The sequence below is a fragment of the Taudactylus pleione genome, unplaced genomic scaffold (genome assembly GCF_031769625.1).
Source record: "Taudactylus pleione unplaced genomic scaffold, aTauple2 ptg000610l, whole genome shotgun sequence".
In the NCBI taxonomy this organism is placed as follows: Eukaryota; Metazoa; Chordata; class Amphibia; order Anura; family Myobatrachidae; genus Taudactylus; species Taudactylus pleione.
In genome coordinates this window covers 2,139,991-2,212,079 of record NW_028285012.1, presented here as the reverse complement: position 1 = coordinate 2,212,079, position 72,089 = coordinate 2,139,991, and the positions used below count along the sequence as shown (strand labels likewise).

General features: G+C 43.3%; 1 protein-coding gene across 1 annotated transcript; it reads right to left on the bottom strand.

The window, feature by feature from the left end:
• Positions 1-12,288: 12,288 nt before the first annotated feature.
• Positions 12,289-67,947, bottom strand: LOC148480558 (uncharacterized). The gene is made up of 2 exons (XM_088454214.1): positions 67,688-67,947; positions 12,289-14,076 (listed from the first exon to the last, which is right to left on the bottom strand). The coding sequence occupies exon 2, from the start codon at positions 14,057-14,059 to the stop codon at positions 12,752-12,754; it is 1,308 nt and encodes a 435-aa protein (XP_088310340.1). The 5' UTR covers positions 14,060-14,076; positions 67,688-67,947; the 3' UTR covers positions 12,289-12,751.
• Between the last annotated feature and the right edge of the window lie 4,142 nt (positions 67,948-72,089).

The window sequence follows — 72,089 nt, the reverse complement described above, 5'->3', positions numbered from 1 at the left end:
CTCTAGGGGTCTCAGAATAACAAAAAATCCAACATTTGAACCAAATGGAATACATTTCAATTAAAAAAAGGAATGAAGCGATGGACAAGTGTTCAAGAGACCTTATTTCAATAATTGAGGACAGAAAAATGTCATTGAAAACTATCAAATGCGTCAATAGAAAGGTTATAGAAAAAATTTCAACCCTGAAACATATGGAGGACTACAAAAATATAATGGACATGACAAATCAAGAAAATAGAAAAATTGGAAGATATCATTAGACAAAAACAGAAAAAAATTATTAGAGATCAGAAAGAAAAAAAACAGAACTTGATATTAATATCAATGAGAAAAGACAAACACTTAAAAGAAAAGAAGAACAATATACCGTGGAGAAATAAGAATTTCCAGAACCAAAAGACGTGCACCATTACTTCCACAACCACAGTCATTAGGAACGAAAAGGAATTACAAACCATACAATCAGCAGAACTTTTCATATCAGAAAAATAACCCATACAAAATAATTAGGAAATCATTTCAACAAGGAACAAGAAAAGGCAGAAGAAGAAACCAAGCAAAGCTATCAGATACTACTAAACAGAATAGAGAAAAAGAGATGAAAAATCAGAACCCCGGAAAAAGCAACAAAAAAGAAACTACCAAAGAAGAATCAGACAGTGATGAAGATGAGCAAGATTTCTTAGAAATGGTTTGGGAACAGAAAAGACCACCAGACCTTCACAAATCATCGAAGAAAAAGTGAAACATCATAAACGAAAGAGGAACAAGAGGGGGAAAAAAGGCAGAAAAAAAATTAATACAAACACCTACAGTATACAGAAATCAAAGAAACTATATTTAAATTTGAGCAAAAAAAAAAAACCCTTACCAGAACAGAAACTGATGTATTGGAAAAAGGTCTCAAGTTCGCCCCTCAATCAAATATTAATACATTTGATATATATATATCTCAAAAATTCGTCAGAAAGATATGTATTAAAAATGTTTTCGCAAAAATAGAACCAAAAGAACAGACCATCATAAATGCTTCTGAATATCATCATACAGAATACAAGCTGCAATAATCTTTTCACCCAGCACACATTAAAGGCCCGCACATCTCAACATTTCAGAGACTAGTTGAAGATGATATTGCAAAACTTCCAGAAAAAATGAAGACCAAGTACAATTTTACGCAAATGCAAAGAAAAGCATTAAACAATCTAAAAAGTGATACAACAATAATTATCAAACCTGCAGATAAGGGTGGAGGAGTAGTTGTGATGGATAAAGAAGACTATGAAAAAGAAGCTTTGCGATTACTCTCAGATAAAGATACATACAAAAAAACGGCCAAATATCCAACTCAAGAATTCCAAAGAACACTAACTCAACAAGTTGGAGGAAGGTCTACAAATGGGAATAATATATATAAAAAAAAATAAAGAATTTGAATATATTTCTGAAGAACATCCAGAAATTCCAACAATGTACCATCTACTGAAAATACACAAGAATAGAAATAACCCACCCGGAAGACCAATAATTTCGGGAATCAGTTCGTTAACATCTAATTTATCAAAATACCTGGATTTCTTTTTTACAAAACCTTGTAGAACAAAAAAAGCCTTTTGAAAGATACCATGAACACTGTACAAAAAATAGAAGACATCCTATGGGAAGATACATACATTTTATGCACAAGTGATATCAAATCACTGTAAACAGTAATAGACCATGAAACAGGATGCCAAGCAACCAGATATTTCCTTTCTACCCAAACTGAGCTACCAAATTCCCAGATCAACTTCATTATGGATGGCATTGATTTTATTTTACACCACAATTACTTTTGGTTTAATGGGGATTTCTTCTTACAAATCAGAGGGACAGCGATGGAGACATCCTTTGCCCCCAGTTATGCCAACCTATTTGTGGTATGGTGGGACGAACAAAAGATATGGAATAATAACCCCTTTAAAGAGAAAATTCTTCATTGGTCTGTAGACTAACTAAAAAGCTTTCTTCTATACATGAACAACAACAAGCTGAACTTAGAATTCACATAATCTTACAGTACAGAAATGGTTATCTTTCTTGACCTGGAAATTTTTATCAAGAACAATTCAATCCAAACAAGAACGCACATTAAAGAATGCAATGGAAATAACACCTTAGCTTTCAATAGCAATCACCACAGCAACTGGATCAGAAACATTCCAAGTGGGCAGTTCTGAAGAATACGAAGAAACTGCATGGAAAATTCGGCATTCATGGAACAAAGTCAAAAGATGAAACAGAGATTCCTTGAAAAGCTATACAGTGAACAACACTAACAACAACAACAACTTGAAAGAACCTCCCAATTAGAAAGGAAGGAATTAATAACATATAAAAATAATTTCAAAACAACAAGATAGTGTCACTAGCGCAGTCTGTATGGAGAGGTCTACAAGGTATCCATCTTCGTCTCACAGAATGTCTTCACCACTGTTTCATTTCAAGATACGGAACCATATTCTGGATAGAACTCACCACTGGCACTCTATTACTGTTCACTGAAAGGTTTCTTTAAAACCTCCTTTTTCTTTCAACACATCACACTTCTTAGGGGTCTATCAACAGACACTCACCATAAATCCACCTTGGTTCATACGTATAAAGGTTTCTTGTTACGACTCCCCTTATATATCCAATTGATGAAAAAATTTATCTATTTTCTTAAAACAATTCTTTATTCCAAATCGGAACCATAAAAAGTAAAAATAGTCACATCACAAAAAAAAGCACATATAGCAGTATTGGAACTATAGGTGGCAATAGGATATTCACAATATGGTTTTAAAACCTTTCTGATGACCCGGGCATAATCAGAGAAGGTAATCCAACTGGATGACACGTGGAAGGAAAAACCATTTAGAGAAATATCCAAAAAGAGATGTATAATACCGCCTGTTGTCCAATTCCTGCTGCTTACTCCACCATCTACGCGTTTCGGACTGATTGTCCTTCCTCAGGATGTGGAGCTGTAACCCAGGAAGGGCTTAATATACCCCTCCTCTAAATTAAAAGACAATTAACCAATTATACTAAAAATCGCAAAAAAACCCTCAATAGACCACATTGTGAAACCTCCTATTACCATCTGAAGTCCCTTACAGGATATAACCTTACTTCAAAATTCATAGACATGATAATCTCCTATAGAGTATCCAAAATAACATAAAAAAGGATATAAAAAAAGGATAATATGCATCAATTCAGCGTCAACAAAATCCTGGAATGTAATCCACCACCCACCATAGGAAAAAGACTGTGGCTCCTGCTTATTGCCACACCGCTTCTTCCAGTCTGCACAGCGGAAGTCCTTATAAGGTAATACCCCTCTGTAATACTTCCCTCATAAGTCCTAAAGCCCATATATATGAGCCAATACTTCCGCAGTAGTCGACTACCACACCCGGAAGTGAAAACGATCAGGCGCTCCATCCGCCCCCTCTAACACATAAACCATGTGATTAGAAGCGGTCACGCATACTTCCGGAAATCTCTATACGATGCGTCTCACGTCCACATCCGGAATCTGACCCGCAAACCCGGAAGTTGGTTTCAAAGGAATTCCTCCCCATGGGCTCGCTTATTTAGTTCCACAATAGTTATATGCACATATGTGAAATACCACGAAGGTCCACTCCGTTCGTAGATTGATATATAGAGTTCTGGAGATATGCAGCCAGATCCTTAACATCGCATCACCGTGGGGCAGTATATATTCCAAACATTCTGAATTAGTACTTTTCCATAGTACCAAATAAAATATCCTCCGTTGTACATGTAAAAAGGGGAAAGTAAACACCATTAGAGAATAAACATAACCCATAACAACCATATAACAATAAAAAATATGTGTACACGGCTTCTACGTTCTTACAGAAACCATTTTGTCTCGAAATCTATATTAAGTCCTCTCGGGGCTAGTGTTTTTAACATATAGATTTTTTTCATTTCCATTTGTGCAAGACGTTCTTCCATATTATTTTTCCTCCAATTAGGATGGATAACCTTAATACCACAGAAGGATCTAAGTTCTGTGATATTGCACTGATGTTTCTGCTGAAAATGTAAGGAAACATTATGTGTACTCAATCCTTTTTTAATGTTCCTGGCGTGTTCTGCCAGTCTAATTTTTAACATACGGGTGGTCCTGCCCACATATTGTGAACCACATGTGCATTCCAGCAAATAAACACAATATCTGCTATGACAGGTTATAAAATCATCGATCTTATAACTATGATTAGTTTGAGTAGATTTGTATTCCTTTATATGAGATACTTCACTTTTACATAATCTACACATAATGCACTCTCCGCATCTATAAAAACCTTTTGATTTATTCATCGTTAGGTTCCTGGGTTTTGATGTTACACTTTTAACAATAGCATTCTGGATGTTGTTAGCTTTCCGATAAATAAACATCGGTCGTTCTTTAATATATCCCTTTAATACAGGATCTCTAAGTATGATATCCCAATGTTTAGCTATGATAGTTTCAACTTGTTTATATTGGCTATGATATTTAGATATGAATGGTATTCCCCTATCCTCCCATTTTTTTATAGTTCCATCATTGTTAAGAATATGCCCCCTCTCGAGATCACTGGCCTGAGTCATAGCTTTGGTCACTAGCTCCTTTCCATATCCCTTCTGTATGAATTGATGACTCAAATTGATTGCCTGCACATCAAATACCTTTTTGTCTGTACAATTACGGTTAATACGTTGAAACTGGCTGTAGGGTATACTCCTTAGCCAGTTAGCATGGTGGTTGCTGGTGAAGTCGATGAATGAGTTACAATCAGTCGGTTTATTAAAACTCTTGGTTTTCAATGTATTCCCTTCTATATATATATATATAGTGAGGTCTAGGAAATTCACCTCTACATCACTAATACAAAAACTGAAATTGATGTTATATACATTTTCATTCAAATAGGCACAGAATTGTTCCAAAGACTCCTTGTTACCCTTCCAAACAAAACAGACATCGTCAATATAGCGCATCCAGGACACTAGACTGGCACCAAACTCATGGCCACTCCACACTGATCTATGCTCCCAGAGGGCCATGAATAAATTAGCGTAACTAGGTGCCAGTCCAGTGCCCATCGCCGTGCCTGACGTCTGTAAATATAACGATTCCATAAACCAAAAAAAGTTGTTCTTCAGAACCAATTCTATTCCCTCCAGCACAAAGTTTTTATAGGATTCTGTGAAAGACTCTCTATCTAAAAAGAATCTAACAGCCTCCAATCCAAATCGATGCTCTATAATTGTGTAGAGAGATGTAACGTCGGCAGTAACGAGCCAATAGTCATCTCTCCACACAATCTCCTCAAGCTTATGAATAGTAGCTATGGTATCCTTAAGATACGCCGGGGTCTTCTCCAGTGGTTGGAGTATAAAATCTAAAAACTTCGAAAGGTTAGATAATACAGAATTTGTGCCAGCTACTATAGGTCTACATGGGGGGTTATTTAAGGTCTTATGGATTTTCGGGAGGCCATAGATTACGGGGACAGATGGTTTTTCAATTTTAATATATGATTTCTCATTTTCATTAATAACCCCTTTGCCTGTATATAATACAAGGAAAGTCTCCAATTTTTTAGTAATCCCTGCACTGGGATTCCCCCGTAATTTTTTATAAGTGGTATCTGCACAAAGTTGTTTGATAATCTCTGAATTGTAATCTTCAGTATTCATGATGACCACCCCCCCCCCTTTATCCGCCGGCTTAATGATGATATTGTCATTCTTCCTAAGATGTTGTATAGCTTCCCTTTCTGCCTTAGTCAAATTATTATTTCTTACTGGTTTGAACCGGGTCCTTTCTAGATCTTCTCTCACCAATCTTTCAAAGGTCTCCACAAAACACCCCTTTTTGTGCTGTGGAAAAAAGGTGGATTTCTTTTTAAATATGGAGCATGTCATTTCTTCTAATATTGGTTCATCTTCAGTCATCTTATTCTTTTCTTCAAAGAATCTTTTAGATCCTTCTGTGGTATTAAGGTTATCCATCCTAATTGGAGGAAAAATAATATGGAAGAACGTCTTGCACAAATGGAAATGAAAAAAATCTATATGTTAAAAACACTAGCCCCGAGAGGACTTAATATAGATTTCGAGACAAAATGGTTTCTGTAAGAACGTAGAAGCCGTGTACACATATATATATTTTTTATTGTTATATGGTTGTTATGGGTTATGTTTATTAACGGAGGATATTTTATTTGGTACTATGGAAAAGTACTAATTCAGAATGTTTGGAATATATACTGCCCCACGGTGATGCAATGTTAAGGATCTGGCTGCATATCTCCAGAACTCTATATATCAATCTACGAACGGAGTGGACGTTCGTGGTATTTCACATACGTGCATATAACTATTGTGGAACTAAATAAGCGAGCCCATGGGGAGGAATTCCTTTGAAACCAACTTCCGGGTTTGCGGGTCAGATTCCGGATGTGGACGTGAGACGCATCGTATAGAGATTTCCGGAAGTATGCGTGACCGCTTCTAATCACATGGTTTATGTGTTAGAGGGGGCGGATGGAGCGCCTGATCGTTTTCACTTCCGGGTGTGGTAGTCGACTACTGCGGAAGTATTGGCTCATATATATGGGCTTTAGGACTTATGAGGGAAGTATTACAGAGGGGTATTACCTTATAAGGACTTCTGCTGTGCAGACTGGAAGAAGCGGTGTGGCAATAAGCAGGAGCCACAGTCTTTTTCCTATGGTGGGTGGTGGATTACATTCCAGGATTTTGTTGACGCTGAATTGATGCATATTATCCTTTTTTTATATCCTTTTTTATGTTATTTTGGATACTCTATGGGAGATTATCATGTCTATGAATTTTGAAGTAAGGTTATATCCTGTAAGGGACTTCAGATGGTAATAGGAGGTTTCACAATGTGGTCTATTGAGGGTTTTTTTGCGATTTTTAGTATAATTGGTTAATTGTCTTTTAATTTAGAGGAGGGGTATATTAAGCCCTTCCTGGTTTACAGCTCCACATCCTGAGGAAGGACAATCAGTCCGAAACGCGTAGATGGTGGAGTAAGCAGCAGGAATTGGACAACAGGCGGTATTATACATCTCTTTTTGGATATTTCTCTAAATGGTTTTTTCTTCCACGTGTCATCCAGTTGGATTACCTTCTCTGATTATGCCCGGGTCATCAGAAAGGTTTTAAAACCATATTGTGAATATCCTATTGCCACCTATAGTTCCAATACTGCTATATGTGCTTTTTTTTGTGATGTGACTATTTTTACTTTTTATGGTTCCGATTTGGAATAAAGAATTGTTTTAAGAAAATAGATACATTTTTTCATCAATTGGATATATAAGGGGAGTCGTAACAAGAAACCTTTATACGTATGAACCAAGGTGGATTTATGGTGAGTGTCTGTTGATAGACCCCTAAGAAGTGTGATGTGTTGAAAGAAAAAGGAGGTGTTAAAGAAACCTTTCAGTGAACGGTAATAGAGTGCCAGTGGTGAGTTCTATCCAGAATATGGTTCCGTATCTTGAAATGAAACAGTGGTGAAGACATTCTGTGAGACGAAGATGGATACCTTGTAGACCTCTCCATACAGACTGCGCTAGTGACACTATCTTGTTGTTTTGAAATTGTATATTTAGGTTTTGGGTATACCTTAGATAGGACACAGCAGCGGTCTGTGGTCGCGAGTTACTTCTTTTTTGTTCTTTGGAATATTGTACATATAAAAATAAGCAGAACAACAAAATGGAGGGTCAACCGACATTACCCAATACAAATGGGAACTTCCAAGAAATCGAGAAGATCCTTCAAAAGAACTGGCACATATTAATGTTAGATGAAGACGCTAATATTTTGCCAGAAAAAACAAAAAGTTATATTTAAAAAAGCAAAAAATTTAAAAACTGACCTTACCAAAAGCTACATACCAGTAGAAACAAAAGAAGAAATTGTAAACAAAGGTTTTTTTCCATTGTCTCAAATGTATGGGTTGTAACAATCAGAAAACATCAATGAAACCAACATTAAACTTTACCTCAACAAAAGCAAAAATAATTCAAAATAAAGGAAAATCTTTCATGTGAGACAGAAGGGGCCATTTATTTGATTGAATGCTCTTGTGGCATTCAGTATGTGGGCCAAACCAAAAGAAGGTTAAGAATTAGGATCTCAGAACATCTTTACAACATCAAAAAAGGTTTAACCACCCTCAGCTTATCTGCACATTTTTTGAAACACCATAACAGTGATCCAAAAGGTTTAAAATTCATTGGCATCCAACGAATAAAACCACATTGGAGAGGAGAAGATCTGGTTAGAAAACTAAAACGTGAAACCAAGTGGATATACCAATTACAAACCCTAGAAGATGGACTAAATATTGATATAGTTAAAAGCCTTTTTATAAATTAATTCATGCCTTCTATCCCACCTCTTTCTATGCCTAATTTCCATATTAGACTACATATTTCTATTTTTATTTCATTTAATATTTAACTTTATATTTATTTTATTTCCATTTATTATTTATTTATATTTATTTTTATTTCTTATACATTGTTTCAATGACTCACTTACCTATATATATGTATTAATCAACTTTTTGACTGAAGAGAGAGAATTTTTAATAATTAACTATTTTTAAAGAAATTGAAATCATTCATTGAATGACATGTGCATGCCGCTTTTTTGCATGTCACATCCGGCCAGAAGTTCCAGTTTTTAGAATGATCCCAATAAAGTTATCCCTATATAAGGCCTTTAATGAGAGACAGCCATCCATCCTTGAAAAAGCACCAGCAGTGGAATGAAACATGTTGGCTATACAAAGGAGAGAAAAGGAGAAGCACTACACCAAAGCCGTCTGCTGTTGTGAACCCCGGGCCGGGCTCCTGACGTCACTTCAGGGTGCCACAATCATCCGGCCCACAGCCCAACTGAAGGTAAAACCTCCAAGCCGCAAGAGGACCAGAGCTCCTAGAGGTAGGGATGAATAGGGCAAGACTAGCCTCATCGGTAACCCAGCCTCCTGGAACTTTATTTGTTTCCCACTTTGGCAAACGGACTTACCATCGCTCTCCATTCACTCCCAATAAATCCCTAAAAAGGGCTATAAACATCACTCTCTCTTCAATACATATTTCTATAGAGCTCATAGATCTTCAATCCAACCCAGGTAGCTCCCAGGGTCGGACCCAGGATGGACCTGGGTAATGGTGCAGTGTAAATGGCGCAACCTGGGTTATCCGACCTGGGTCATGCCTAAAATGGGCTGATTGGTGGTTGTGGAGCAGTCACCTCTCACTTTTTATGTCCTCACAAGTTTAGCAGGGCAGACCCAGGTTTAGTGTGTACCTGAAAATAACCCAGATCGATGGTGCTGTGTAAACGGTATCTGACCTGGGTTGGAACCATGTCTAAAACCCCTGGTTGGACCCGCGTTTTTGGTGGAAAAGAAATATTAGAGCGAGTCAGTCTCTCTCTCTATTGCTCTCTCTCTTTGGGAGTGTATTCAATGAGTACAGGCAGGCGCGCCGATCGCCACGCCGAGCCAGGGTAAAGGAAACTTCCTATTAGGAGAAAAAATAAGCATTTTTTTCCAGCACCGCATGCTTGCTGGGGAGGGGGGTGCTGTGAGCCCCTCAGCCCGGCGCATAGCCGGTAGGGGGTGTGATCAGTGAGCAGCTGTGAGCAGTCTCCTAGTGCAGCTCAGCACACATCAGCATGTGCTGGGCTGCTGTGATGCAAGAAGGGGGGAGCACGACATGGAGCCCCCGCGGGCCCCTCCAGCGAGCCCGGGGCCCTGGTAATTCGTACCTGCTCCCCCCCACCTCTCGGCGCTTCTGACTACAGTATATATAGCTGGTGCTCACAGCCTCCTGTAGAGTACAGCAGCTCCTCTGCTGCCTCTTAAACTACACACAGACAATTGATCGGCAAAAAAATTCTGGTGGCTGTCAGGCCAGTGTGTATCAGCGATATGTCTGAACGACGTCATTCACAGACATATTGCATTGGCTGTGCTGCAGAGCCGATGGACAGATATATATGCAGACCTATCTGTCCATCGGCAAGTGTGTACGGGCAATCTGCAGATCGCCCGTACACATGCAGCGGCAGCCCCACATGCAGACTCACCCCCTCCCCCAGGCAGCGGGATCCGCAGCTGCCTGGAAGATATTGGTCGTTCAGTCTAGATGAGTGACCATCATCTACAGACATCTGCAGATCACTCGATATATCTGCTACGTGTGTACCCATTAGTGACACTTATCAGCGGGCCTCCTCTCAGCTGACTGCGATGCTCAGCTGATGCACACTACCCCGTCTCTTTGCCTCAGCACCACGTTACTTCTTCAGCAGAATTGAGCCTCCGGAGCTGAGTGGGCAGCTCTGACTCTCAGCTGGCAACAGACACTGGTCTCCACTACTGTGGCTGCCTCACTCAGCACCCGCTGCACAGGTACCTGCTCCTTCCTCACCCACCCTGGCTACGCCGACAGTGTTCCTAATCAGCTGCTGTTACCCCGCATGGGTACTTAAGCAGTGCTGCGAACACACGTCTGCTGACTCTTCTGAACTGCCATTTAACTACCAACTGCTCCTTTTACCTTCTCTCCTTCCCCATCACACGACCCTCAGCTTTCCGCCTCCTAACTACTGCCTCGAGCTCTCTTACCAGATTATTCTGCAGGCAGCATGCTGGGGGCATATTGTCCTCATATAAAGCTCACATTAAATATTCACTTATAACATATACATGAATTTCCACTCAATAAAGTACATTTTATTAAAAGAACCCATCTCAACTTTAATCAATAAATAGAAATAACATGCCTTTAACATGGCCATAAGGGGTGTTACACTGTCAACCTGATAATAATGTCGATATGCTTGGAATGTAGACATTGACCACATCTACATTTTCATTATGACATGATTAGTTGAAACATCCCAGGTGTTCTAGTGATGACTTACCTGTTACGGTGGGTACAGACAGCTTGGTTTTGCCTTTAAAAAAATTGCTGCTTTAAAAAACACAAGAAGAGTTGTAGAAGTTCCCACAGTAGCTGCAGCTCACACCCCATTACATAACGCACCTATAAATGTGTTTACACGCATTTTACTTATTTTTATGCTGTTTTATGAGAACATTTTTATTATCTTTTTGATGAATGTATTGATGGTTTTTATGTAGATTATGCATTAGTGCAATCAAATGTATAAATCGACCTCTAGTGTTCATTACTATATCTACAGATGCAATCTATTTTTTTTCCTTGTAGTTGTTGGGTAGGATACTAGTAGATATCTTTGAATTGCAGCCAGTATTTATAGGTCTAGAACAGTGGCGTTGTAAAGCTGCGGCTGCAGCACAGTCCTAAACTAAAAGGAGGGGAGCCACACCAACTGCACCCCCAAACGCTGCTCAGCCGTCCTAACATCACCGGGCAGGATTCAGTGGGAAGGCATTGGGAACCTGCTGGGTGCAGCACAGAACAGCAGCAATGGTTAAGCCCGCTCCCCAGACTCCGGTGCCAACCAGCTTCCATTGGCTAGCTAACTATCTGACCGTCCCCCACTGACGCAGAGTTTACCTTTTGTGCTTGTCCATCACAGTTTACACAAGTTTAATTTTTTTTAAATTACATGCAGAGTTAGATCACAAAATGAGAAAAAAAGTACAGAATCCATGTTTTTATTAATATATTGTATGATTTTTATATTCTGCCACCCCTAGATTCCCATAAACAAGCAGTAATGCAGTTTGAAAACTATTTTGTCACAAAACAAATTGTCCGCAAGACTTTACAGTCCCGTCCTCCCATTGGTTTTCTTGCTTGCACTGTGTTTCTGCTTGTTGGGACTTTTCACTTACACCTTTCAAAATAAGGAATAGTTGTGACCTCATTCACCTAGCATTTTTGCGCCATATGGTGCTAGACGCTCTGTGCGACTTAGGTGCTCCGCCATGGAAAGCAATGTGTGCTTATTTACATCATGCCTGCATACAAAGCCGGACACGAAATTAGTACTTTTGTTGTAACAGACTTGGGCCCCCATTTACTAACGAGTTTTTATCACAAACACGAGTGATACATTTCACTGTGTATGATAAATGGTGCGCCAGCCAATCAGCTCCCAACTGTCATTTTTCTAACAGTTGACAGTTGGGAGCTGATTGGCTGGAGCACCATTTATCATACACAGTGAAATTTATCACTCGTTTTGGTGATAAAACTCGTTAGTAAATGAGGCCCTTGGTATGAAATGTGTGTAAAATCATAGATTAAGCAAATCGATGTGTCAGGGGAACTACAAGTAATGCCAGCCCCAGTAGTGAGTGTACCCTTGAATTGTACTGTTTTTTTGCATTAGTGATGCCACTAGGATGCATATTTAAAAGGAAAAGGCGCATGGCGCAGCTAAACTATAGTCTATGCTGAGTCAAATATATGAGCAATGGTGAATGTGTGCACTTCTGTACATAGATGAAAAGGGTATGTCCATCACTAATACCCACCCTTGGAGTTTTCCTCAATCTGAGGATTACTGCCCAAATTTAGAACTCTGTTTCTGCCCTCATAGAAAACCTGAGAATATAATCATTGATAGAAAAAAAAAAAAAAAAAGGTAAAAATCTGTAGATCAGGGAAGAATAATCTGACCTTAACGACCATTTTCTTTATGACTATAAATGTAGTTGACTTAGGACCTTGTTAACATTTCTAATCAATGAAGCATTATATCTCCAAATAGTTTTCTCTTCAATTAATGATGTGTTCAGTAAAGTCTTCCGAGGAGGGGATCTGCAGTGGTGAAGCAGGGCTGTCTCATTAGAGACTTCTTTAGAATATCCAATAAATTTTATAACATAGTGTACAGATGTTTGAATTACCGTCCTAGGATCCACAATCATTTTCTGGCCAATGGAATGGCCCGGTCCGATTGGCTCACGGTGAACGTGCTGCAGTATATTGAATCCTGGCAAACTCTGCCAAGATGAAATGTTGGAGAAGTTTCCATCAATAGTGATGGTTCGAGGGAAAATGTGATTTTCAAACAAAAAAACGCCAACTCCTGGGTTCTGTTGCTGAAGACTTTCCATCAGGCTGTTCCATGTCTGGTGTTTAACTGGCAGAATTATTTCATCAAGATCATTAAGCAGCACAAACTTACTCCTGTACATGTTCCGATAGATGCAGTCATTGAGTGTTGCCAATTGACCATAATACCCAATATCTCTGTTGTTCTTAGAATAGGAATAGTGCCATGCTCCATTAGTTCTCAGGTATCGCTGGATTGGCCATGGTATCACCTCTACAATACCTTCAGCAATGTAGTACTGAATAACTTTTTCCATCTGTGTGCTGCAATTATTAAGGTAGATCATGACCCTTTGGACCCCCAATATCCGGTACATCTCTATGGTTTGCAAGAACTGTAAGATGTTATTGTAATTCCCAAACATGGCGGAAACACAGACAGTAAAGTTGGCGGAAAACGGTTTCTTGTCCTGATTTTGTATTTGGAACAGGGGTAATTGTGTCATGTTTCCTGAAGGAGACATATGGACATATAGGTACTTGGCTTGGCAGTCTGGTGGTTCCATACAGAGCAGGTCTGTTGTGCCATAGGGAAAGTCGAACCGATCACGGTGTATGTCTATCTGAGCCTTGGAAACCTTCACAGATTTGTTTATGGTGCAACAAAACCAGCAATATAGCTCCTTTACCTCTTTATGATGAATAATGCTGAGTACACGAACTGCGCTTTTATTGTGTATTCGATTGTCGAAATATGCAGCTATGATAAATGTCCGGTTGTCTCCTAGTGGTGTAATAGTATCAGTGGTTAGTCTACTATCACAGCAGGTACATGGAGGACTCCAGTGATCCAACAGAGTGTTCAAAGGGCTGTTAAATAAAAATCTCAGTAGAAAGGTGGCAGTCAATACGACAGATATATACATTAGCTTCTTCATTGAGATTCTGGCCATTGTATCAGGAAACGAAACTAGAGGAGAAAATTGAGAAGACACTTGAAGAGGCGAAGTGAAAAATGTATAGAGCATGTAATGATTATTCTCCCTATCCTGCCCAATTCACTAGGAAAATTCAGGAGTCTCCTGGAGGATCCAAGAGAGTAGATATATATGACATAGGACAGTGGTTCCCAAACAGGGTGCTCACCCTAATAGTCCAAAGTTTTAAAAGGATATCCATGAGCGAGAACAGATGATTAAATCAAAATTACCAAGGTACAAATTAATTCACTTGTGGTCAATAATGGAGTTCCTTAAAACCTGGACCATTAGGGTGCCTTGAGGACAGAATTTGGGAACCACTGTCATAGGAACTTCCTTGGTTTGTCACTTGAGCAGCATGGTGCTCCTTTGCCTCTTAGTACTGAGGTCATGGCTTTGATTCCAGTCATGGCAATATCTGTGGAGTGTTTGTATATTCTCCCCTTGGTTGCATGGGTTTCCTCCACACTCCAAAAAATATACCGATTAGTTTAATTGGCTGCTGATAAAAAGTACCAAAAAGCATTTGTATGTGTACATGTGATAGGGAATATAGGTTGGAAGCTCCACTGGGGCCATCTTTATGGAACATAATAGATGGGTTGCCTTAACATTCTAAATAAATCATTAAATCCCAATAAATATTTGTAGCATTATAGCGCACATTGTGCTACAAAGTAAACACTGTGGGAGTGACAAACACTTACCTGAAAACGACTGTTTTTGTTCTGATGGAATCACTATGGAGATTTGTACATTGTAGGCAGTGCCAGATTAAGGACCACATGGGCCTGGAGATGACCTTTCTGACGGACCTATTTGTGCTTCCGCAGAAGGTGTGACCAGCACAGCGGGGGTGTGACTACTGATGTGGGGATTGGGGGTGACAGGTGCTGTGGGGCTGTGGTGTGCACATGGGGTGTAGCTAGCACCATGGAGGGCACAGCTACTGCCAACCGCCTCAATCTCTCTCCCTTCTTGGCTTAAATTAATTACGCACCACCTGGTATATTATTGTGCACTGAAAACAAGGTTAATAAAATTTTTTTTATATATATATATATATATATATATACATACATACATATACACACACACACATATATATATATATATATATATATATATATACATACATACATACACACACACATATACACACACACAGTGATCACACTGATAAAATTACAGTATGTGAGTCCCATAATGTATAACATTTGAGAGAAATAACGAAACAATAGTGTAACAAATGATCCTGTAGAGCAGGCCTGGCCATCCTGTGGCTCTCCAGTCACTGTGAATCTACAAGTCCCAGTATGCCCTGTCACAGTTTTGCTATTGGAGAATGCTAAAATTGTGGCAGGGCATGCTGGGATGTGTAGGTTGGCCAGGCCTGCTGTAGAGGCTTTATTTAATCAGTGCACATAATGTTATACAAATATTCCGGAGCGGTTATCATAAAGATATAGTTTAGGACGCAAGAGGAGCAATAAATTATATACACACACTGCATGCATCACAGTTGAAGGGCAGAGGACAGTTAGGGGGAAGATTGGATGGCCCTGGATGGGACATAAGATATCAGTGATTCAATTTCTATTTATATCACATTCCAAAGAAGAAACAGAAGCACCAAACCTATGCACAAACAGCCGTCCTGCCGCCACCAAATACGGTTTGTATAATGGGCGTGTTAGGGGAGTGTCAGTGAAAGCGGCTGCCTACACAGATGCACAGCCCCAGGAATAGGAGGTCAAGGGCAGACGGAGAAACTGCACTTGCCATAGGGCTGGTATGACTATTGGTGGCGCATAAGGATACACCACTCTGTATTACAGCGTGCATTCAGCCACACGGATGTACACAAGGAAAGGAGTGTATAGAGACATTTGCATAAAGTCACAGGTGTGTGACCACCAATAGACGCTGCTGCATCCAACTCAGAATCAGGCCCTATGCCACATTGTAGTGCCCCATAATACACATTGTCAGATTGTAATATCAACAAATACAGTGTTTACATCGTGGTGCCCCCACAACACACATTATGCCAGATTGTAAATTCCCCAATACACAGTATGTCACATGAGGGTGCCCCCACAATACACATGCCACATCATAGTGCCCCCACAAAACACATTATGCCAGATTGCAATAACTCAATACACAGTATGCCACATTGTGATGCCCCCACAATACACATTATGCCATATTGTAGTGCCCACACAATATACATTATGCTAGATTGTAATATCTCCAATACATAGTATGCTACATTGTAGTGACCCCACAATACACATTATGCCTGATTTTAATATCCTCAATAAACAGTATGCCACATCTTGGTGCCCCCATAATACACATTGTGCCAGATTGTAATATCCCCAATACACAGTATGCCACATTGTGGTGTCCCCAGAATACACATGCCAGATTTTAATATCCCCAATACACCATATGCCACATAGTGGAGTCCCCACAATACACACTATGCCACATTGTGGTACTCCCACAATACACATAAGGGCAGATTGTAATATCCCCAATACACAGTATGCCACATCATGGTGCCTCCACAATACACATTTTGCCACATTTTAATATTCCTAATACACAGTGTACCACATTGTGGTGCTCCCACAATACAAATTATGCCACAATGTAGTTCTCCAACACACTTTGTGCCAGATTGTAATTTCCTCATTACACAGTATGCCACATGAGGGTGCCCCTACAATACACATGCCACATTGTGGTGCCCCAACAATACACATTATGCCATATTGTAGTGCCCACACAATACACATTATTCCAGATTGAAATATCACCAATAAACAGTATGCAACATGGTGGTGCCCCACACATGCCAGATTGTAAAATCCCCAAATAGACAGTATGCCCCATCGTGGTGTCCCCACCATACACAATATACCACATTGTGGTACCCCCACAGTACAAATAATGCTGGACTTTTATATCCCCAATACACCATATGCCACATAGTGGTGTCCCTACAATACACATTATGCAAGAGTAGTGCCCATGCAAAACACATTATGCCCGATTGTAATATCCCCAATACACAGCATGCCACATTGTGGCACCCCCACAACACACATGATGGCAGATTCAAATATCCCCAATACAGTATGCCACATTGTGATTCCCCCACAATACAGAGTATTTCACATACTGGTGCCCCCACAATAAACATTATGCCATAGTGTAGTGCCCACACAATATTCCAGATTATAATATCACCAATACACAGTATGTCACATCGTGTTGTCCGCACAATACACATAATGCCAGATTTTAATATCCCCAATACATCATATGCCACGCAGTGGTGTCCCCACAGTGCACATTATGCCACATTGTAGTACTCCCACAATACACATTATGGCAGACTGTAATATCCCTAATACACACTATGCTGCATTGCGGTGCCCACACAATACACATTATGCCATATTGTAGTGCCAACACAATACACATTATGCCACATACTAGTGCCCCCACAATACACACACATGCCACATTGTAATATCACCAATACACAGTATGCCACATTCTGGTGCACCCACAATAGATGTGCCACATTGTAATATCCCCAAAACACAGTATGCCACATTGTAGTGCCCCCACAATACACAGTATGCCAAATCGTGGTGCTCCCACAATACACATTATGCCAAATTTTATTGCCCCCACAATACACATTGTGTCAGATTGTAATTTCCCCAGTACACAGTATGCCACATCGTGGTGCCTCTACAATACACATTTTGCCACATTTATTTATTAACACTTTCTTATATAGCACAGCATATTCCATTGCGCTTTACAATTAGACACATAAATACAACAAAACTGGATAATAACAGACAGATATATAGGTAGGAAGGCCCTGTACATAAGCTTACAATCTTTAGGGAAATAGGCATTGATACACAAGGATAGGTGCTATATATTGGATTTTGATCCAGCCAGAATGCAGAGTTTCTTGGTGGGCTGCATGATCCAGTCACACAAGAAGGTCGGCCAAGTATCAGGAGGATGTGAAAGAAAGACAATGTGTGAGGTTGTGTGTGGACTGTGAAAGGAGATGCAATTAGATATGGAAGCTATGAAGGTTATGTGGGAGGTTCTGGAACCTGATAAGCTTGCCTGAAGAGGTGAGTTTGAAGATTTGGAGACTAGAGGAAAGTCTTATTGTGCATGGAAAGGCATTCCATAGAGTGGGTGCAGCCCGAAGAAAGTCCTGTAACCATGAATGGGAGCAAGTAATACGTGGGTATGAGAGATGCAGATCTTGTGCTGAGCGAAGAGATCAGGCTGGGAGATATTTTAAAATCAGTAAAGAGATGTATGTTGGTGTGGCTTGGTTAATAGCCTTATGTGTAAGTAAAAGTATTTTATATTGAATACAGTAGAAAACCCGGCAACCAATGGAGGGACTGAGAGCGGGGCAGCAGAGATGAATGTTTGGCAAGGAAGATGAGCCTCGCAGCTGCATTCATAATGGATTGTAATGGCGATAGCCTGATTTTGGGAAGACCAGTAAGGATTTTGGAAGACCAGTAAGGAGACTATTGTAATAGTCAATGCGGGAAATAATGAGTGCATGGATTAGAGTTTTTGCAGTGTCTTGTGTGAGATATGGACGAATTTTGGATACGTTTTTTAGTTGTATGTAACATGATTTTGAGACAGATTGAATGTGGGAAACAAATGACAGTTCAGAGTCAAGATTGTAGTGCCTCCATAATACACATTATGCTAGACTAATATCCCTAATACACAGTATGCCACATTGTGGTGCCCCCACAATACACATTATGCCAGATTGTAATATCCCCAATACACAGTGATAACGCAGGAATATGTGGTCGTACAAGTTCCGTCAGCAATTCACGAATATATGCATGCTTCTGTATTTCACTATTACTTTTATTGCAATTAAGAATATATAGAAATAATTGAGAATATATAAATTAGTTGTGCGAGTTGTAGAAGACCATATTTGTCGAATGGCTTCAGCCTAGAGTGGATAGGGTCTACTCTATAACCTCTAAAGTAAGCAAATCCTGTGTCTAATGCAGCAACCATGTTGTTTAGTGGTTTAACAATAAGAATTGTAGCTTGAACATGTCAGTTTTTAGCATGTGCAGAACAGCAGACAAGTCTCAGATTTTATAAATAGAGTTAATCAAGATAGCCTTGGCCTGCAAGAAGCAGGCGCGAGAAGCATCATAGGAACAGAGAAAAAGATGATAACATTATGGTTAGGACACAAACAATTCGGGTCTAGTACGTATGAATATTAAATAAATTAATATTTGCCATTTTGGATGTATTAGAGATATAGATGAGTTAATAGTATAAAGCTCATGAGAGAAAGAGGGAGGTAGAGCAATCGGAGGACAAAGGAGAGAGGGAGCACATGGAGGGTCTGAGGGGTGCTGGGTGTGGCTGACGTACGTATGTATGAAATTGGCTGATTGGTATGCTGCACTGGCTGTTATAAATTTATTTTACAAGTATTCCTACTGCTGCTGAAATAACCTAAGTGTTATGTTTTTGTTGTAACTCTGCACTGGCAAAATACATGTATAATTATGCTGTCTTTAAGTAAAAGCATTGTCATTTATTTTAGAATCTGTATTGGTGTGAATTATTTCATTTCTTCTTATAACAAGTAAGGTTTATAAATAAATATAGAACGGGACTTCCGGAGGTGGGGAATCCTAGATGGCCGCATTTTAGAACTGCTCCGCGCCTTCTTGCAGAAATCTGCTAATACCCTCATCTAAAATCACATATCCCCCATCAATAACATCAACAGTTTAAAGGGGAGTCTGGCTGGATTAGACAGATGTCTTTTTGAGGAAGGTCGGTAGCCCTTTCATACTTCTCCGGAGTCTGGCCAAGTTTTGGCGCGAATCGGCATGGCAGCAGGTCTACTGAGGACAGACCCTGCAGCCGCCTGAATATAGACACCTCTTGTCCCACCACTGGCATATTTTCCTCCGGTGGACCAGCGAATCTTACCTTACCTATTTCTCATGCTCCTGAGGTCTGCTCTGCACACTGGCTGGTGCGGCAATCGAGCACTCGGAGACACGTGGCCTCTGCTGCACACACAGGACAGACCCTGCAGCCGCCTGAGGATCGGCACCTCTTCTCCCACCCCTGGCATATTTCCCTCCGGTGGACCGGCGGGTTTCAGTCTGCCTTTCTCTCCTGCTCTTGGGGTCCACTCCGTGCGCTGGCGGGGCGGGGCGGGCGGGGGCTCGGGGACACGTGGACTCTGCTGCATCTGACGGACAAGGGTAGTCTGCAGTCCAGCGGCCTCTCCACCTTGCGCTGAATCCCTCCATGTGTGGACGGAGCGTCTGCCACGAGCAGCGGTGACCGGTGTCCTCATTGCTGCCGCTGCTGCAAAGAGCTTCCCCCAAGCTGCCTGCTATTACAGTCGGGGCTCTGAATCACCATCAGACATCAGCAGTGAGTGACTGGAGTATACTGCGCACTCGGCGGTCTGTTGTTGTCCCCAGAGTTGTGGGGATACAGATAATTCTCCCACGCTTCAACCCTTTCTCCTAAGACCCCCCTTGTATTGTATTTGGAGGAGAGGGTCCGATTGCTTGAGGGTATAATAGATGTGGGGATAGCTCCTATAAAGACATAATTTGCACCATGTATATATACATTGAAATTTTGCTGGATCCCTATTTGGTTGCCGGGGGATACATACTTGGAGCTTGAGTTCTATTTTTCCCCCTGAAGTGGACTTATTCCTATGTTGTCCCTCTCACTCAGCGTTTTCTACAAAAAGATTGAGGACGCTGCGATTTGTGGAGACAACTAAAATATATTTGTGTCCCCATTTGTATCTACCTTACAGGTCTTCGAAAGAGCCACCTACTGTCAGGGCCATATTAGCTTCAAGACTCCTAAGGTGCTGGGGTATTTTGTTGGATACAATCCTTTAGAATAACTCACATTTGTGACATGTGTATATGTATGGGTATATGTGTGTGTGTATAATATATATATATATATATATATATATATATACACACACACATACACACACACATATACATACATACATACATGCACACACACACACACATATATATAATTGTTATATAAAATGGTAATATTTTCTAACTGGAACTTTTGGCTGATATTTCACTGTTTCACATTGTAGATTATTTCATTATATTTCTGTTAATGTACTGTCACCAAATAGGGGTTTGTTTTTCTGCCAAGAACCGTTTCCAGATCTGATACTTTCATTTATTTGTACTACAATATTTCAGTAGCTCAAATTGTGACACAGCACCGCTTAATTAGTGCTTACATTAAGTCTCATATTACCTGTTAACTTTTCTAGCTGATAGTTAGAAATTTTGGGCTGTCTAATATAATTCTCTGCTGTTGTATTTTAGGTACTGACTCCACCTGGTGGTGGTTTTCTTTATTTTGAATATTGCGGCAGAATATTCTTAATAGGTGACTTTTGTGGATATATGTGATTGTTTTTGGTGTGCAAAGGGACCTAGCCGCAGGTTTTTAGTGTGTAAATTTTACTGGGTGCAACTTACTCGTAGAATATTGCATATTGTAATCACCCATTACTAATATATATATATATATATATATATATATATATATATATATATATATATATATATATTGTGATAGGATCATTGGTAAAGTGGTCTGTGGCAGGTACATTTGTCCCAGATTCCAGTCTTATGTGTTTTAAACCCCCAGGAGAAAGTCTGCAGTGTAGCAGGCTTGAGTTTCGGCTTTTTGAAAAGCCGGTTTGGGACCTGGGGGTTGTGGGTGAGAGGAGAGGGAGGGCTCCACCCACGGCCACTCCAGGTTTTGGTTGTCTTAGCCTGGTAACAGGCTTGTTAGGGTTTCCACCTGAGAGTGGCCAATATAAGCCTAGTGTGTTTAGGGCTGAGTGTCTCACCTGGGAGAGCAGACAGGGAGTTTGCTCAGAGACACTTGGAAAACCTAACTAAGTGTTGTGCTGTGCCTTTGTTGCTGGTGACGGCATTAGGCCCTGCCAGGTTCTGGTAGTGAGGGAACTACCTGTGAAGTTAGTGCCCCGACAGGGCTAGGATTTATGTTTATGTTTTCTTTATGTTGTTTCTGACATTGTACAATAAAGACTGGCGCCGACCAGCTTGTACTTGCATCCAGTCTGGCGTACTGTTTCCCAGCTGCTGTGTGTGAAAGGAAGGAGTCCTCTACCCAGGAGAGGGACCCCCTAACCTAACTGTGTCACAATATGGTGGAGAATGCGGGCACCCACACACACACTGAAGTTGCAGCAAGAGGAAAACTTTGTTTAAAAATTAAAGGGACAGACACCCAATTTGTGAGTGTGGAAATAACACTGGAGTCCCATAGAGGAGGCGTCAGCCAATGCTCAGAGAGGCAAGGTTCAGCTTCCAACCTACACCCCAGGACAAAATGGAGGACATGATTAAGGCCTTGCTCCAAGCTACAGCAGCTCAGCAGGAATCTACCAGAGCTCAGCAGGAGACGATCAAACTTCAGCAGGAATCTACCTGGGCTCAGCAGGAATCCACCAGGGTGCAACTGTTGGCCTTGGAGACAGCCCAGAGGCAACAACAGGTCACCATCGAGGAAAACTGCCAGGCCATAAAAGAGGTGGTACAGCACCTGGTCGCCCGGCCCAGAGATGTTGCTACTGGTCCTCCCACCCCCACTCACTCCGTACGAGCCAGTCACTTCCTTCAAAAGAGGACTTCGGTCGATGATGTGGAGGCCTATCTCGCCGCATTTGAAAGAACGGCCGAAAGGGAGAGTTGGCCCAAGGAGCAGTGGGCCAGTCTGGTGGCACCTTTTTTGTCTGGGGAGCCACAAAAAGCATATTACGACTTATGCCTGGCTGATGCCAAAGACTATAAAAAACTAAAACAGGAGATCCTAACTCGCTTGGGAGTCACCACCTTTGTTCGTGCCCAACGGGTCCACCGCTGGGAGTTCCATAGGGACAAGCCTCCATGTTCACAGATGCATGACCTCGTCCATCTGTCCTCAAAATGGCTACAGCCCGAGACGCTGATGGGACCACAGATCGTGGAAAGGGTCGTGATGGACCGGTACCTGCGATCATTACCTGTGACTCTGCGCAAGTGGGTGAGCCATGCAGACCCTAAGTCCGTGGACCAGTTGGTCGAGCTGGTGGAGAGGTACGTGGCGGCTGAGGAGCTGATGAGTATGCCCCACCGAGACCCGATGGCGCACCGGCGAACTCCCACAGACACTGGTAAGACTGTTCCAGGGGAGAAGGGTGCTGGGCGGTGGAATGTACCTAAGACTGAGGGTGTAGAACCTGGAGACAGGCCTGCCAGGCCAGGAAGGTTCTTGCCCCGTAAACAACTAGACAATTAATATGATTCAGTGTTTCCGATGTGGTGGCTTTGGCCATATTGCCGCTAATTGTTCACTTACAACTGAACCTATGCAATGTGATACTGCTCATGTCTACCGCAGGGGGTCTTTCTTTGCACAGACAGCCTGTACGGCTGACCGGCAGGCTGAGACTGATAAGCACATGTGTGTACTCACTGTAGATGGCAACTGAGTAGAGGCACTGTTAGACTCTGGTAGCTTGGTGACACTTATAAAAGCTGAGCTGGTGAACCCCTTGAGGCATACAGGGAAAACTGTTGGTGTGACCTGCATAAATGTTGGGGATACTCGATATTATGTTACGGCCGAGGTGAACATCGAGACACCATGTGGCTCTGCTATAGTTTCTGTGGGTTTAGTGCATGGTCTGGTGTATGATGCAATATTGGGGAGAGACTTTGCTCACTTCTGGAAGTTGTGGGAAAGCCATTTTGTTCCAGAGGTGAACAACCCCGATCCATTTGAGAAGGTTGTCGATGTAGTGGAGGAGGGAGTTTCTTCTGAGTCAGAGTTATTCCCTTTTCTACTATGGTTGGCGAACTAGAGAATGCGGAACGTGACGGTGGCCCGCCAACTGATGTGCCTCCCATTGAGGTGGGAAGTGTTGTTGGGCCAGGTGATCGTCTGCCTGATTTAGAGGTCAGAAGAGAGGTCTTTGCCGTGGAGCAGTTGAATGACCCTACTTTGGTAAAAGCCAGGGAGAATGTAAAAGTAGTTGATGGTAAGCCTGTAGACCCCGATAGTCCTTTGTCCTATCCCCACATGGCAATGTGTCAGGATTTGTTATACCAGGTGACTAAGAAGGGGGAAGATATTGTGGAACAACTAATAGTTCCCAAAGCCTACAGAAGAACAGTGTTGGATCTGGCCCATGGTCATATAACGGCAGGCCATCTAGGGGTAGAGAAAACCACTGAGCGAATAATGCAGAGGTTTTTCTGGCCCGGGCTTCATAAAGAGGTGTCTGACTTTTGCGCATCCTGCCCTGAGTGTCAGTATCATGCTCCCAGGCCACATTTTAAGGGTCCACTAGTTCCATTGCCTATTATAGAGGTGCCGTTTGAAAGAATAGCGATGGATTTGGTTGGACCCTTAATGAAGTCTGCCAGGGGACACCAGTATATTCTGGTCATAATGGATTACGCTACCAGGTACCCGGAAGCGATCCCGTTGCGCAATACGTCAACCAAGACCATTGCCAGAGAGCTAGTTCATGTCTTTAGCAGGCTGGGTATACCCAAGGAGATACTAACTGACCAGGGTACACCGTTTATGTCAAAAGTCATGAAAGAGTTATGCCGCCTGTTCAAAATTGAACAGTTAAGAACTTCGGTCTATCACCCCCAAACCGATGGGCTGGTCGAGAGGTTTAACAAGACGTTAAAACACATGCTTAGGAAAGTGGTCGACAAGGATGGTAGGGATTGGGATTACTTATTGCCGTATTTACTGTTGGCCATAAGAGAAGTTCCCCAGTCCTCCACTGGGTTTTCACCCTTCGACTTGTTGTATGGGAGACACCCAAGGGGGTTACTAGACATTGCCAAAGAGACATGGGAGGGCTGTCTAGTCCTTACAAAACGGTGATTGAGTATGTTTCTCAAATGCAGGAGAGAATTGCTGTGGTAGTGCCGATAGTGAGAGAGCACCTGGAACAGGCTCAACAGGCACAGCAGAGGGTATACAACCGCAATGCTCGGTTACGCAGCTTTGCTCCTGGGGACAGAGTGTTAGTATTGGTTCCCACTGTGGAAAATAAACTTTTGGCTAAATGGCAAGGGCCCTTTGAAATCTTAGAAAGAGTGGGGCAGGTCAATTACAAAGTTTACCAGCCGGGGAAAAGAAAGCCGGAACAGATATACCATATAAATCTGTTAAAGCCCTGGAAAGATAGAACGGTACTGTCGGCCGTCCGAGCCCCTCCAGTAAGTCCAGGGCCCTTAGTTCCCGAAGTCACAGTGGCAAAAACCCTGTCGGCAATTCAACAACAAGAGGTCAAGGAGTTTCTGATCAGAAATAGGGTGCTGTTCTCTGACGTACCTGGGAAAACCTCGGTCATTAAACATGACATCATCACTGACCCAGGGGTTAAAGTTAATCTAAAGCCCTATAGGTTACCAGAAGCACAAAGAGAATCGGTGTCGAAAGAAATTAAAAATATGCTAGAGTTAGGGGTTATTGAAGAATCACATAGTGAATGGTCAAGTCCCATTGTGTTGATTCCAAAGCCCGACGGGAGTGTGCATTTCTGCAATGACTTCCGAAAGTTGAACAGTGTTTCAAAATTCGATGCCTACCCGATGCCAAGAGTGGATGAACTGATTGAGAGACTAGGGACGGCAAGGTATTTAACCACTCTTGACCTAACCAAAGGGTATTGGCAAGTACCGTTAACCGAGAGCGCCAAACAAAAGACAGCTTTTTCAGCGCCAGAGGGCTTGTTTCAGTACAAGATGTTGCCCTTCGGGCTACATGGGGCACCTGCTACCTTCCAAAGAATGATGGACAGGATTCTAAGGCCCCATAGACGGTATGCGGCTGCTTATCTGGATGACTTGGTCATTCATAGTCCTGATTGGCAGTCTCACTTACCCAGGGTACAAGCAGTGTTGGACTCCATCTAAAAGTCAGGTTTGACAGCCAACCCAAAAAAGTGTTGTCTAGGCATGGAGGAAGTAAAATATCTGGGATACACCATTGCCAGAGGCCTGATAAAGCCTCAGCTCAATAAAGTTGATGCCATACAAAACTGGCCACGGCCTCTGAATAAGAAGCAGGTGAGAGCCTTCTTGGGAATTACGGGGTACTACAGGAGGTTTATACCCAACTTTGCCACCATGGCAGTCCCACTGACTGACCTGACCAAAGGCAAACAAAAAGTCATGGTAGAATGGAGTCCTGAGGCAGAGAAAGCTTTTCGGGAGTTGAAAGTAGCGTTGTGTTCCCAACCAGTCCTGATGACTCCTAATTTTGAAAGGGAATTCATAGTACAAACCGATGCATCAGAAGTAGGTATAGGAGCGGTCCTGTCCCAGAACAAGGAGGGTGAGGAACACCCTATTTTCTATCTAAGTAGAAAGTTGAATGTACATGAGAGAAACTATGCCACAGTGGAGAAGGAGGCGTTGGCCATAAAATGGGCGTTAGAGGCTCTCAGGTACTACTTGGTTGGAAGAAAGTTCAAATTGATCACTGACCATGCCCCTTTGAAGTGGATGTCCGAAAATAAGGACAGTAATGCGAGAATTACGAGATGGTTCTTGGCGTTACAAACTTTGAAATTTTCAGTGGAACACAGGCCAGGAAGCCAGCTGGCCAATGCTGACGCGTTGTCACGCGTTCATTGTTTGGGGGCTTCAGTTGTTCCACCCCACAGGTCGAAACAAAGGGGGGGGGGATATGTGATAGGATCATTGGTAAAGTGGTCTGTGGCAGGTACATTTGTCCCAGATTCCTGTCTTATGTGTTCTAAACCCCCAGGAGAAAGTCTGCAGTGTAGCAGGCTTGAGTTTCGGCTTTTTGAAAAGCTGGGGGTTGTGGGTGAGAGGAGAGGGAGGGCTCCACCCACGGCCACTCCAGGTTTTGGTTCTCTTAGCCTGGTAACAGGCTTGTTAGGGTTTCCACCTGAGAGTGGCCAATATAAGCCTAGTGTGTTGAGGGCTGATGGTCTCACCTGGGAGAGCAGACAGGGAGTTTGCTCAGAGACACTTGAAAACCTAACTGTAAGTGTTGTGCTGTGCCTTTGTTGCTGGTGAGGGCATTAGGCCCTGCCAGGTTCTGGTAGTGAGGGAACTACCTGTGAAGTTAGTGCCCCGACAGGGCTAGGATTTATGTTTATGTTTTCTTTATGTGGTTTCTGACATTGTACAATAAAGACTGGCGCCGACCAGCTTGTACTTGCATCCAGTCTGGCGTACTGTTTCCCAGCTGCTGTGTGTGAAAGGAAGGAGTCCTCTACCCAGGAGAGGGACCCACTAACCTAACTGTGTCACAATATATATATATATATATATATATATATATATATATATATATATATATTTTTATGAGCCTTTTTTTTATTTTGGCTGTCGGGTAATGGACAGATATTTGAATAAGCCATCACAGTCGGGCAACTCTTCACAACCTACTCCTTCTAAGATGGGCAGAAATAGACCAACAGGGAACAAACAAATTTCCTTTCCCGAGCAGGGGGTTATAGTAGCTCAGACGAGGCAATCTCCAGAACACTTCTACCCCAGATTGACAAAAAATTTGATGTCATGCAAACATCTCTTGACTCAGCTTTGGCGAAGATTGATGCCAATACCTCTCGTATCTCTGGATTGGAGCAAAGGTTGAGTGACGCGGAAGACACAATTCATTCTTTGCAAGTTAGCCTTGATGCCTGCTCTCGCTCCTCTGTGGCACTGGTGGAGAAATAGATGATCTCGAGAACAGAAACAGGCGCAACAACTTGAGATTTATTGGAGTTCCTGAAGCGGTGAGGGGTCAACGTCTACTACCTTGCCACGGGCTCTTAAATTGTCTTCAGATCTGCCCCCACCACAAATAGAAAGGGCCCACAGGATCGGACCAGAGAGAAAAAATGCTGCAGGTCGTCCAAGGCCAGTTATTGCTCGATTTCTGGACTTTAGAGTTAAGGAGCAGATTATCGGAAGTCTCCTCAGCTACAAATTGATGATACCAGAATTTTGATTTTCCAGGACTTTTCCGCTTCTGTGGCTCAAAAAAGAAAAGCCTTCTCTCCAGTGTACAGCTTCCTGGTAGAGAATAATCAATGCTTCGCCCTTATGTTTCCTGCTAAGCTGCGAGTAGAAGTGGATGGCCGTACTATTTTCTTAGATGACCCTGACAAAGCCAAGGCTCATTTTCTTAATAGGCGCTCTCCTTCGAGGTCTCCAAACCAAAGGCCTTAAAAAGTTTAAAAAGGTGTATCGTGTTAACAATTGTTTGGATTAACTTGCAGCTGTTCCCCGCGTTCGCTGACTATTACTGGCGTTCCTTACTGGTCCGCAGAAATGGTGTAAAGTGATATTATTGGTAATTTTCATTTCTGTTGCTATTTTTCTCTGTACTTCTCCCTTCTTCAGGGAATGTACAAATGTTTTTGGATGGAAAAAATAATGACTCAAAAGGCACATATATTTTAATTTTTTTGGATTACATTGTACCACAGATCGTTTTGACGTTATGTTTATATTGAATAGGATATATTATTGCAAATGTTTAACCTGCCGTGCGGAGGGCACCCCTCAACAATATCTCCTCGAAGGCTGGGATGGGGAGTCGTCTTTTCTCTTTACTATGTATTTTCTTGTTATGTTTCCTCCTGAGGGTATAGGCTAATGGCGTCACCCTTGCCTTCAACTTCTCAGGTAGATAATACTTTAAAGATAATCTCTTGGAATGTGGGAGGCCTCAATACACCTATAAAAAGAAAGAGGGTTACTACATTTCTTAAGAAGCTTAAGGGTTCTGTAGTGTTTTTGCAGGCGACACATTGGAGGGCTGGAGACTATTCCATGTTGAGGGACTCCTGGATTGGTGAGTGCATTTCTGCTCCCTTTAGAAATAAATCGCGAGGGGTAGCAGTACTACTACTACTACATCGAGCCTTGCCATATGTGATTCATGATAAACACCTGGATCCGGAGGGGCGTTTTATCCTTTTAGATATCTGTATTTCACATACTAAATATACTCTATTGAATCTTTACGCACCTAACTCCCCGGCAGATTTTATAAATGAACTTTCTCAGTTTCTAATGACCAGAGATAATCCGATTTTAATAGTGGGTGGCGATTTCAATACAGTTGCGGATGCAGTATTAGATAGATCTACCCCTCCGGTGAGACCTCACTGGGTTTATTGGCAACATCTGGCACGATTTGAATCTCTCCATAGCCTAAGTGACCCATGGAGGATCCTAAATCCTACTGATAGATCATATACACACATATCAGCAGCCCACAGAACTCTGTCTCGCATTGACTATTTTAGTGGCAGATGCATTATTTTCAAAAATACAAGTAGTAAACCTGGGTGATTTAGTCATTTCCGATAATGTCCCAATCAGTATTTCTTTGTATAATACATCTCTGGTAGCTGCCTTCCGCCTTTGGCGCTTCCCCACATACTTGTCCACATCAGAGGATTTTCGTTATTTCTTAACAACAAAGTGGAATAAATATCTGGATGACAATATAGAGCATTGAGATGACCCTGTGCTCTTTTGGGAGGCATCAAAGGCGGTGATGCGGGGCAATATAATTAATTATTTCTCTAGAAAATGTAAAGAAGCTAATAATCAACATAACTCTCTATAAGCGGCCATGTCCTCAGCCTTCCAACTGTATATTTCTAATCCGGTCAGAGCGACTTTCGAGGTCTATAAACAAGCCAAATGTAAATTAGATTATGCTAAAATTAAATATTTCCGATGGGGAAATAGGCCAGGATAATTGTTGGCTACTATGTCCAGGGCTAGAGGTGGGAGGAGTTTCATACATAGGATTAGGGATCCAACCTCTGGGACCTCATATTCTCTAAACAATTTCTCATAAACTCTAAACAATTTCAGAAATACTATGAACTTCTCTATGAGGATAGACCTATCGATTTGAGTCTCCAAGATAGACTACTGAGTGAAGCGCACCTCCCTAGACTGACCAGAGAGCAGAAAGATAGAGACAAATCTCCTACTGAGATCAATGACACTATCAAGCCTATCTCAGGTCTTAAAACTCACAAGACTCCGGGCCCAGATGGTCTTTAAGGAGAATACTACAAATTAATGCGACATAACGTGGCCCCCACTTTGTTGGAACTTTATAGGCGTATCCACAAACATGCTCCTTTATATGCTACTTTTAACTCGGCCTATACCATCTTCCGACCTAAGCCAGCTAAAGATTCCCAATTAGTGGCCTCTTATAGACCAATCACATTGCTTAATGTGGATTTTAAAACATTGGCCAAAATAATGGCCACACGATTGCAAAGCATACTTCCTGATCTCCTTACTTCCCACCAGTTAGGCTTTGTACAGGGTAGGCACTCAGTAAAGGGCATAAGAGCAGTAATAGCAGCTACAGTGGCCTCCTTTGGTAATTCATTCGCCAATAACATGCTCCTCAGCCTAGATTTCCACAAGGCGCTTGACACTGTTCTCTGGCCTCACCTTTGTGAAGTTTTGGCACGACGAGCTTTTGGCCAGGACTTTATAGATTTAATTCGCTATTTTTACTTATCTCCCAAGACTTCCTTATTAGTAAATGGGATTCGGGGAGGGACGGTGGAGATGTTCAGGGGAACCCGTCAGGGTTGTCCCCTATCTCCCCTTCTCTTTAATCTATCCCTTGATCCGCTATTACGGCTCATCCAACAAAATCTAGATATTCGAGGTATATCGATAGGTAACGAGAATTGAAAATTACTGCTTTTGCAGATGACATTGTTATATATCTCTAGAACCTCTTCTTCTTTAAGTCACATATTGAATTTGCTTCAGGATTTTGGAAATGTGTCGGGTTTGCAGATTAATTCAGAAAAATCGACTGCCCTATATCTTAGGCCTGGATACTTGCGCCCTTCTTGGCATGCTAATACTCCTTTTGTGTGGGCCAGAAAAAGCTTTGTGTATTTGGGAGTTCAGATCACCAAAAATCCTGCATCTCTCTATCATATGAATATCACTAGAGCCCTAACAGAACTCCGCAGAGAATTGGGAGGGTGGGGTCGTCTCCAGCTCTCTTACTTGGGCAGGGCTAGTCTGCTAAAAATTGTGTCATTTCCTAGGATAATGTATCTTCTGCAGTCTCTTCCTCTCCTGTTGTCTTTAGAAGATAAATACAGAGTTTGTCAATTTTATTTGGAATAAGAGGCGTCGCAGAATAGGTCTTGTTCGTTTACAACAATTGAAATCAAATGGAGGAATAAACTTCCCTAATGTTACGCAATATAACCATGCGGCCATTTTACGTCACCTCCGTGATTGGCTACATTGCACAGACACATATACTAACTCTGATTTGGAGGGGGGCTTTCTCCCTGATTGTAATTTGGTATCTTTCTTACACATGTCAGACCATGATATCCCTCCTAATTTGAAAGAAAACCCTCTCCTATGGAGTACACATAAATTGTGGTGTATATTGAGACACAAATCAAATTTACATGCTAATAGATCAATTTTTAATTCTTTTGTGCTTAACCCTGAGTTTCATCGGGGTCGAGCTGGCCAACCCTTTACCTCATGGGCGTCAAACGGAATTAGATCAGTGGGATGTCTATTGAACTATAATACAAAAAGGCCTCTCACATTCCAACAGGCTGTGGGGAAATATAGGGCCTGATTCAGACCCACTCGCAAGCGGCTGTCCGCTCGCAAGTGGGTCGATGTTGTGCACTGCGCATGCGCACGACGGCGGGAGCTCCGTCGTGCGCATGCGCCAGACGCGACGAGTGAAGGACTTTCCTTCGCTCGTTGTGTCTGATCAAAGGGGGCGTGCTGTCGATGTTGATTGACAGCACGCCCCCTTTGGTGGGCGTGCCGGGGGCGTGCCTCCCTGACGGGGGCGTTCCCAAGGGAACGCCTACCGTCAGAAGCCGGCCCACTGACATCACTAGTGATGTCAGTGGGAGTGATTTTGGCTCTGATAGAGCCAAAATCACTCCGGGCCTTGCGGTTGAAAAACTCAACCGCAGGCTCCGGCTCGCAGTGGCGATGGTCGCGATGGTCAAGACCATCGCGGCCAACAAACTGCACGCTCGTATAGGCTGTGGGTGGTGACACACAGCTATACGAGCGTCCAGGAGGACGCTCCATAATTATGGAGGGCGGCCCTCATTCAGAGCGTGCGCTCTGCTCAGAGCGTACGGCTCTGAATGAGGGCCATAGTTTTCTCTCATCCTTCCCATTTGCATATTATCAAGCCCAACATTACGTTGGTGAAACTATTAAAATTTTCTCTGCACAAGATTGGTCCAACTCTTTAGACCCCTTTTTGGCCAATCCTCCGCCCATATCTAAGGCCATTTCTATCCACTACAATTTTCTTAGAGTAAAGCTTGATTATGAGCGTATACAAACAGGGCTGTCTCGTTGGCTGTGCCATTTTCCAGAATTGTCAATAGATTATTTACTTAATGCATTAGAAAAATCCTGTCATCTCATACCAGCTAGTTCCTACAAATAACTATTTTTAAATATATTCCATAGGACATATATAAGCCCTCACAGAAGTTTTTTGATGGGGTCTTCCTCTTCGCACAGATGTTATAGATGCCAGGAAGAAAATGCAGATATATTTCACTGTCTTTGGGCATGCCCCTTAGTAAGAAACTTCTGGTTGGGTGTCAGAAAGTTTGCAATTGAGTACCTAGTGAACTATTTACCCTTCAATGCGGAGTGGGCCATATTGGGCATATTACCAGCAGATCAAAGGGTATCTAGGGGAGGGCTGAAACTTCTTTTGGCAATTAGTGCTGCAGCACGGAAAACTATTCTTCAGATGTGGATTCAGCTGGCTACCCCTCCTTTATCTCTGTTTCGAGAGAAGTTGTTCTACCTTTTCAGGATGGACTGGATAGAGGCATCCTTGGAGAGGGAGATCAGGGTTGGTAGGTTTTTTGAGATGTGGGAGAGTTATGTGACCACTGCCACTGAATACAAGGCAGCTGCTCCACAAGTGTTTTTCTCCTACATCATGGTTCGAACTCAGAATGGTGGATAATGACCCGCCGATATTGTTCTAGAGGGGAGGGGCCATTATCCGCATGACGGCAAGATTCAAGTATTGAAATCTGATAGATAATTTTTCAGTTTCTATAATATCAGAGATATATGTTATGGTATATCGTTGGAATTTTGTATGGTATCAAAACTATGTTATGTGTTGTACAGTGATATCTGTTATGCATAATTGTGCAAAACCACAAAATAGTTATTTTTGTGCTAAAGAGTCATAATAAAAATATTTTAAAAAATAAATAAATATATAGAACACATCGAGTTATCAATTTTGGTGCCGTGACTCGGATACACCAGTTGACACCTGCTATAGGTGAGTGAGAGAGTATACACGGGCAGTGAGTTATTTTGCTCATTAGATCATTTTTATTTTTTATTATTATTAAACGTGCAGTTTTGTTTTGTTTTTTCTTCTTCCACTTTCTCTCTCAGTCTTTTGATATGGTGGTAAGTTAAACTGTGATGTATTAGTTGAATGTTTTGGACTTGTTCTTGTTAGAAATGTAATAAGTTTTTTCCCACTTGTTCCAGTCTGGGCAGTGCGCCAGTAGATAAGAGAACGTTATTCTGTCCTGCACATCACTTTCCACTGAAATATGTTAAATGTAAAATATTGATATTCTTTAAATTTGCAAATGTAATTCTTTTTCTGCTCACTCTAATAGGTTAAAAAAAAACACCTTGATTGGGTAGTTAAGGTACATGTGTTTTAATTGTTTGTATTTTGCTGTGTTAGATTTAGCAGACAGTTTGATTAACATAGATCAGTTTCTGCTGATGTGTTATGATCTATCGTAAACTTTTTGTTTATTCCAGAATTTGAAATATTGTTTAAGATTTGCTATGTGTCAGATACATGTTTGAGGTAATATGCATTGGTGACATACAGTCAGGTGCATAAATATTGGGACATTGATAGAATTTTCATATTTTGGCCTCTATTCACCACCACAATGGCTTTGAAATGAAACAAGATGTGCTTTAACTGCAGACTTTTAATTTGAGAGTAATTACATCCAAATCAGGTGAACGGTGTAGGAATTACAACGGTTTCTATATGTGCCTCCCACTTTTTAAGGGGCCAAAAGTAATGGGACAAACTAAACAATCCTAAATCTAAACTTTCACTTTTTAATACTTTCTTGCAAATCCTTTGCAGGCAATTACAGCCTGAAGTCTGGAACACATAGACATCACCAGACGATGGGTTTCATCCCTGGTGATGCTCTGCCAGGCCTCTACTGCAAATGTCTTCAGTTCCTGCTTGTTCTTGGGGCATTTTCCCTTCAGTTTTGTCTTCATCAAGTGAACTGCATGCTCAATCGGATTCAGGTCAGGGGATTGACTTGGCCATTGCATAACATTCCACTTTTTAGCCTTAAAAAACTCTTTGGTTGCTTTTGCAGTATGCTTCGGGTAATTCTCCATCTTCACTGTGAAGCGCCGTCCAATGAGTTCTGAGGCATTTGACTGAATATGAGCATATAATATTGCCCAAAACACTTCAGAATTCATTTTGCTGCTTTTGTCAGCAGTCACATCATCAATAAATACAAGGGAACCAGTTCCATTGGCAGCCATACATGCCCATGCCGTGACACTACCACCACCATGCTTCATTGACGAGGTGGTATGTTTGGGTCATGAGCAGTTCCTTTCCTTCTCCATACTCTTCTCTTCCCATCACTCTGGTACAAGTTGATCTTTGTCTCATCTGTCTATAGGATGTTGTTCCAGAACTGTAATGGCTTTTTTAGATGTTGTTTGGCAAACTCTAATCTGGTCTTCCTGTTTTTGAGGCTCACCTATGGTTTACATCTTGTGGTGAACCCTCTATATTCACTATTGTGAAGTCTTCTCTTGATTGTTGACTTTGACACATAAACCCTACCTCCTGGAGAGTGTTCTTGATTTGGCCAACTGTTGTGAAGGGGTTTTTCTTCATCAGGGAAATAATTCTTCTGTCATCCACCACAGTTGTTTTCCGTGGTCTTCCGGGTCTTTTGGTGTTGCTGAGCTCTTCAGTGCGTTCTTTCTATTTAAGAATGTTCCAAACAGTTGATTTGGCCACATCTAATGTTTTTGCTATCTCTGATGGGTTTGTTTTGATTTTTCAGCCGAATGATGGCTTGCTTCACTGATAGTGACAGCTGTTTGGATCTCATATTGAGAGTCGACAGCAACTGATTCCAAATGCTAATGTCACACCTAGAATCAACTCCAGACCTTTTACCTGCTTAATTGATAATGAAATAACAAGGGAATAGCCCACACCTGTCCATGAAATAGCTTTTGAGTTTATAGTCCCATTACTTTTGGCCCCTTAAAAAGTGGGAGGCACATATAGAAACCGTTGTAATGCCTACACCGTTCACCTGATTTGGATGTAATTACCCTCAAATTAAAAGTCTGCAGTTAAAGCAAATCTTGTTTGTTTCATTTCAAAGCCATTGTGGTGGTGAATAGAGGCCAAAATATGAAAATTGTCAATGTCCCAATATTTATGCACCTGACTGTGGATGTTATTTTGGATTTTCTTTGTCTTTTCTGAAAGGTGTGTGTATAGAGACATGAATCTGTCTGTGTGAGCTTGTAGGAGTATTATCATAGGCAAAAGGGAGAAGTCCACGTGGCTAGATAATGTAAAATCGATCTGCAGATATTTAAAAAAACCAAACAAAAAAAAAATATATAATATTGATGTGAAGGTGCTAAACCCGTATAACGAAGACAGGGGTGCACAGGGTAGACGTGTAGTTACAGGTGGTGTAACAGGTGTGCTGACCTGATAACGACGGGCAGGTAGCACGATGGACAGTTGTGAATCTGATAACGAAAAGACAGGTAACACGGGTAGGTTTTTTTTTTTTTTTGGGGGGGGGTTATTTTGACAGACAAGTCAAAATTTTGAAAGGAAAAAAAAAAGTTAATCTCATTTGTTTTTTAAAGGGCAACATTGTCTATGTATTTGTATCAGTGCTCGAAGTGAGAATATTGAAGTGGGGGTATGGCAGTTTCAGTTGAAATCGCCCCATTCCCTGCACATCACACTAAATACTTCCCTCTCTTTTTTTTTTTTTTTAAATTGAGTAAATTTTTATTGGTTTATAGAAATACATTAACAAAATAACCAAACAAAATAAATAATAAAAAAAATAAAAAATAATAATAACACATATATACATATATATATATATATATATATATATATATACACACACATACACACACACATATAAACACACACATATAAATACATAATCAAATAACAGTATCTGGAATATAAAACCTAGATCTACAAACTGCATCCCAGATCCATTGCTTATAAAAAATATAATATTAATGTGTATACCAAAACAATAAACTGAGAATATATATATATATATATATATATATATATATATATATATATATATATACATACACACACATATACATACACACAAAAAAAATATATCTAAAAAAAAAAATACCACACTATACAAATATTGGAATATTGTCAAAAATAACACCTGAAAAATTGGCAAAATCAACTAGATCCCAATAAATTCTCAACTTATCACACAGCACATTACCTCCAACAAAGTAATAATTTACCTCATTATCCTAACAATAATATACCGGTCAATCATTAGGCAGTGCACGGGCATAACAGGATTTAAGCCAACTGCTCCAGATACGTTCATACTTCTTCTCAGCTTTGCAACAAATAAACACATGTTTTTCATGCTCAACAGTGGTACAGACCAAGGACAGCCAAGCATTATAATCTGGTCCTGTAGGAGCCATCCACGACCGAGCCACACATACCTTAGCTAGTGTACACATATTGACAATGTATTGTTTAAGACATCTGTCCACTACCTCATCGTCCATAGAGCCTAAACAGCACGTCAATGGCGTAGCTAAAGTGGGAGCAATACCTGTATTGGACAAAACTCTCAGAACCTTATTCCAAAAAGTGCTAACCACCGGACAATGTCATAGAAGGTGCCAGAAAGTACCGCTACTCATTTTACACTTAGGGCATATGTCAGATGCTCTCCCCCCAAATTTTAGCAAACGAACAGGAGTTAAATAGGTACGGTGTAGAATAAACAGTTGAATCTGTTGAAATCTTATAGAAGTCGTGGAAATACGAGGAGCTTCTAGAGCATTATCCCATTCCGTATCACTTATAAGGCCAATATCTCTCTCCCACTTTGATCTAAGATGTGGTAAACTATCCTTATGATAAGAAGACAATATATAGGAGTATAAGTAAGAAAGCATCTTCCGGGGACCTAAAGATAAAAGGAATGACTTCAGTGGGGATATTTGAATTAGAGGAGGGCCATCTGACAATTGAGCCGAGAGAGCATGCCGTAATTGTAAATATCTATAGAAATATTATCGAGGGAGATGATGAGCTTCTTGGAGTTGTGCAATAGATTTAAGAATTGAAGTGTCATATAAATGACCCAATGTAGTTACACCGTTAGAACCCCATGTCACCTCAAACTGTAAAGAGGCCAGTTCAGGTAATATACGATAACTACATAGAGAAGTGTCTGGATCTAATCCCGTAAACTGTAGAATACTAGATACCAATTTCCATATCTTAATAGCTTGCATCAACAGGGGAGGGCCTTTCTGTATAATTCTACCCACAAGCAAGGCCTGCAATGGTGTAAAGTTAGGGAAAATCTGAGAAACCAACAAAACATGCAGGGCATTAGGGGAGTCATCTTGAAGCCATAACCGTATATGTGCCATCTGCACCGCATAATAATAAAATTTGAAATTTGGAAGAGCCAAACCTCCCCCAGACCTAGATCGGGTCAGAGCTGCCAATTGAATACGTGGTCGACGATTCACCCAGACCAATGAAGAAAGAAGACTATTCAAACGCCTAAACAATGTATCTGTAATAAAAACAGGAGAATGCTGCAAAACGTACACAAATTTTGGCTGCACCACCATCTTTATTAAATTAATTCTACCAGTAACGGTAAGAGGGAGCCGGCGCCAGGACTGAAGTTTGCCCTTTAAGTAGACAAACAGGGGCTCAACATTCAATACTATATAGTCCTTTGGGGAATTAGTTATCCAGATACCTAAATATTTAAATTTATTTACCCAACAGAGAGGGAGAGTGACAATGGGAACAGTCGGATACAACCCCCTAAGAGGAAGGATAGATGATTTGTCCCAGTTTATCTTAAGACCAGAAAAAATTCCAAATTGTTCTATGACTTGAAGAACCACAGGCATAGCTGTTACATAGACAAAAAAAAGTAATAAATCATCTGCATATAAGGAAACTTTGTCCATTCTATTACCCAATTGTAGACCTATAATATCAGGGTGAGAATGTATAATACAGGTTAACGGCTCAATAGCCAATGCAAACAGGGTTGGGGACAAGGGGCAACCCTGTCTTGTGCCCCGAGACAGGGGGAAGGAAGGGGAGATAAACCCATTCACTGACACCCTGGCAGTAGGGTTCACATACATAAGCTTTACCCATTTCAAGAACACCGGCCCAAACCCAAAACATAACATGACCTCCCACAGAAAGGGCCACTCAACAGAGTCAAATGCTTTTGCAGCATCTAATGACACAAAAACAGAGGACGATTCCTCGCCATGGGAGGCCTGTAAGTGAGTGTGCAGCCTCCTAATGTTCTCCGACGTCGACTTGCCTGGCATAAATCCTGATTGGTCTGGGTGAACAATCGAAGTAATAACAGTGTTTAGCCGAATAGAAAGGATCTTAGCCAAAATTTTGGCATCTGTGGGAATTAGAGAAATTGGCCTATAGGAATCAGGGTATCTAGGGTCCTTCCCGGGTTTAGGGAGCACAACAATTATGGCTTCAGACATAGATGGAGAGAACAAATTCTCTTCATAGAGCCCATTAAACAGATCTAAAAGTCTTGGAACAAAGATACGAGCATGTTTTTTATGTATCTCTATGGGAATCCCATCAGATCCGGGTGCCTTGTTACAGGGAAAGGAACTAATCACAGCATCTACCTCCTCCAGGGTCAACGGGGCATCTAAATATGCCCGAGCCTCGGATGACAATTTTGGAAGCCTAGCAGAAGCAACATATAATGACAAAGCATTCACGTACTCAGTCAACTGTGTTTGATATAAGTTTTTATAAAATAAACTAAAAACCTCTGCAATATCTTGTGTAGATGTGACCATAGAACCCTCAGGCCCAATTAGTTCCGAGACAACAGCAGAAGGATGATCAGCTTGAACCAAGTGCGCCAAAAAACTACCAGTTCTGTCAGCCTGCATAGAATATAAATGAGAACGGAATAACAGTCTACGGTTCATTCTATCTGTCAAATGATCAGTCCACTCCATCTGTGCAGTCAACCATTTTAAACATGAAGATTCCAACCTGTCCCCCAAGTAATCCAACTCAAGATTTCTACAGGCCATCTAGAAAACACGTTCTTTTTCCCTATAAAATGTTTTTAATTCTGCTACCCTTTTAATCAGAGACCCGGCTTTGAAGGCGTCCCAAACATTAGCTACACAGGCAGATCCCACATTGTCAGTGAAATAGCCATCCCACATAACTTCCAGCTCTGAACCTGCACCCATTTGAAGAAGCCAAGAGGGGTGTAGTTTCCATAAACGGAGACCTCTAGGACTACTCATATTCAATTCTACTAGAAGTGGGGAGTGATCTGAGATTCCCCTGGCTTTCTATTCAATGTTAGTTATATTAGGTACAATAGATGGGGACACCAGGGCCAAATCCAATCTAGAGAAAGAGTGATGCGCGGAGGAAAAACAGGAGAATTGTTGTACTCCAGGGTGTTTAACTCACCAGGCATCAACCCATCCCAAGTCAGTTACAAACTTAGCAAAGCCCTCACCACCTTTAGAAAGAGAACTTGAAGACTCACACCACTTATCCATAGACTGGTCCATTATATTATTGAAGTCTCCCAAACAGAGCACTAGCGTATCTGGAGAACGGGCCACAAATTCAGCAGCTTTTTTTAAAACGTCATATGAAAAAGGAGGGGGGGGGGGATGTACACTGCTAACAATAAAATGGGCTTAGAATACAGTACACAATCCAGAAACACATATCTGCCATAAGGGTCAGTTTGGACCGCAGTAAAAGAAAAAAGGGACAGATTTATTAATAAGAATGGAGACACCCCTGGACGATGAAGTATGCAAGGAGTGATAAGCCCATCCCACCCATGGTCTTTTTAGAGCTAGTACCTTACTCCCAACCAAATGCGTCTCCATTAGACAAGAAATATCAGGGCCATATTGCTTAATCATTTTAAAGACCAAAGAGCGCTTTAAACGATCATTAACCCCCCCCGGACATTCCATGTTAAAAGTTTCACCATTGTAATACATTGAACTATAAAGCATAATTGAAGTTACCTTAAAAATAGTGTGGTAAAGAAAAAATTAAAATAAAAACATTTGTAAGAAAAAGACTGGACAACCCATCCAAAACCACCCCCCACCCTGTATACCCACCCGAACTTAGGCATACTTAAACCCAAAACTAAACTAAACTACATCAAAACCCACAGGATACAACTACTCAATCCTTATAGGTGTAAAAGGCACTGGAATAAAAATAACCACCAATGCAACTGAACTCTCCATAAACAACAAAAGAAAAAGAAAAACCCTACCAGAGAAAAAAAAAAAAGAAATATACCCAGTAAGGGGAGCGGGACATAGAACAATATCCAACCAATATCACAACATAAATACTATTATAGAAATATAAATATTGGAATATCAGAAAAAGGCCTATTTAATGTCGTTATGACACCAGCAATTTCTGGCCATAAACAAATATAATCAGCAAATGCAATCAGTACAGTCATTCCGGTGCCATTTGCCTGTTCCCAGGAGATCTCTGGTCCAGCCACACCGCAGCCTCCCGTGGTGTAGAGAAAAATTTTGACTCTCCATCCGCTACCACTCGCAACTTAGATAGAAAAATCATAGCGTACTGAAGATTTAAATCCCGGAGACGACGCTTTATTGGAAGGAATTTAGCTCTGTCTTTTTGGACATCCATTGTGAAATCAGGAAACATAGAAATTTTCACACCGTTGCATTCCAGTGGCCCTTTAACTCGAGCCAATTGAAGCACAGTATCACAGTCCTGGTAATGAAGAAATTTGGCTATAAATGGGCACGGTGGAGCGCCAGGCGGCAGGGGACGGGTAGGGATCCGATGTGCTCTCTCCACAGCAAATTGGTTAGTAAATGAGTCTCTGCCATATGTATCCCCCAACCACTTCTCAAGGAATGTTTCAGGTGAAGACCCCTCCTCTCTTTCTGGGAGACCAAACGAGCCGCACGTTGTTGCGGCGCAGTCTGCCCTCCATATCGGAAATTTTATGCTGCATTGCGGACATTTGGGATGTCAGGGAGGCCACTTGAGCCTGTAGTGGGGTCTGGGAATCTTCCAGATTAGATAGACGTGTTTCTGCCTCCCCGACTCTTTCGCAGACCTGCTGTAGACCTTGATGAAGAGAAGATATATCGGATTGAACTTTCTCAATCTTATCTGCCAATTTAGTCTCGCAGGAGGTAACTGCTTCCAGCACTTGTTGCAGCGTAACTTCTGGTGATGAATCTGACCCAGATGCAGCAGGGGGAGGTGGGGGTCACAGACTTGGATGTACCCTGGGGATCACAACACACTGGGGGCACAGGAGTGGAGGAACAGGCAAAGCATTCCAGTTTTGCAGCAGCAGCATGACCTGTTTTCCCCATAGTATTAATATAATGTACGAGAATAATGTAGGAGACAAGTTATAATATATAAATGCACAGGTAGTGACACAGCAGCAGCAACAGGCAGAGATCCCTCCAAACTTAGAAATCACTCACAGGGAAAGAAGTGTTGCTGAGTCCCACAGTTGCAGAGCTGACAGTTCTCCACACAGAGCAGGGAGAAATAGTGATGTCTGGCAGAACTCCGGCAGTATCAGACTCAGAGATAACCTCTCTGACCCTGACTCTAAACACAAGCCAGGCAGGAGACGCAGACCAGAAGCTCCCAGCAAAGCCCCCTTGTCAGGCACAGACAGGCTGCATAATACAGAAGCCAACAGGAGAGGAGAGGCCTGGGTGCAGCTCTGGAATCACAGGATCTGGAGACAGGCAGGCCCAGGGAATGCAATGGAGGCCCTCACTCCACACAGCTCCAACCAAGTCAGCAGGTTCCTGGCAAGGTATGTTATACCCCTTTTACACCAAAGCAAAAACCTGGGTTTTTGCTGGGTCTACCCAGGTCGCAGCTCAGTGTAAATGGGTCCCTGAAAAATAACCTGGGTCAAGTGACTCTGCAATCCAACCCAGGTAGCTACCAGGGTTGGACCCAGGAAGGACCCGGGTAATGGGGCAGTGTAAACGGTGCAACCCGGGTTATCTGACCTGGATCATACCTAAAATGAGCTGATTGGTGGCTGTGGAGCAGTCACCTCCCACTTTTAATGACCTCACAGGTTTAGCAGGGCAGACCTGAGTTCAGTGTGAACAGGGCTGACCTGGGAGTAACCCAGATGAAAGGTGCAGTGTTATACCTCTTTTCCACCAAAAACCCAGGTCCGACCTGGGTTTTTGGACATGGTTCCAACCCTGGTCAGACCCAGGTCAGACACATTTACACTGCACCTTTGATCTGGGTTACTCCCAGGTCAGCCCTGTTCACACTGAACTCAGGTCTGCCCTGCTAAACCTGTGAGGTCATAAAAAGTGGGAGGTGAATGCTCCACAACCACCAATCCGCTCATTTTAGGCATGATCCAGATCAGATAACCTGGGTTGCACCGTTTACACTGCACCATTACCTGGGTCCATCCTGGGTCCAACCCTGGTAGCTACCTGGGTTGGATTGCAGGGTCACTTGACCCAGGTTATTTTTCAGGGACCCTTTTACACTGAGCTGCGACCCAGGTAAACCCAGCAAAAACCCAGGTTTTTGCTCTGGTGTAAAAGGGGTATAAATGGGTCTGACCTGGGTCTGACCAGGGTTGGAACCATGTCCAAAAACCCAGGTCGGACCTGGGTTTTTGGTGGAAAAGAGGTATAAGAGACAGCAGGATAGTAACGTTGATATAGGGGTCTCAGGAGGGGTAAGCAGGATTATCAGCCGGAGAGCTCAGAGTCCCTGTGTCCTACACTATTGCTGCCATGGCCACGCCCCTCAAATACTTCCCTCTCTTACCCCCTGTACCTGTTCCATGTCCAGAGTCAGCGCTGACAGTCTGGATTCTCCTCCCATTCCCCGGCTGGCAGTGAAGCTCCGCGGCAGATCAGCATCCTGCTTCCAGATTAGACTTGGTGCTGGCTGTAAACCAAGCATGGCAAGGACCAGCAGCCAATCAGAATCAGCCGCGTGGCTGCTTCTTATTGGCTGCCGGTCTGCAGGCTGTGATTGGCTAGCGGCCAGCACCAAGGTTAAAAGGACCACCGAGATGATTCTTGAGTCCTTAAATGGACGCCGGTACGTGATAGGTTCACGACCGGCGACGTGTTTGTAGTTCTGTGGCCGCATCTTTCATGGTGCCGGGATCCTCACATCATGCTCGGTCAGGCCAGCGCTGCTTGGAGATGTGTCCCCAGCGGGATACATCTCCACATTATGCTGCAGCTGCTCTTTAGCTCCCAGAGCGAAGAATAAGTTAGGACACTGGCTGAAGTAGCGGTATGGCATACCGCTGTATACCGGCTCACTTCGAGCACTGATTTGCATGGGATTGAAGATAGTTCATGTAAGTGATAGAGGGTATGAGCAAGTGATTTGAATGTGCAGAGGTTGATTGTAGCCTGCAATAAGCTACAGAGTATGGGGGAAGGGCACGTGAAGCACCTGGATGGTAATGGTTGTATGAATGAAGGCGAGAAGGAATTGGTTTGGTGAAATGGTTAATGGAACCAGGGTAGTTTACCACAATTTGTATGGAACCCCATTAACACGCTTATACTCAAGAAAGAATTAAGGTTTCTCATTGCAAGTGTAAAGCTTATTTGAGGAGCTGGAAGAAAAGTGTTCCCATTTCAAGATCAAGAGATTGTTTTATATCCTCTCAGAGTTATTTATGCAGCAGAAAGAACAGAAAAGAAAAAAAAAAAAAGAGAAATTTTTTGAATATGGCATAGAGTGAGTTGCCAAGAGTTAAGAGGGTAGTCATTTAAAAAAAAATAAAAAAATGTTTAGAGCTTGGAAGCAGAGGATGGGGAATGAGGGTAGCATAATGTGGGATCTAGGGATAATAATTTAAAATGCATATGTGATTAGGAATGACATGTATGCATGCAATTATGAAAGACTTGCATGATGATGAGTGTTTAAAAAGTGGTTTCTAAATAGATTAAATGTGCCAAACCTTGGTAAAGGTTCTGGTGACTGTTTGGATAAAACAATTGTTGCTTTAAAAGTTTCTCAAATTGGACAAATTTATCTAATCAAACAATTGTAATTTCTCACAGTGTAGCATTATACCCCTTTTCCACCTAAATTCTGGGTCTCACCTGGAGTTGGAACAAAGTTCCTATCCGGATCAGACCCGGAATTTTGCCGGCGCCGACTCGGGATATTCCCGAGTCAGCGCCGCTCACACCGCAGTCGGGTCTGCATAGACCCGGCTTTTGCAGAGTGAAAGTGGCCGCCACTGAAGCCGGACCAATCGGCCGGCTAGCAGCGCACTCCAGGTCATCGTGACCCGGAGTGCGCTGTTCTCACAGCAGGGTTTCATGGGCTACGCCCGTGTTAAACCCTGCTAGTTACCTGGGTTGGATTGCCGGGTCACTCGACCCGGCGATCCAACTCTCTCCCCTTTTACACAAGGGAGCTGCCCGGTTAACCCTTCAAAAACCCGGGTTTTAGCTCCGGTGTAAAAGGGGTATTAAGAAGCTATGCAATGACACCTACAGTGCGGTATGGCAGTCAGCCAATGGCACCCCCTGCCTTCATAGCTCTCCTCCCCCTAACCTCCTTCCCCAGATCCCCTTACCTTTCATCTTCCCGTTTTGTCTCTTTATTTTGTTTTATTCAAGATTTATACCTCAGACACTATCTTTGATTATGACAATGCTGATGTAACACCTGAGCTTATTGCTATATCTATGCTTGCTTATTTTAATCAATAATACCAAGATTTGTATCTCACAGACTGTCTCTGAAGCTGACTTAGGGGGTCTATTTACTAAGCAGTGTTAGGAGAAGTGAAAAGTGAAGAGTGAAAAGTGATAAGGTACCAGCCAATCAGCTCCTAACTGCCATCTCACAGGCTGTGTTTGAAAAATGACAGTTGGGAGCTTATTGGCTGGCACCTTATCACTTTTCACTTCTCCTAACACTGCTTAGTAAATAGACCCCTTAATGTCCAAGTTTACTGTTATAGCTATGCCTGTTTATTCTAATCAACAATTTGTTTATGACCATTCCCCAGAAGTGAACTGTTAGGTCTGATTCAGCTGATGCAATTGATGATTATTACTGATATCTGTGTCCTTCCTGCAACTAATCGCACTATCATTAGCAGGTTCAATGTGTCCTGGATACCTTGTATTTATCTAACCATTTATTGTTTGTGAGTACTTCAGTTTCCTGATGAAGTAACCCGGATGTTGTCACAGAAATCTGTCATGTGCAGCATCATTCACAGCAAAGAAATTGTGCAGGAATCCAGATTAAGGGGCCTTTTCATCAACACTAAAATAACATTTTTAAGGACATTTTCCTTAAATAACGTTATTTTGGTATTCATGTAGCCACTTAGCACAGGAGATATCACAGATATCTCCATGCTAAGTTCCCCTGCGTTAATTTCCACACTCCCCATACATTAGTATGGGGATGTGGAAATTGTGGTATTCATCAAATTCCGAAAATTATCAATTTTCGGAATTTGATGCAGTTACTATTCACCACTGTGAGGTGGCGAATAGCAGGTGAAACTTACCTGTATCCGCGTGTGCAGGTCCCCCGATGAGTCCCTCCAGCGCTCTGCTCCGTCCTCAGGCTCCGGAGGCTGGTCGGACATGTGTGCTCCCCAGCAGAGCACAAGAAAGTTTAGACAAAAATATATATATATTTTTTTCTAATCTGTCATGTGGTCTGCTGGGAAACCACATGACAGACCAGCAGGACGGAGCCGGAGGCTGCTGCGCGGACAGGTAAGTCGGGGGGGGGGGGGGGGGGGGGAAGAGTTGATCAGAGGGGGGTACGAAACTTAACGCATCTGTAGGCAGTGCTGCACATGCGCTGGTTTTACAAATGTAACAGCGCATGCGCAGCACTGTTTCCAGATGCGATAAGGTAGTGTAGGCAGGGAAAAGTATCTATTTCCCGAAAAGCTGTCATCGCAAAAATGATAGCTTTTCGGAATCGGAATAGATACTTATGGAGAGGTGGAATGATGAATTCCACCTATAATTAGCTAGAACTCCATGTGAGTTCTAAAGCTAATTATCTCCAGAGAATTTTTAGGTTTAATGAATAGGCCCCATAGTATCCCATGTGTTGTTAAAGGTGACAGAGGTACACATTTTACAGGGAAGGTATTACAAGCAATATGTCACTATATGGGTTTATAAAAGCAAAATTGAATGTGTAAACACTAACATTAAGTACAAGTTAGCTAAGGTGGGTGTGGGGACTGCCATGAGTTGGCTGGGGGCTTTACCTCTGGTTTTGTATAGCATTCACACCGCTCCAAAGCAGCCACTTAACCTGTGCCTTATGGGCTACTTTTTGGAAAACTGCCTATCCATATTGTAAGTCCAGCAGCAGACTTGTCACTGTTATATGATTTAACTACGGACTATGTTATACAATTCTCACAGCATCTGAAGAAAAGCAAGGAAAGCTTATGAAGAGACTCCCAGAGGGACCTTGTCATGGAGTCCAGCCTGGAGACTATGGGGGTCATTCAGACCCGCTCGCAAGCGGGTTGATGTTGTGAGAATGCGCACGACGGAGGGAGCTCCGTCGTGCGCATGCGCGAGACCCGGCGAGCGACGAGAAATACGTTGCTCGGGGTCTCACACCAAAGGCGGTGTGCTGTCGATGGTGACTGACAGCACGCCCCCTTTGGTGGGCGTGCCAGGGGGCGTGGCGGCCAGACGGAGGCATTCCCATGGGAACGCCTACTGTCTGAAGCCGGCCCCACTGACATTACTAGTGATGTCAGTGGGAGTGATTTTGGCTCTGATAGAGCCAAAATCACTCTAGGGCTTGTGGAAGGGAGACCCTACCGCAGGGTCTCCATCGCAAGTCCGATGGTCGCGATGGTCTTGACCATCGCGACCATCTTTTTGGCCGCTCGCATATGCTGTGGGTGGTCACCCATAGCTATGCGAGCGGCCAGGAGGCCGCTCCATTTTCATGGAGGAGGGCCCTGATTCAGAGCGAGCGCTCTGGTCAGAGCGTCCGGCTCTGAATCAGGCCCAGAGCTTGTGATAAAGCGCTGTCCTTGCGAATCCCCTCTGCAGCCCTATCACGGTATTTTCGCAAAAAATACTGTGACAAGTGCCCGGGCATGCGCCGACTGGCTGCCACTGCTACCCCCCCGGCGCTAAGCCCTGTCCCCCAGTGCTAAGCCCCGCCCCCATGATCGTGGTCCGCCCCTCCTTTAATTACACTTACCTGCATGATCTGGGCTCCGGTGATGTCCTCCATGCCTCCAGTCAGCTGATATCCCATACTGCACTGTGGCCCAGTCACCTTATGACTGGGCTGCAGTGCAGGATGGGAGACCAGCTGACTGGAGGGAGGACATCACTGGAGCCCCGAACTCCGGTCCCTGGACTCAGGTAAGTAAATTTTTTTTTTTGACTATTTTTTTTTTTTTACAGTGTATCAGCGTGTGGTCTGTTTAGACCACACAGCTGATCACTGGGGCTGGCTCCGGGCTCTGCATGTTAGAGCGGAGCAAGAGTCCGGTAACTGGGGGAGACCCTGGATAACGCCACCTCCAAGTGGCGTTATTATCACAGGGCCTCTCCAGGTATTTTTTTTTTCACTATTTATTTTTAGTAACTTGCACACAGATCAAATTTCCCATTACAATTATGGGAAATGCAATCTGATTACTAAAAATAAGTGATACTTAGGGGTTGGAGTAGAATTTTACGAATTCTACTCCAATTGCCCTGTAGTAACTTTAGGTGAAACTAAAATAATGTAAAAAGGGTGTGAAAACACCCTTTCACTTTATTTTAGTAAAAATAATGATAATAAATAGAGCCCTAAGAGCTATAAAAGACGCACACACTAATTTTACTGATACTCCCAGGTATAGGTATGGATCAGAGGATGGTCAAAAGACCAAGGTGAAAAATTCTTAATAAACCATATGTAAAAATAATTAGAAGGTTTGAAAAAAATATATATATAAATGTAACAAAATACAGGTGAATAAGGACTCATACTGGTACTAGGTATAAGAGACATCTGATCAAGTATCGGGAAAAGAAGAGCCATTACAGTGAGGAAAAGGTGTAAAGGTTTGCCTCACAAATCCGAAATGTATATGAATACTGTGGTTTAAATTCAGAGAAGAGGTGTACATAGACAGCACCTCTATGCAAACTGACACTTCCTCCCTTAACACTTATCATGATGTGATAGAAAGAACAATAAAGTTGATTGTTGGGTATGTAGTCACCATGTCATTCAGGGAATGTTGTGCTAATGTTTATCTCATTGCACTCAAATCAAACAACATTTCACTCACTATGTGAAACTCACACACTTGAACCTAATAATGTCACAGGTTCCCTACATTTAAAATTAACAAGGTATCCAAGGTATGATTAGGACAACATCATGTGTCTTAACAAAACAGTATAAGAGTTGAAGGTACTTATTTGGTAACCAGTGTTTGTAATACAATCGTACAGAATTAAACTTGTTTGGGGATCTTTTAGAGATCATTAAATACACAAAACCTAATAATGAATAAATGTGTGAGTGCATTAATAAACTGTAATAACATAAAAAAATGTAGTGGTACAATAAAACATACAGTCATCGTATTGCAGAATGTAACAAGCAAGAAGAAAGCGTGGATGAAAATGAATGCCCGTTGTAATGTCCCTTATAATGCTGTTCTAACACATTGCGCTCTATTTACTACAATCCGCATTGGTAATGCAGATTGTAGTGTGATATTACCGAGTGAATTCGCATTGCGAATTCAGGCAATATCACAGGGATTTACTACAAATCCCTTGCAGGGACAGAGCTTGCGATAAAGCTCTGACCCTGCTAATCCCCTTTGGAGCCTTATCACGGTATTTTCGCAAAAAATACCGTGATTAAGTGCCCGCGCATGCGCCGACCGTTCGCCACAGCTACCCCCCCTTGCGATCGCGGACCCCCCACGACCCCCCCCTCCCTTACTTACACTTACCTGCATGCTCCATGCCTCCGGTGACGTCTTCCATTCCTCCGGTCAGGTGATCTCACATACTGCACTGGGGCCCGATCACCTGATGACCGGGCAGCAGTGCACTGTGGGAGACCAGCTGACCGGAGGGGAGTCATCACCGGAGGCCCAATCACCGGTCCCTGGAGTCAGGTAAGTACATTTTTGTTTTTACTATTTGTTTTTTCTTTTTTTTTTACAGTAATCAGCTTGCGGTCTGTTTAGACCACACAGCTGATTACTGGGACCGACTCCCGGCTCTGCTCTCCCCGTTAGAGCAGGGCAGGAGGCCGGTAACCAGGGGAGACCCTGGATAACGCCACCTCCAGGTGGCGTTATTATCACAGGGCTTTCCCCGATATTTTTTTCACATTTATTTTTAGTAACTATGGTCAGATCACATTTCCCATTACAGTTATAGGAAATGCGATCTGCTTACTAAAAATAAGTGATACTTAGGGGTTGGAGTAGAATTTTACAAATTCTACTCCAATTGCCCTGTAATAACTATAGGTGATACTAAAATAATGTGAAAAGGGTGTGAAAACACCCTTTTTCACATTATTTTAGTAAAAATAATGTTGATATATAGAGCCCATTGTCTAGTAAACCATGATATTACCACAAGGGTTATATTATATATGTGTGGGCATAGAGCTTATAAATGATTACTGGTGAATTCTTTTGGAATGGGTCTTATTAATAAACAATATCGCAGACATTTAGGGGTTTTCAATATGGAGCGAAAACGCAGTTTTTGCAATGTTTTCGCACCAATGACGTAATTTTCGGAGGTTTTGGTTTTACACCGTATTCAATTTCAAAGACTTTTCGCAGGTTCGAAAAAAAAACGGGGATAAAAAACGGGGATAACTTTTCACCACTGAATAGGTGGCAAAAAAAAAAGTGCAGAATTGGGGTTTAGGGGTGCAGGCTTAAAACAAATAGCCTGCACCCCTGGGAATGACATTTTAAAAATAACTGTCGGGGGCGTGGCCTGGCAAGCAACCGGAGCAGACACCTTTTGTACAGCTCTCCTGCATCCACTTATAAAAACACCCACCTTTTGCCCCCTTGTTGGGATTTTACTGCCTCTTTTTGCACACCCGTCCTTGCTAAGCCTTTTGTTGGCGGAGAGAGGGGATTTTAGAGCTGAGGAGGCGCATAATTGCCTGCCCGGCAAGCTGCGGCCTGGACACCACCTTCAAGCTGGGGAATCCAGTGATTGCGGTGCCCGTCCGCCTTGCAGATTCAGGAGGAGTTAGCCGCTTCCCCCCACTGCTGCACGGATCCTACTGGGGGCTGCCGCTGGGATCCTTTCTGCCGCTTACAGCTGGGTCCTGCCCGCCGACTCTGAACCCACCCGCGGCGCCCGCCCTGCTTTTTTTTTTGGTGGAGCCGGACGCTTCCCCTGCACTGCCACACTGACCTTACTGGCGGCTGCTGCTGGACTCATCTTCGCGGCACTGGTAACGAGCCTGCCCGTCGGCACCTGATCCTCCTGCGGCGCCCGTCCGCCTGGTAGTGGGTGACGGAGGTAGCCTCTCCCTCCCGCTGCCGCACAGACCTGAAGGTCGGCTGCTGCTCTGTTCCTCCTCACATCTCAACACTGCTTGAGTCTGCCAGCTGCCGAGGAGTCAGACGTTGCCCCTCCCATACAGCGGGTCACCATGGCCCTGACCTCCTGCATCACATAAATATCTGGAGGGGGAATCAGGTGGAGGTCATCTTCATCCATAAGGAGGATCCTTTGCCGGATCGTGGACCCCTGAGATAAGATCCTCATGATCTGGTGGCCTGTGTCGTATCTGCTGCCAGGTTCTCCTAATACACAGTGAGTGACTTTGCTTTCAGCTTTTTAAATCTTATCATACTCTAACCTAAATACCATTACTCATACCTGGTACCATACCCGATTTTCGAATTATAAGGCTTGTATTTTCATTCCTGAGGATCTGGCTCCCCCTGGTGGCTGAAAAGAAGAATTTCACTATGTAAAATGCTAACTTCTGCCTATTGCTCCATGCTTGCTATGTAACCATACCCTCAGGGGACTGTGACCCTTACCATCCACTTATTCATGATGATATATTAATTCTGTCTATTCCTAATGGGAAAACCAAAAAAAGATACACAGAAAAAAGATCCCAGGACGCCACGTCCTAAACCCTCCCAAACAAATCTCCGCTCATATCTTTTTATATCCCAGTCTGCCGACTCTTCTACATTGCCTTTGGAACAGATCCCAACAACCCTGTGCACGATGGCTCAATCACCCCCAGCCAGTGACTTCCAATTTCAGATGTCACAATTATGAGGTGAAATTACAGAAGTCCTGACTCATGTCAGGTCACTCCCCTCCAAACAGGACATTCAGGCGCTAGAGTCCAGAATTCAGGACTCATTCCAAACCCAAATTGCCGTAGTACAGGAAGATGTCAAACAACTAGGATCTCGAGTAGTGATCCTCGAAGAGGAGAAAGATGCTGTTAATGACCAACTTTCCCATCTTCATACCTTGATCTCCCAACAGTCCTCGTCCATGCAACTTCTCCAATCTAAACTCGATGACCTTGACAACAGAGGGCGCAGAAATAATATACGGATCAGGGGTCTTCCAGAAGATGTTCCACCATCTGGCCTGCTCGATGCCTTGAACAAAATCTTTGGTGAATTACTTAACCTGGACCCTAGTGAATCTATTGAGTTTGACCGGGCACATAGAGCACTGCGTCCTAGGGGTCTGGCGTCCGACTATCCGAGAGATGTTATATGTAGACTTCATTATTTTTCACAGAAAGAGGATATACTTCGCAAAGTCCGTACCCTAGAAGGAGTGGAGTTCAATGGTACGACCCTGCAGATATTTCCAGACCTTTCTTGGCGCACTCTCCAACAACGTCGATTGGTGATGCCCTTGACAGAATCTCTTCGTAAACATGATCTTAAATACAGATGGGGCTTTCCTTTCTCTCTCCAAGTATCTCATGCTGGCAAGTCTGTGTCTCTCCAAACGCCTTTAGATTTACCGGATTTCTGCTCTTCTTTGGGTATAGATCCTGTTGATCTCCCGGATTGGCAAGCCTTTCTGTCACCATCTCCGACTACTCAAGGTCAGCCAAAACGAGATCAATGGCGTACAGTGCAGAAACAACAGAAGAAAGCCAAAGGCAATAATTCTACAACCAACACTGATCCCACCTGAAGTTGGATAATTAAACTATTATGCTCTAACCGTTTACTCTTGTATTTCTAATGTTGACTATCTGTATACTCGAGTTTCATTGTTTCTCCTTCCATGAAAGATATTAGGAATTGGTTTTCCCTCCCTATATTTTTCCCTTTACTGGAAATTTACACTGAAAGTTTTTTATTTTTATATATTGTCGGAATGTTATATATCACTTAAGTCTCTAATTTAATGCATTTAGGATGTTTTGTGTCACTACCCTCCCCTGTGTGCCCCCTGACGCTAAATTTTTTCCCGTGACATGGGAACCCCGGTGGTCCCTCTTTTGTCCGGTAGCGGTTTTTTGACACTGTTTCTTGCCATATTGTGTATGTATGTGATTGATCTACAAATCTATTATTGTTTTCCCCCCCCTTCTTTTTATGTTTCTTTTCTTTTTTGTTTTTTTAATTTTCATTTTTTGCTGCTATTATTGTTATTGCTGCTTCTAACCAAGTCCCTTCTGATGCTCAATTTGTGCCCTAGTCTTTCTCCCTCATGGCTGCCCCATTCCGTATAGTATCCATTAACGCAAGAGGGTTGAATGTACCAGAGAAACGAGCCCAAGCCTTACGATCCTTCCATTCTGAGGGTGCGGATGTGGTTCTCGTACAGGAGACCCACTTTCGCCACTCTTCTACTCCTATGAAGCTAAGTAATTACTGGTACCCTACAGCATTTTACTCAAATTTCTCCTTATCTAAGTCTAAAGGTGTCGCCATTTTGTTTGCAAGACATCTGACAATTGTGGACCAGGAGGTACACTGCCTCGAGGAGGGGAGGGGTTTATTGGTCAAATGTTCCATTTTCAATCATCTCTTTACTTTTGTCAATATTTACGCCCCTAATCATAGTCAGCCTTCTTTCCTCGAGAGGGTTCTGGACAGGGTGGATGAGCTTCAGCAGGGAACTCTGATAGTCGGGGGTGACTTCAACTGGACCCTTGATCCCTCTCAAGATACCTCGATGGGCTCTTCCTCCGTCCCGCACCGATCGTTGAGAAAGGTAAGGCGCTTGCTACATGCTCACCAGTTGTCTGATATCTGGAGATTGTTTCACCCTTCTGACAGGGACTACTCTCATTATTCTAGCTGCCACCGATCCTACTCTAGAATTGATTATATATTCATTGGCCACCGTCACCTCCATCTCGTACAGGCTTCCTCGATAGGCGTAACTACATGGTCAGATCATGCCCCTATTACTGTTGATCTTTCTCTCGCCCCCTCTATTCCTCTCTTTAGAACATGGCGTTTCAATGAATCATTGCTAACTGACGATTATTGTAGAACGCAGCTTTTAGAGACTCTAGATGCCTATATCGACTGTAATGATAACCCTGATACCTCAAATCTTACCATATGGGAGGCACATAAATGTGTCCTTAGGGGAAAATGCATCCAACTAGGCTCTTTTTTAAAGAAACAACGTCTCGGCCAAATAGATTCCCTTTTACAGAAAATTCATAAATTGGAATCTCTTCATAAATCCTCTCTATCCCCTGATGTTCTAATAGAATTAACTCAAAATCGCTCTGCCCTAAACAAACTTTTATTGGAAAAAGTGAGATACTCCTTTCGGAAATGTAGGAGTCAATATTTTCACTGGGGTAATAAACCCGGGAAAATGTTGGCGCGTGCTCTCAGAACCCAAAGGGTGCGCTCTTTTATCTCCTCGATTAAAGATAGAGGGGGGCAGACCCTTCATGACACCACTTCAATTGCGGAAGCCTTCTGTTCGTATTATTCTTCGCTTTATAACTTACCAGTTTCCGCGGCTTTCCCCAATGTGGGCGGGAAACACCGAGCTATCGACACTTATCTCTCCAGAGTTAGTTTTCCCAAACTTGACACCTTGGTCAGAGATTAATTAGAAACACCCTTCTCCTTACAGGAATTGGAAGAAGTCATCAAGTCTACCCCTTCTGGTAAGAGCCCTGGCCCTGATGGCTTTACCATTAATTACTATAAGGCCTTCCGGGACAAACTAGCCCCCATCCTCCTGAAAGCTTTTAACAATATCTCCGATACCTCACCCTTCTCTAAACAATCCATGGAAGCCCATATCACAGTAATCCCTAAAGAGGGTAAGGACCCTTCTCTCTGTCCCAGTTATCGTCCAATTTCCCTTCTGAACGTCGATGTCAAACTATTCGCAAAGCTTCTCGCAAACAGACTAAAACACTCCCTGCCTTCCCTCATTCATAGCGATCAGGTGGGGTTTGTCCTGGGACGTGAGGCCAGAGATAACACCTCCAAGCTTATAGCTCTTATCCACCATATTTCCTCGACTGATACCCCAGCCATTTTATTATCTACAGACGCCGAGAAGGCGTTCGATCGCGTCGATTGGGACTTTATGACAGGAGTTTTGAGACAATTGGGACTGGGACCTGTTTGTCTTCAACGTATCCTTGCCTTATATAGGTCTCCATCTGCGAGAATTAGAATTAATGGCTCCCTTTCAAATTCTTTCCCCATAACAAATGGAACGAGACAGGGCTGCCCATTATCTCCTATGATTTTTGTTCTATGTATGGAGGCCCTGGCACGTTCCATTCGCCTAAACCCTGACATATCGGGTTTCAAAGTGGGTAAGGAGGAATATAAACTAGCTTTATTTGCCGACGACTTATTGGCCACAATCACGAACCCTATAATTTCACTTCCGAATTTAGCAGAAGAGTTTAAGTCCTTTGGGGACCTTTCTAACTTTAAAATCAACTACTCAAAGTCTGTTGCATTAAATATCACTGCTCCCTCCCAGATGGTAGCTGGTCTCAAATCATCTTTCCCCTTCGCTTGGCATACCACCCATTTAAAATATCTCGGGGTTACTTTAACTAGAAACCTTACCCACCTATTTGAATCAAATTTTGTCCCTCTATTGGCCAAACTCCGCTCTGATTTGCAGCTGTGGAAGACTAAATCCTTTTCGTGGTTTGGAAGATTAGGCGTGTTAAAGATGAACTTCTTACCTAGGATCCTATATCTCCTACAGACTCTCCCAATCAAATTGTCACCTAAGTGGTTATTAGATGTCCAAACTCTAATTAGAGACTTCATTTGGAAGGGAAATAGACCCCGTTTGAGGTTGGATCTTATGTCCCGGCACAAGAATAGAGGCGGTATTTCCCTTCCAAATATTAAAAGATACCATCAAGCATGCCTCTTACACCGCATTTTAGAATGGACTAGATCTGACTCCCCTAAACAATGGATATACATAGAGCAACAAGCACTTGAGATCCCCTTGTCGATAGTTCCGTGGCTTCCGGCTCTCCCCAATCTCGCGCACCCCACTATTGGCCCCACGTTGTCCTGTTGGAGGTTCATGAGGAGATCCCCATCGGTGTCCGCTCCTAATTCCCCTCTGACAGCGTTCCTCTTTAATGATAGTTTCCCTCCAGGGACGGACCATATTAACTTCCAGTCTTGGTTGCGGGCAGGTCTTTTCAGGGTTGGGCAGTTGGTTAGTGATGATGGTGTGCTATCTTTTGAGGGGGTGTGTGAGAGATGGAGGTTGCGGGCTAGTGAGTATTGGCGTTATTACCAGGTTCATCATTTTTTACGCTCCTTGGGGACACCCCAGAACTTGAATAGGATTTATACTCCTTTTGAACAGCTATGCGTAAGTCCCTCTCCCCCCACTCATACTATTTCATTGCTCTATAGCTCTCTTTCTACAGATGCTGGCATCTCTCTCCCTAGCTTCACTGAGCGGTGGAACCGTGACCTTGGTTCCAGTCTGGATGAAATTCAATGGAGAAAGATATTTGCACTAGCACACGTTTGCTCCAAGAGTACCTCTGTTGTTGAGACCCAGTATAAGCTCATCTTGAGATGGTACAGATGCCCAGATACTCTTTCTAAAATGGGGATTGGGGTGCCCAATGTATGTTGGCGCTGCTTAAATGCCCCGGGTAACCCTTTTCATATCTGGTGGCAATGCCCACTCCTTCAGCCCTATTGGTCAGAAGTTATTCGCCTTTCAACCATAATTCTGGGTGAGCCGGTTCCCACGGATCCCCTGTTTTGGTTATTCCATCTGTCGTCCGGGACCCTCTCGAGGTATAAAAGGTCTTTATTATGTAATTTGAATAACGCAGCAAAGGCTGTTATCCCAGTGAGATGGCGCTCCTACTCTCCTCCTGTGGTGACTGACTGGTTCACAAGAATAGATTTATATATGGAGATGGATGACTTGATGACTTCCGCAGATTGCGATTATGAATCCTTTAGGGATACCTGGTCTCGCTGGATGAGTTTTAAAGGATTCTGTATCTTATAAAACCATTCTCTCTAGCCGATCTACACTCGTGTAAGGTATACCTATTTCCCTGCCTGGACCCATTGTGACCCAGTGGAGCTGCTATATATATTTATATATATTAGTATATATTAATATTAAATTTCCCGTGGCTTTGTTTTTGATCTATATTCTAATTATGCAGCAATTCTCTCTTTCCCCTCTCCACCCCTCATTATTTTGTCTCTTCCCTAACTGTTTGTTGTTGTTTTTGTTTTGCTTTTTTATTATTTTGATTATAAAGGTTCTTTATATTCTGATTAGGAAATGTTATGGTTTTTGTTTTTTTTGGATCTGATCGAGGCCTAATTTTTGCAGGGTCACTTTGTAATATCGATTTTGAAATGGTTCTCTTTCTGTAATAATCTGCTACTATTTTCTAATAAAAATAATTTGCTATAAAAATAACTGTCAAAAACAGTTTAAAAAAATATATATATATAGGGACACCCCAAAAAATGAATTTAAAATTGGAAAAAAAAAAAAAAAAAAAAAGTGTTTCAAAATAGGGAAATAGGTTCAGGGCTATTCTGCAAGTATGCGGCAGCTGTTTTCTAGAATAGGCTATTAGCGGCAGGTGCATAGTTGCACGATTTTTTAAAACTTACTTTGGGGACATAAAAATATACTAGTACCCATTTTCATGTACCCCAAATTTGATGGGACCACTTAAAAAAACGAAAAAAAAAAAACCTAAGTGCTCTTCTGCAACACATCTTCAATGTCGGGAAAAAACACCTGCTGCGGCTATTTAAATCCCCGACTTTCATTTGCAGGCTAAAACGGGGGTACCCATAGTGAACCCCATGTTTTTACAACTTTGGGGGGGGTCCTACAATTTTATTCAAGGAAAATTTTGTTTTTTTTACGCAGATCCCACTTCGCAGCTTCCAGTTTTCGTAGGCTTTATATTGAATACGGGGATAAAGCGGGCGCGCGCCCTAAACTTTATCCCAGGAAAATATCCGATGTGGAGCGAAAAGTCCAGCATTGACTTTTCGCTCCCATATTGAATACCCCTCATTGTGGTAAGAGAGTTTCAAGCAATAAAACACTGAATTAAATGCAGCACACACACTACCTTACAGCAGCAACTTCAGGATATTGTGTCACATTAAAAACAGTATATGAGTTAAAGTTTTGTATATACATCAAATTCTTCTGATGCAGAAGAAATAAAATAAAGGTTAAATGAAGTTACGCGGGTTAAAAATTAATTTGCTGAACAAATAAACATGAGGGTGTAGTTCCCGACAGCTGGTTCACCTGGACGAACCCCAGTACCTAGTTCGCATGGGTTGGAAATTGCTTAAGCAATATGATGCACACATTAGGAAGGTTAATATTTTTTTGGTCATGATAAGGTTGTTGATTTTCTATATATTAGTGAAATGCTTCAGGAAGATTTTCCAATGTATTAAGAAGAAATCAGACGATGCAATTTATGAGAGATATGAACTTTCTTCAGAGTTTTGACGAAGTTCATGAGGATGGAACTGATAATGCAGGAATATGTGGTCGTACAAGTTCCGTCAGCAATTCATGAATATATGCATGCTTGTGTATTTCACTATTACTATTATTGCAATTAAGAATATATAGAAATAATTGAGAATATATAAATTAGTTGTGCGAGTTGTAGAAGACCGTATTTGTCGAATGGCTTCAGCCTAGAGCGGATAGGGCCTACTCTATCACCTCTGAAGTAAGCAAATCATGTGTCTAATGCAGCAGCCATCTTGTTTAGTGGTTTAACAATAAGAATTGTAGCTGTAAAATGTCAGTTTTTAGCGTGTGCAGAACAGCAGACAACAAGTCTCAGATTTTATAAATAGAGTTAACCAACATAGCCTTGGCCTGCAAGAAGCAGACACAATAAGGTACATAGGAACAGAGAAAAAGATGATAACATATTATTATGGTTAGGACAAACAATTCGGGTCTAGTACGTATGAATATTAAATAAATTAATATTTGCCATTTTGGATGTGTTAGAGATATGGACGAGTTATAGTATAAAGTTCATGAGAGAAAGAGGGAGGGGGAGCAGTCGGAGGACAAAGGAGAGAGGGAGCACATCGTGGAGCTGCGGGGTGCTGGGTGCAGTTGCCGTATGTATGTATGAAATTGGCTGATTGGTATGCTGCACTGGGTGTCAAATTTATTTTACAAGTATTCCTACTGCTCCTGAAATAACCTAAGTGTTAATCTGTATTGGTGTGAATCATTTCATTTCTTCTTATAACAAGTAAGGTTTATAAATAAATATAAAACACATCGCTTTATCAACAGTATGTCACATCATGGTGCCCCCACAATACACATTATGCCAGATTGTAATATCCTCAATACACAGTATGCAGGGGCTGGCTGGCAACTTTCAGCCTGGGGGGCAAACACAAGACAGTGGCCCTGGATTTTCTACCAGCATATTGTGAAGCATTTAGAAGCTTGGCCCGATAGGGTAATGCCATCTCCAGACTATACACGCTATGAGCCCTCAAGAGGCGTCAGGTATCGCAGTGGGTAATTTATGCATGCAACGGCGTTGAAACGCACTGGCATTCCTGCGTTTGCCCAACCACCCTCTGTCACCACCCACAAACGGCACTTCTTGTCAATCACTCTGCTCTGGGTCTGCATATCCTCTGCAAATGCAGTTTCCATCGCAATTGCTAGTTCATGCATACGCATGCACAGAATACAACAATCGACCGATTGCGTACATCTTTGCAACTGTGTTCCTTGCTGGATCAGCCTATTATCCTATAGTAACCTATGGGCTTCTAGTTAGCAAATTCTTCCAGAGAGGGGTGCTCTGGATCCCTCTCCGTCAGCCCCCAGTGACATATGCACCGACCAACAGCCGTGCATGCACAACGTGCACCGAGGACCCAAACCAGAAAGCAGTGTAATAGCGTTATACCTTTCCACTCATGGCTTACACTGGGGGCAGCCATATTCACTTGCTAAGGTGGTTCCCTCTGTAAAAAAGCAATGCAGATCACCTGATTATATGTCCGTGTGCTAAACAAGACATGGGCATCGGCAATGGCGTTGTTGACATAGTGGCGCTGATGAAATGGATCACCAGCACCAGGACACCCAAAGTAAGGGGAGAGCCACATTCCTCTGACCCCCTCTCTCAGTTGTTCTTATTAGGCCAGTCTGCAGTCACACTGCCTGTGCATTAAAGCACTCCTTAATTAATATTTTTTTTCTTTAAACGGCTCCTTTAGCAGCGGGACCGTATGTGGTTAAGGGATTCAGGACCTCATTTAGAGTCGGTCGCTGTGGCCGCTCGGTCGTAAGATAAAAGGGGCCGGATATGCAAATGAAGCGCTCGCAAGTTGCGTCGTTAAGATGGGACAGTTAGCTGGACGAGCGAGGGGAGGATGCGGCCGTAAGACTAAAAATACGCCCCTTCTCGTTCGCATTACACGTCATCTCCGGGCATATAAGGATTAATCGAGACCATCAGGAACCATCGGAGCTGCTCATAGAGCTTAAGGTTGACCATACCCTCTCTTAAGCACTACGATCAAGTCAGTGTAAAACCCTCCCATGTCACATGTGCCATGACACTACTTAGTTAATTGTGCACTCCCATAAAATGCCGTTTGCATACGTTTGGATCTCCACTCCCCCGTTTACAAGCACCTTCCCCTGTTACCACCCACAAACGCCTCATCCTGTCACTCAAACTAATGACCTGGCTGTGTTCAAGGAGAGAGAAATTTCTGATCGTAATAGCTAGTTTGCGCACGCGCATTGCGAATTTTACGCCTGTGCAGTTTAGCGAATATCGGTGGCGTACGACTGAGCGGCCGCAACGACAGACTCTGAATGACGTCCTCAGTTTAGTTAAAGGCACACAGTGCACATTTATATCCCTACACTACATTTATTTCAACCCTGCTTCCTCTGTTTGGCTGTACCCAATTGGCAAGCAAAGGTCACAACTCCAAATAGAAAATAGGATCTGGGGAGCACATAGAGCACAGGTTATTATTATCATTATTATTATCATTTCTATAAAAGGTTCTCAAACTCGGTCCTCAGGACCCCAAACAGTGCATGTTTTCCAGGTCTCCTCACAGAATCACAATTGAAATAATTAGCTCAACTTGTGGATTTTTTAAAATGTATCAGCGAGTAATGACTACACCTGTGCAGCTGCTGGTGCTGGGTGACCTGGAAAACGTGACCTGTGTCGGGTCCCAAGGGCCAAGTTTGAGAACCACTGACAGAGGAAGAAATGGAGCAGGTAACACATTTAGGGGGTAGGGAGACTGTGGATACATACCAATATTTTATTTTTTATATATATAATATAATATCAGCTGATAGAGACAGAATGGGGATATAAATTAGAGACACAGGAGGGTGGGAAGAGACACACAGACATGAGAGAGATGACTGCGGCTGCCAGTGTGACTGTCACTATCAGGACTTAGTAAATGCCATGGCCTCACATGCGCAGCCTGCCTCTATAGTAGCCAGCAACAACACACTTGCCTCTCTTCCAGCTGTCCTGCTAACAGTGTTACTGAGTTCCTACCAGCATCTGGCTGCTGCGCTGTGTGTCGCTGGCTGCAGCTCCTCAGCTTCCTCACCGGCTCCTCTTCACACTGACAAACTGCGATTGCGTCATACAGCATCCAACCACCGCACCCAGCGGCATAAATTCATCTCATTCACCCGGAGACAAGTTAGAGTTTGGCGTGATGCATATTATATCTATTTATATATACACACACACACGCGTGCAATTTTGGCGACAAGAAATTATAATTATCGGGACTAGGACCCCCCCTGATCCCCCACACACACCTTTCACCAATCACTGAGATCACCTTGTCACACATGCACAGCGCTGCACCCATACAGATCCCCCTCACTCTGATCCCCCACCTCACAAAGATCTTCCCCCTTACTCAGATCCTCCCTCACACAAACACTCTCCCCACTCACTCTGGACAGCTCTCCCCCCACCATTTTGACATAGTGCTTCACCCACACATAGATCACCCCGCTCCCCTAACACAGAACACACAGGGGGGGGAGATTACCTGTTGAGCCTGCATTACATTGAGAGATCATCAGTGCCTCCATACTGGGGGTGTGGTGTGGGCGTGGCAGGAGTAGCGAGTCACACTCCGCCCACACCACACCCCCCTGGCTAAAAGCACTGATCTCTCAATGTTTCAGGCTCAGCAGGTGGTCCCCTAAGGCTCCGTCCACCCTCCCGTGCCTCCCTTCTTCCGACCGATTAATAGCTATTACAGTGAGTGTATGTGGTCAGCACATACATCCGGAGGACCACCCTGTAGCTTCTCCAGTGACTTTCGGTGTCTGCTGGCCCCTTTTCGATCTAGTTGTACTGCTGCAGCCTGACAGTGACAGCCGGGAGGCAGGCACAGCAACCTCCCCGGCTGTCACTGATATATGCATAGAGTGCAGCGGCGGCCCTAATGCTGCACAATTTTAACGGCCCGGGGGCAGATGGCACCCTGCCCCCCGGCCCAGCCCGCCACTGACAGTATGTCACATTGTGGTGCCCCCACAACACACATTATGCCACAATGAAAAGCAGAACCCACTTTATCAGGGGATTCTCTATACAATTTAGAACCCCCACCCACACACAGCTGTTGTGAACAGAGGGCCTAATTCAGACCCGCTCGCGAGTGCTGAGCGCTCGCAAGCGGGTCGATGTTGGCACAGTGCGCACGACGGAGGCGGCTCCGTCGTGCGCATGCGCGAGACCTGAATAGCGACGGGCAAGCCGTCGCTATGGGTCTCGCTACAAAGGGTGCGTGCTGTTGACGGTGAGTGACAGCACGCCCCCTTTGGTGGGCGTGCCGGGGCGTGGCTGGCCAGATGGAGGCGTACCCATGGGAACGCCTACCGTCTGGGGCCGGCCCCATTGACATCACAAATTATGTCAGTGGGAGTGCCTTCGGCTCTGATAGAGCCAAAAGCACTCCAGGGCTTGCGGCAACAAGACCCTACCACAAGGGTCTCATCGCAAGCCCGATGGTCTTGACCATCGCGACCATCTTCCTGGCCGTTCGCTATAACTGTGGGTGGTCACCCACAGCTATACGAGTGGCCAGGAGGCAGCTCTAAAAATTCAGAAGGACGGCCCTGATTCAGAGCGAGCGCTCTGTCAGAGCGTCGGGCTCTTAATCAGGGCCTGAGTGTCACAACAGTTCTGCAGGGAATCAGCTGGAATGCCAGCTTGTGGTAGACATTTCAGCCACCAACAGCAGTGAGTGTGGGGAAACTGTGTGGTGGAAGATACAAGTGTAAAAGTTTGCCCAAGTATGTGCCCCTGAGGGAATGTAGTTATAGTGCTAGCAGATGAGATGCCAGCAGCTGATATACAGTACCAAACCCGGAATCCAGTCACCCGGCATAATGTCAAAATCTCAAAGGAGATCAGGATACCGGCGTCAGCATCGCGAGTGCCAGAATCCCGATTAAGGATGCGGAAAGGGGGGTTAGGCATCACCGGAGGGAGGTTAGGGTTAAGCACCACCTGGGGGAGGTTAGGGTTAGGTATCACTAAGTGAGGGTTGGGGATGAGGGTTATGGTACTTACCAGCCCCAGTCAGGATATTCACCATTCAGGTTTCCGGCATCAGTATTTGAATTGGTGGCTATTCAGCCACCAGCATCTCATACCCATTCAAGTCCAGAGGGTACGACACACCTCGTACTTACTTTATGTCCACAACAGGATGGAGCCACCCCCCTGGTCCTTGATAATCTCTGGATAGGACCAGATGCTGTGGTAAGTATAGAAGCCAGGGGGTTGGGACGGTGCCGCAAAGGGGTAGGTGGGGAAACAGGATGCCGCCATGGCAGGGAGGAGGGTGGATGGAGTTGCAAAGAGGGGGGGGGATGTCCTGGAGAAGACCAGCAAAAAGATGGTGGGCGAGCCAGAGAGGAGGTGGAGCTGAGCAGGGACCAGAGACAGAGGTGGCTGGGCAGTCAGACTAAAATAATAAATTTTTTTTTTTTTTTTCATATTATAATATATATAATACACCACAAACAGCAAGGAAGAGGCGGCACTCCCAATTGGTTTGGAAAAAGGTGTTTAAATAGGCATAAACATTGGTACAGAAATTGTCAACGTTTCTAGATCCTAAGGTTTTTTCATGAGGACTGTACATGTAGATTACCGATGATCAGCAGCCAGGACAGCAGTAAGAGTCTCAGCTGCACTGCAAGATTGACACCTGAGAGTCAGGATCAGGAACCCGGTCAGCTGGCCCCGTCCCCTTCCCAGAGATAAGTTCCTGCTCAGCGCATAGGCAGTGGGAGGTGGTGGAAGTGGGCTGCACTTAATGTTATGTGGCGCAGGGGAAGCACTGAGGAAAGGTTAGTGATGTCTTACACCGTTCCTCTTATCTCTGGTGCTTAAATAGTGGATGGCCAAGGGTGGGGGCATGGGGGGGTCTCAATGAGTGTTGGCCAGCCGCTAGCAGGGCAGGCTGCTGTAGCAGAAGAAAAAACCTGGCTACAGCAGCTGCTATGGGCCTATTTTGATGGGCGGCCTGGAGCTGCAGCTCCACATGCCCCATTGATAATCTGGCCCTAATTGTAGGGAAACAATTATTACTCTGTATCTATGTAGACAGGTATGTATAATGTCCCGGTAACTACTATTACGCTATGTGTACAGGCATGTATAATGTCCCAAAAACAATTATTACTCTGTATCTATGTGGACAGGTATGTATAATGTCCCAGTAATTACTATTACTCTGAATCTATGTGGACAGGTATGTATAATGTCCCAGAAACAGTTATTACTTTAATAGTAAATGTATATGGAAAGAGACTTTTGTTGCTCATATACGATGATGCTATAGGAGAAATATCACTTTACATAATTCAATTTAGTGCTATATTTTCAGGCCAGATGATTAGAACAATATTAATAATAAAAATATTATTTTAGTAATAAATTTAAATAATTATTTGAAATAAATGTATTTATAATGTTTGTTGTACTTTATATGGCTTCTGTAACTTTTTGGTGGCTTTCTTAATTGGTACACTCATTTTATGATTTCATTATTTTGGTATATAGAAACGTAATTAATATAAAAGGTTTGAAAATGGAAACATACATTTTATGAATATTGTTCTCTAAAATACCCCTATACAGAATGCCGTATGAATATAAAGTAGAAATATAGAGATCGGATTTTATCAGGTAAAAGTGCGCAGGTCAGTAACAGATGGCAGAGATGGGTCACTATTACTGCGCTGCCTGCGGCACTGAGCAGAACCGTAAACATCATACTAACATCCCAGTCTCCTACAATTTACCTAAAGAGAACTTTCCCTAGGATGTGGTGCTGTGTAGCCTCATTAGGGACTTAGTGACTCATTACAGCGAACAGACAACAGATTTGACCCGATTAGATCCCAGTCAGGAATGGATAAGGGTCTGCCGCTTCGGCCCATGCACATACCATCCAACCTATTATTGTATTCAGTAGACCGAGCGGGCGCAGTGGGTGTGATCACAACATGTCAGGGGTGTGCCCAGTCCCAGTATCCTTCCCCACGTATGTGCGGCACCACATAAACGTCCTTAAAGTGGGGCCAATGCACCGATCTGCTGGATGGTCCCCTCAGATTAGGACAGTCTCCCAAAAGTCAGGACAGCTGGGAGAAATGCATACATGCATTCAATATTGGACCTTTTGCTATGCTTTTAGGAACTCCCTGCAGACATCTATAAGGGCTCATGTAATAGCCTGTGAGCTTCAGGCACAATTATGGTGAGTCCAGTGGAAAACGCAGGATTTCTAGAGGGGGATTTCCAAATGCTTGATTTTAGAGTGAGTGTGGCCAGTCCATAAAGAAGGGTAGAATTAGTACTTAACCAGTTTTAAAAATATGAGTCATACAAACTGTATTGTGTGACATAATTCCAGCATATAGAGCACAGGTTCTCAAACTCTGTCCTCAGGACCCCAAACAGTACAGGTTTTCCAGGTCTCCTCACAGAATCACAAGTGAAATAATTAGCTTCACCTGCGAATCTTTTAAAATGTGTGAGTGAGTGAGTGAGTGAGTGAGTGAGTGAGTGAGTAATGACTACACCTGTGCAGCTGCTGGGTGACCTGCAAAACGTGACCTGTGTGGGGTCCTGAGGACAGAGTTTGAGAACCACTGATATAGAGGACCAGTGATCACAGAAAGCCATTAGATTCGGCAGTATGGCCATCCTGCCTGAGCTTAATGTTTTTATTTTAGATGTAGGTACCATTCCAGAGTATTAGAGCTATTCCGGGAGTCTGGAGGATCAGCAAAAAGCCTAGCACTGCCCTGGACATATGTACATATTGGGCTCTATAGCAGCACATCCCTAACAGTGAATGTTTTCCAGATCTCCTAGTTGGTGTACAGGTTATTACTGAAGCTGCATACACACACAACGATTGAGTTAATGAACGATTTTAGTATACGATTTTCTACCTTGAAAAAATGAACTCAAATCGTTTACTAAAGTTGTTCGTTTACTATGTTCATTTAAATGTAATGAACGATTTTTATGAACTACAAACAATTTTTGCATATTAACTTAATGAAAATTGTTGAGTTGACAAGTCTGACTGAACTACAAACTACAAACGTGAACGCGCATGAACATCATCGTTTGACTCAGAAAGTGAACGATTTTTTCAAACGATTATCGTTAAACTATATCATTTAACGATAATCGTTCAAAAAATCATTGTGTGTATGCACCTTTACTGATACATATTAAAAGATCCGCAGGTGGTGCTAATTATTTCATTTGTGATACTGAGAAGAACATGCAGCACTAGTAACATTCTATTATATTACTATTTCTATTGTGGTCATGGTGTGGGCTGGGAAGGGGGGGGGTTTCCAGGCAGACGGAACCCCCCCTGAGTTCGCCTATGGGTGAGTCTGCCTAGATTAATAAAGCAGCAGTCATTTTAAAAGACAAAAGCAAGCCAAAGAAAAAGCACACACATGCATGCACGCACAAACGCACCACAGGAACTTAGTAAAAGTTGCAGAAATGTACAAAACTTTCTATAAATAAGCCCCACTCAGCCACTACCCATTTTATACATTCTCAATATTACAGTGATTCCAGCCACACCCAAATTACAATTTTAAACATCTAATTTGTCCAATTTTTTTTTTTAAAACATAAATATTACATTTCACATTTTATGGGAAAGCTTTGAAGTTCCCCCCTGAGAGACTATTTGCCTAGAAGCAGCACGTTCTAATACACAGCAGTGTCTAATACACACAGCATTAATATCCTACAAAATAAACTACAGTACCACACAAATGAGAGAGACTCTATACTTCACCCTACAATCATCCAGACAGTTACCTTGTCAGTCGCTGGTATCTGAGTCACTGTTATTACTGAGACAAAGTCCAAATTCAGATCAGGGGGTAATAGTTTTATAATCCCGTTGGCAGGGGGGGGGGGATTAACAAAATAAAAAAAAGTTACAAGGGGAAATTTGTCTGTGTCCAACACCCAGGAGCTCAGACAGGAGACTGTCCCACAGGCAAAGCATGAGCAATCTGAAAGGTTTACTGTAATGAGGGGGCAGGGCTTAGAGAGGTAATTAAAGCTTTACAACAACCTGTAGCTCTCCAGCATGCTTTACCAGCTGATGGATGGGGGGGGGGGGGGGGTATGCTGGGACAGGTTGGCCAGGCCTACATTAAGCTGGGTACACACCTGAAAGGTATAACTGCAGATGATAGTTGTTCATACACACTCAACAACCATCACAGCCATCTGGCTGGGGATCGCGTTGCGCCCCCCTCCCCAGCACCCTGTGCAGTAAGTGTACGGGTAGTTGCCTGACCACCCGTACACAGAGCACGATGGTCAGATATATCTGCATATATTTCTGCCATCGACTATGCTGCACAACCAACACGATATGTCTGTGAATTATGTCATTTACAGACATATCGTCTGTAAAAGCTGATGCTGATAAACACACAAAATATCGGCTGTTCAGTTGAATGGCCAATGTGTCAACCAGTGTGTACCCAGCATTAGACTGTCAGGTGAGGATGTGACAGGACTAATAAATACAAGAACACTGATCTCTCCTGTCTGTTAGTCTGCTACAGTTCTCTCCTGTAGCCTGGCACAGGTTTCTCCTGCTCAGTAGCCTGGCACAGGTCTCGCCTGCTCAGTAGCCTGGCACAGGTCTCGCCTGCTCAGTAGCCTGGCACAGGTCTCGCCTGCTCAGTAGCCTGGCACAGGTCTCGCCTGCTTAGTAAAAACAGAGCACAAATAGTCATGAATACCTAAAATCAATCTCTCTGCCTAAATTAATAAGTTAATCAGAACGTGGTTTCTAATAGTGGACAATCCTATAAATTTAGTAATTCAACAGGATGCTATGTATTATTATGTATCATTACATCATCTGTAGCATGATCATTATACATTTTAAATAGAGATGAGAATCCACAGAATCCGAACCGCTCTGAACATGGGGATCTGAGTCCCGCCGAGCCTAGGCTTGGGTGTTCCTGCCGACTCAGATCCCCACTGCAAGCCGAACATCAGCGTCCTGACATCGGATCCTCGCGAGAGGTGAGAGTTCGCCTCTACATAAGGCACCGAGTCTCGCTACTCGGCTCCATTCTCCTGCATGCTCCGGACTGTGCACTGCTCTGCTACTGGGCTGGCTGAGTGGGACAAGTGGCTGTATAGGGGGCACACTGATGTATGCTGCGCAATGCTCTGCTGATCACTGCCTGGCTGAGTGGGACAAGTGGCTGTGCTGGCAAAGTGGCTGTATAGGGGGCACAATGCACGCTGCGCTATACTCTGCTGATTAAGTGATGTGTCCAGAGACTCATAAGTGGCTGTGCTGGCAAAAGTGACTGTGTAAAGGGGCACACTGACTACACGCTGATGTATGCTGCATTGCTCCGCTATACTGATTAAAGTGTCGAGACTCACAAGTGGCTGTGTGTAAAAAAAAAAAAAAAAAATTAAAAAAGTAAAAAAAAGAAAGCTAAGTGTTTTTTTTTTTTTTTAAACTTATTTTGGTGCTGTACCCCACTGTGTATACAAGCACTCTGTATAAAATAAATTAAAAGCACCGTGACTCTGTGGGCCTTAGCCCTCTGTGTATACAAGCACCATGACTTTGTGGGCCTTAGTCCTCTGTGTATACAAGCACTGTGACTTTGTGGGCCTTAGCTCTCTGTGTATACAAGCACCATGACTTTGTGGGCCTTAGCTCTCTGTGAATACAAGCACTGTGACTCAGTGGGCCTTAGCTCTCTGTGTATACAAGCACCATGACTTTGTGGGCCTTAGCCCTCTGTGAATACAAGCACTGTGACTTTGTGGGCCTTAGCTCTCTGTGAATACAAGCACTGTGACTCAGTGGGCCTTAGCCCTCTGAATAAAATTAATTAAAAGCACCGTAACTTTGTGGGCCTTAGCCCTCTGTGTATACAAGCACTATGACTCTGTGGTGTCCACACCGCTGCTCTGTCGCTTAGTAACCAGTCAGCTCACAGCAACATTTGGCCAATAATGGTGAAAACAATATTATAAGCTGTGAGGTGGTCTAAATTGACTGTAAATTAATATTATTGAGGGTAATAATACTCTTGGAACCAAAAAAAGGCAAATCATGTGATTTTAGCTTTTTTTGTCAATTTTTGTAAAAAAGCCAAAGCCAGTAATGGCAGGTTTGGCAAATCCAAATCCAAACCGGACGACGAATCAGAGCCAAATCCAAATCCAGCTAAAATGGTTCGGGGCTCATCCCTAATTTTAAATATAGTATCCTGATCCTGTATCTTGTTTTGTGGAGACATGGGGCCTGATTCAGACCCGTTCACTAGCAAGCGATTGCTCGGAGCGAGCAATGTTTTTCAATGTGTGCATGCGTACGCTTCGTATTGCGCGTATGCGAACTGGAACGAGCGATGGGGAAACCCTCGCTTGCCAAGCATAGACAGCCCAGCTGAATGAGTGACAGGTCAAGCCGTTTGTGGGTGGTAACAGGGGCAGGCCACTGGAAACGGGGGAGTGGAGGTGCGAACGCAGGCGTGAGAGGCGTGCATAATTAACAGCCAGCGTCATAGGACACGTCACTTGCTAGAAATATACACTGAAGTACTCGCAGTGCTTGCGGAAGGGTATAGTCAACCTCAAGTGCTGCGAACGCATCTGATGGTGCTCGATGTACCAATAGTTTCATGCACTTCCTGGAGATGACATACACAAGTGGGCATCTTAAGACAGGCTGGTGGGCGTCTACAAACAAAAAGTGATTGCTCGCCAAAACAAAGTGGGAGTGCTTATGACTTGCCCTGCGAGTGGCTGCCTTCACGTCACTTAGCCGAATTTCCATACGCTCGCAGCGAGCAATTGCATCTAGCGAACGGGTCTGAATCAGGCCCATGGTCTCTTATTTCCTTCCCCTTTCCCTCTTCTTATGGAACCCAAAATATATGTGAATGCACACGTGTTTGTGTGTGTGCTTATATGTATGTACTGTATATATAAATATATATATCTGTGTATATATAGTAATGTGCAGAAAAATATATGTACAATATATGCATGTTTGCATATAGGGTTGTGTATTATATTGTGTATATATTAAGGCTGAATTGAATAAACAGAATTTTCCTATAGAGAATTTCTGAGAGGGGCTATTGGAAGTACTGAGCTGAAATTTGACATGGACGGGTAGCAGTGGCGTAACTAGGGCAGGGCGAGCGGGGTGCGTGCCCTGGGCACCGTTGGACCGGTGGCGCGGGGGGGCGCCGCCAGCCACGGTACCGGCCCACCCGTCCTAGTTAGCCAGTGTAGCGCCGACCGCAATGAGTGCGGTCAGCGCTACACATTTACACAGGACCAGCGCTAGGCTTCCAGCATCGGTCCTGTGCTGCACGCCTGAGCCCGTTCTCTCCCCCTGAGCGCTTGCCCAATAGCGCCAGGAGGCGGGCTCAGGCTGTGCATAACACGGGCGGAAGCGGCATCGCGAGCAGGACTAGCACCAGAAATTCAGGTAGGTATATATATATATTTTTTTTTTTTTAAAAACCTATCTGCACAACGGGGGAGGGGGGTGGCTACTACTGGGGGGACATCTACTGGGGGAGGGGTGGCTACTACTGGGGGGACCTCTACTGGGGGAGGGGTGGTTACTACTGGGGGCGCCATTGGGAGGACCTACTCTACTGGGGACTACTACTTGGGGGGGGAACTACCACTGGGGGCATTATAAAAGGGGCCTACTACAAGAGGCACTGCACTTGGGGGACCACTACTGGGGGCAATAATTGGAAGGGCCACTACAGGGGGCACTGGATAGGGGGAATCACTACAGGGTGCCTGCATAAGGGGACCACTACTGGGAAAACTGCATGGGGGGGGGAACTACTGCTGGGGGCACTATATAAAGGGCACTGCATAGGGGGGGGGGGGGACTACTACTGGGGCACCATATAAAGGGCACTGCATAAGGGGATACCGCTACTGGGCGCACTGCATTGTGGGGACTGCTACTGGGGGCACTGCATAAGGGGGAACACTATGTGGGGCACTGCATTTGGGGGGCCACTACTGGGGGTACTGAGTAAGGGGGAACTAATTGGGGGCTGTATAAGGGGGACCACTACTGGGGATACTGTATAAGGGGCACTACTATGGGCCTGCATAAGAGGGACCACAACTGCATACTGGGGGTACTGTATAAGGTGTACTACTGGGGTTAAGGTGCATATGG

Bases quoted from the DNA above. Each gene is read 5' to 3' on its own strand.
- LOC148480558 (XM_088454214.1), bottom strand. From the start codon at position 14,059: ATGGCCAGAATCTCAATGAAGAAGCTAATGTATATATCTGTCGTATTG.